This window comes from Chamaea fasciata, unplaced genomic scaffold (assembly GCF_029207755.1).
Source record: "Chamaea fasciata isolate MVZ Bird 193981 ecotype frontalis unplaced genomic scaffold, bChaFas1.0.hap1 SCAF_2, whole genome shotgun sequence".
In the NCBI taxonomy this organism is placed as follows: Eukaryota; Metazoa; Chordata; class Aves; order Passeriformes; family Sylviidae; genus Chamaea; species Chamaea fasciata.
The window spans coordinates 16,544,827-16,612,149 of NW_027094087.1; the positions used below are offsets into that span (position 1 = coordinate 16,544,827).

General features: G+C 42.9%; 1 protein-coding gene across 6 annotated transcripts; it reads right to left on the reverse strand.

Annotated features, from left to right (window-relative positions):
- Positions 1-20,034: 20,034 nt before the first annotated feature.
- On the reverse strand, positions 20,035-45,587 carry LOC136306107 (OX-2 membrane glycoprotein-like). Of its 6 annotated transcripts, XM_066209448.1 has the most exons (7): positions 45,324-45,586; positions 45,102-45,205; positions 44,187-44,268; positions 43,094-43,420; positions 42,211-42,477; positions 40,301-40,417; positions 28,588-32,903 (listed from the first exon to the last, which is right to left on the reverse strand). In XM_066209448.1, the coding sequence occupies exons 3-6, from the start codon at positions 44,242-44,244 to the stop codon at positions 40,305-40,307; spliced, it is 765 nt and encodes a 254-aa protein (XP_066065545.1). In that variant the 5' UTR covers positions 44,245-44,268; positions 45,102-45,205; positions 45,324-45,586; the 3' UTR covers positions 28,588-32,903; positions 40,301-40,304. The 6 variants fall into 6 exon arrangements, with proteins under 6 accessions (XP_066030940.1, XP_066065545.1, XP_066030929.1 ...); XM_066174843.1 differs by lacking the exon at positions 28,588-32,903 and adding an exon at positions 20,035-22,778 and having other exon boundaries at positions 45,102-45,587; XM_066174832.1 differs by lacking the exons at positions 45,102-45,205; positions 45,324-45,586 and adding an exon at positions 44,897-44,910.
- Positions 45,588-67,323: the final 21,736 nt, after the last annotated feature.

Below are 67,323 nucleotides of genomic sequence, written 5' to 3' on the forward strand. Positions count from 1 at the left end.
AGGCTGCTCTGGGACCAGCTCATTTCTATGCTGTGAAAGCCAAGAACAATGCTTTGCCCATCTGAGCGTGAAGGAGGTGGAGAACTCCCACTGATGTACCTGGACTAATGAACATGGAGCGCACAGTCGACAAAACACACAATCCCAGTATGGGCAAGGTTAGAAGGGACCACCAATGGGGTCATCTCTCTAAACCCTCCTGATCAAGCAGCGTCTTCTCAAAGCACACTGCAACTGTTTGACCCAGAGCGTGTGCTAATTCTCACTATCAAACCCTCAGCCTGGTTTTGGAACCACTAACACTGTTGTCCCTCTTGTCCAACAAAGGAAAGGCTGGAAGGGTCGGGGTGGAGAATGGGGGGAACACCTGACATTTGGCAAAACCCCCAAACCCCAGCAAATTGCTTCTCTCCAGCCTGAGCATTCTGGAACAAGTAATTTCCAGACTGATACTTCCCAGGCACCTGGGGTTTCTTTGCCCAGCTTGTGCTGTCTGACGAAAAACCAAGGTGGAATGAAGAGCTGTGACATCCTTATGTCTTGGTCTCTAGGTGCTAATACTGTTCAAGAAGTTAGAGGAAACAAAAAATCCAAACCTAACAAATATGCCAAATTCTCTGATTTTAAGTCATTCTCTGGAAACTAACACAGAATCACAAAATCAGGCTGCAAGGCACCACAGTGGGTCAACTGGTCCAACCTCCCTGCTCAGGCAGGATCATCCTAGACCACGTGGCACAGGATTGCATTCAGACGGTTCAGGAATATCTCCAGTGAGGGAGACTCCAAACCCTTTCTGAGCAATCTGTTCTAGTGCTCGGTTACTGCACAGGAAAGAATTTCTTCCTCATGTTCACAAGGAACATTCTGTGCATCAGTTTCTGCCTGTGGCCTCTTGAGCCATTGCTGGGCACCACTTAGCAGAGCCTGGTCCACGCTCTGATCCCTCCCTGCAGACACTGACAGACATTGATGAGGTCCCCTCTCAGTCATCTCCTCTTGAGGCTCAACAGCCCCAGCTCCCTCAGCCTTTGCTCCTAAGAGAGATGCTCCAGTCCCCTGACCATCTCTGTCACCTCCACAGGACCTGCTCCACGAGCTCCCTGTCTCTCTTGTCCTGAGGAGCTCAGAAGTGGACACAGCACTCCAGAGGTGCCTCACCAGGGCTGAGCAGAGGGTCAGGATCACTTCCTTTGACCTGCTGGCAATGCTGCTCCCAATGCATCCCAGGATCCCATTGGCCTCCTCGGCCCACAGGGCACTGCTGGCTCAGGGACAGCTTGTTCTCCACCAGGACCCCGAGGCTGTATACCTTCTCCACAGACCTGCTCCAGCAAGTTGGCCCCCAGCCTGTGTTGGTGCAACACTGAGAGTCCAGTCTGACTGTGATTTTCAATAAGCATCTGGATTAAATTGGTTTGGCTAAGGCAAAAAGGAATTTTTCAAGTCCCTTACTGCACAACAGACATTGAAGGGCTGGGAGGGTGTCCAGAGAAGGATAAAAGAGCTGGAGAAGGGTCAAGAACACAGGTCTGGTGAGGAATGGCTGAGGGAGCTGGGGGCGCTCAGCCTGGACAAAAGGAGGTTTGGTGGGGATTTTCTCGCTCTCTACAAGACCCTGACAGGAGGGTGGGCTCAGGCCGGGGTTTGATTGTGCATTCATAATTCTGGAAACACTATGATTGTTTCAGATAACTCCTTCCTTCCTTCCTTCCTTCCTTCCTTCCTTCCTTCCTTCCTTCCTTCCTTCCTTCCTTCCTTCCTTCCTTCCTTCCTTCCTTCCTTCCTTCCTTCCTTCCTTCCTTCCTTCCTTCCTTCCTTCCTTCCTTCCTTCCTTCCTTCCTTCCTTCCTTCCTTCCTTCCTTCCTTCCTTCCTTCCTTCCTTCCTTCCTTCCTTCCTTCCTTCCTTCCTTCCTTCCTTCCTTCCTTCCTTCCTGCCCCTACAGAGATGTCATAGTATCCTCTTACCTTAAAGACCAGGGAAATGCATACTGATTAGATCAAATATATAACTGAGCTCTTTCAGTGGTGACTTGGGTCACAAATACTTCTGCTACAAGCTCTATGGTTTGGGACCACAAGAATTCTTTGCAAACTCCATCCCAGCAAAGGTGATTGAGTCACATGCTTTGACATGGATCTTCAAGACAGACTGCAGAGAAATTTAGCTTAGAATTTTGAAAATTTATCTAAAATTTTTGAAAGCTATCTGCAAACATGCTCCTAGATATACAGGGTGCAGAAGCCTAGGAGATACTCATGAATGCTGGGGAATCTACACTGCCTGGCTGGACACTATAGCAGCCACAGCCACCTCGGCCACTTGGTAGGTGAGATGATTCTTGTCCCCTTAGTCCAAAATAACCATTGTAAGTAGACAGAGCACTTTGCAATAAATGCGTGAGGAGCATAGCACCTAACCTATCAAGACTGCCTGCTGCTGGGATCATAGCTAGTAAGCCCTCACTCTGTCCATAATAATGAACATCCTCTCTGTGTCCCCAAGAGCACATCAATCATCTGTGGCTTGAACAGATAGATAGCACATCCCACCTGAGGGCTGATGTTTTGCTCCCATCCCCAGAGAGGTGCCCCCAGTGTCTGTTGCCTGCCTTGCTCCTGGCTGAGAGGTAGGACAAGTCCTGGCTGGCAGACACGCTGCTGCTCCTGGCCAACCCTGGCCCTACTGCACTCTGAAACAGGCAGAGAAATCGCTCCACTGCTTAGATACACTCCAATTTCTATGTGTGGGGGATGGGAAAGGATCCAAATAAAAAAGACAAAGTAATCTCCTGTTTTTACTTTATCTGATTACTGTGGAAGGTAAAGTGGAAAGTACCAGACTTTCAAAGCATACTACTGCCTTTTATTTTCTACTTGCAGGGAATTTTTGGATGAATGTGTCAAAGCATCATACTTCCTCTGGGAAATGTTTTAACTAAAAAACCCCCAGTAACCTGAATCTGCTTGTAGGAAAAAAAATACTCTGACGTTTACACTTGAAACATTTTCATTATACCAAAAGTGTACAGATAAAACAACTTGTGCAGTTCCCACAGATAGGGGGTTTAGCGAACTGTCAGACCAGTGCATTCACCTGCATTTGCTCTTGTAACAGATGCCAACATCTGAGTTCACCATCCTAATCTGATAGTTATTCTCTAATAGTTAAGCAATGGTAAAATCTCACGAAAAGAGTGGATGCTACAGAATACATAGATATCAAATGCCAAGGAAGGCCACATGTGGGGGTTGCCTACACCAGGAAGTTTTTACCCAGTGTATGTCAGAATTTCATCTGTCTGTTGCTATGGGGGAATGGCTGGTAGCACACCCGCAGTCAGGCTGGCCACATCAAGGTGTTCAAGCCTGGAGGGTGTTATTCCACCCAGCCTAGTAGCACCAAGGACCAGAAAACCCCGTGCTGTGTTTCTGCCATCTTCCACTTCAGTGCTGGCCAAACCTCATCTAAGTTATTCAGGAAACACTGAAGGTAAGATTTTAAAGCCCTCTCCAGCCTAGACAAGATCACAATGAGTGACCAAAGCCTCTCTCACCTGGCCATCCTCTGAAAGGAAGAAAGAACGGACAGAAGAGAGCGGGCGGGGAGGATGGAGGTGACTTGCCTGTGCAGGGACAGAGCCCGCCTCTCAGTGTTCTTTTCCCTGGGCGTGCAGCACCCTCCCTCCCTTCTGATGAGGGTTTTAAAGACGTGAGCTGTGAGGCCGAGGAGCGGTGCTTTGGCAGGCCACTAGATGGCAAGATACGGCAAGGATTGAGCACCAGCTGTGCCTTTCTTCCCTGCGAGAGGGACCCCTCGTGCTCCCCTCAGGCCCCAGCTGAAGCCAAGCCTGCAGAACGGTCCTCCTAACTTCACTTGAGTGCATTAGAGCACAGGCACAACCCCTCTACGTACCACAGCCCTCGAATTAATTTCCTCTTTTTATTTTTAGGTGATATTTTGGGTGTTCTTTGGTACTGCTTAGTTGTCTTGCTGTGCTAGAAGAAGTCATGGCACCTGTTCTGAGATGCCACTGAACTGTGGCGTGGTGGTGATGTGTGAACAGAGCCTGTTCATTTTAGGGAAGAGCGGGTGCTTCTCTGTAAGACAGGCTGACATACTACCAGCTGAAAGTGATTTTCATTGATTAAAAACAAGCCAAAGCCCTCACAGAGACTTATATCCTTAATTGCTCAACGTTTTGCTCTTTTTGCTGCAGTGTTATATGTCCAGAGAGAAAATCTCACAAAACTGTTGAAACTTCAGGGCTAAACATCTTTACTCTGAGCAGTTTACAGAACTACCAGCTGAGGTATGATTTTCATTTGCATTTTTAGCCAGAACTCTCCTTTGCTAAAGAACACCAAAACCATTTTACTATATTTATCCATCTTCGAGTCTTTTCTCTAAGCTTACGCTTTTTCATTACTCTGGTGTCATTCAGAGGCCTTATCATGCAAAAAGTTATATTCCAAACAGAAACAGAACAAGATTCTTATTAACAATATCTCTGTTACCTCCTGTCTTTATGGACCCAGAAGGAGCTCCCTACAAGAATGAAAGTTGTCCCCTGCCCCATCCCTGCCTTGATCCTGGATGTGCCTGGCCACATGAAGCCAAGGCAGGGAGCTGAACATGTTTGTTTTGGTGGCTCTCCAATCACCACAGGTCCCAAACCCTGCTTGCAACCTGTTAATAGTTTGCCTTATCTGCAAGGCTTGCTTCTACTTGGTTGTCCCAGACCAACTGTTAAACTAATTGACTTCTTTAGACTTTCTCAAAATAACATGTTTCTTTTGAACTTAATTCCTCTGCATTTTCTACTCCAAACCAGGTTTGTTTCTGACAGATACAGTATTTCAAAATATGCTTGTCTTTCCCCAGAGTTTCTTCCTCCTTCAGGAGGCAACTAATCCAACATAAAATAAAGTATTGTTGGTCACATGGGATGTAACCAAGCCTCTTAAACCTGACCTTGTCATCTTCTCCCTGGAGCCCAGCTCTGGTGTGGGATCCATTCCATCCATTGCAGACAACTACAGTGAAATATTGTATCTGAGCCGGGCATCAAGAGGCTCCATAAAGATTCACGGGAGAAAGATGAATCATATCTCAGAAATTGTGCACATCATAGTTATGTGGGCATTGGATGAATCACCACATCATCATCATTGGCTGATTCACTCCTTGATTGTGAAAGAAGCCTGCTCATCCACAGAGCAGGGAGCCAGTGACCTTGCTATGAACTTCACCAAGAAAACCTCCTTTTATCTGTGTCATACACTTATTTCTGTCTTCTGCAAGCCTCCTTTCCAACTGCTGTAAAAAATGCCCACCTGGATCAATTAAGGCAGGTCTAAGACTGAGATCTGCTCACATGAGCTGTGTGCTGGCTCTGACCCTTTGAGTCTAGATCCAGGGCTAAAGATCCTCAACCTGTGTTAATGTGTGGGTGTCCTGCTACAGCTATGGACAAAAACTGAACAGGAAATAAAGCTACTATGAACCACAGCAGAAAGTACCTATCCCAGCCCTTCAAACACAGAGGACTGGAGGCAACTGAAGCTACAGGGCTGATCTCAGGAGCTCAGAGCAGTGGGCAGGTAACACAAGGAAGGTCCCAGTGCAAGAGCTGGCACCCACTGCTCTGCAGTGCAGGTGGACAGAGCTGCTGCCTTCCTCCCTAACATCAAGGTGGCAGCAAAAGGAAATCCAACATTTGTGTGCATAAAAAATTTCAGGCCAGACCATAGGTGCTCTCTGACCTCTGTGGCATCTGAAGCAAGATACCATATTTCTAGGTAAACAAGGAAAAGTAGGGTGCTGACTTCCCCTTCAGGGTGGGTCATTACAGGATCTGACATTAGTTTTCATATCAAATGAAATGAGTATAAAGGTTAGTGGTGGCAAGAGTTTGAGTCACAATTTTCTCTTCTGCTGCACAGAAAAAAAATTCATTCTGCTTGTCCCAACCATTTTCTGGGATAAGCACCTTCTGAGGGCTCTTAGTAAATGAACCAGAGGGAAGAAAATTAATAATAATAGAAAAAAGTATTTTCATAATTTCATATTTGTCTAAGCAGAGAGCATGTGAGGGTAGCAGACATACCACGCAGACTGTTGCATCTAGAATTAACCTCTTTCCATCATGGAAGAGAACAACTTCCTTAAAATATATGGGGGCAAGAATGTTAAATTCCATGGCATGATTTACTGTGAGACCAGCTCTGTTAAAATCACTGAAAGACAACCATTAGAAACTCTCATCCGTCACTGTAGAGAGTAAAGAAAAACTGAAGACTAAATCCTGAACTGCTACTTCTCCCCTTCTTCCTTAGCTGAAGACAGGGCTGCTGGAAGAACCACCAAAGAGTAATGTCCATGAAGTCAGGGGAATAGCAGGTCAGCCATTTAGGATAATCTCTCTTGCATGAATTGTAGAAATGCAGGAGAGTAGACAAAGAAGGAAGAGAATTTTACTCAAGTTTCACCCAGCAGATCAATGCAAGCAAGGAAAGAGCAGTTGAGTTAGTTTAACACAACCTGGCTTTTAGTGGGGGTGGAGAAAAAGCCATAGAGGCTGCTTCTGAGAGAGAAGCTCCTTGAAACTTCTACTATGTCCAGCAGAGCCAGTCCCTGAAGGCTCTGATGATGGACATATTGGCTGGCCCAATCAGAGAAGTTATCAACACCTCTGTGATGACATATTTAAGAACGAAGGAAGGTGTGCAAGCCCTCTTTCTTTCTCTGAGGAGTGGGGAGGTGGCCGGGAGGCCTTCCGGCACAGCCGGCTGGGAGCCCATCCCAGTGCGGCTGACTGAGGGCCAGACCAGCGCCGAGAGTGGCCACGTGGCTGGGGCTGCACAGCCGGGGCAGCTCGACCGGGACTGCATGTCTGAGGTGATGTGGCCAAGATTGCGCGGCCACTGCCATCTCGGCATGACTTGTAATGAACTTTATTTATTTAGCTGCTTTTAAACCAGCTGTGCTGCGGACGGAAGGGCAAGGGCAGCTGGCACGGCCTGCACGGTTCTCTGATGCAGGGCCTGAATGAGATCAACCTGTCAGCGCTGTAGAACTCTCTAAAAACTTTTCAACTGGTAGAACTTGAGAACAAATGAACGTAAAGACACCAACTCTCTCCCAAGTCATAGAAAACAAGAAGGTGAAGACATGTGAAAAGAAAAACATGGGGACACTAAGGGCAGTGAAAAGGAGGGAGGGGGAGGAGGAGGTGCTCCGTTTGTCAAAGCTGAGATTCTTCTGCAAGCCGTGGTGAGAACTGTAATACAATGAACTGTTTTCCCTGTAATTCATGAAGGCCATGGGGGGATGTAGAATTCACCTGCAGCCTGTGAGAATAAGGTGCTCGCACTGGAGTGGGTGGATTTTGAGAAGCTGTGATCTGGTGAGAAACTTGAACAGAGAGAGATGACTCTTGCTTCCAAGGATAGAGGGAGAGAGCCCTTGCTCCCGTACTAGAACAGCTCATCCTTAAAAGACTGCAATTCATGAACTAAATGACCCACACAAACAGTTATGGGAAGACTACTTTGCCCATGGGAGGGATTCAAACTGCAGCAGATTGGGCAGGACTGCTACTCATGAAAATTAGAACCACACTGGAGAAGTTCACAGAGATCTGTCTCCTGTGGGAAAGATCCCATGGCATAGTTCCCTAAGTGAACTGAAGAAAGATTTTTGGAAGTGACAAACTGACTAAAAGCCCCATGTTTTGTCTCCCTGCCCTGTTGGTAGGAAAGAAAGAAAGAAAGGCTGGAGGCTGGGGGAGAAAGGTGTTCTAAAGGTTTATGTCAGTTCTCATTATCCTCTTTTAATTCTATTAATAAATTTTTCTTTATACCTTTTAAGCTTTGAGCCTGTTTTGCCCTTAAAGTGCTTTCTCCTAATCCTTATCTCACCCCATGAGTCTTTTAGATTTTTTCTTTCCCCGTCATCTGCTCAACTGTAGCAGAGGAGAATGAGTGAAGGGTTTTTTGCAGGTGCATGGCTTCAAGCCGGTATCAAACCCCCACAGCAGCCAACCCTGTGTTTAGCAGTGTGCACCTGGGATCTGAGCTGAAGAGAACTGCAGTGTGAAAATTTTGTCACTGCATTTACTATTCTAATCCTTATAAAATGTCTTACCCAAAGGACTGTCCCAGCAATTACAGCTTTCCAGAGCCAGAAAAAACAGTTATTGCACTTAAATATCACTTATGTCCCAAAGAACAGAAAACAAACATGACCTATTACAGGCTCCCAGAGAACTATAATTTGCCTAGATATGGGGAAGGGAGACTATTTAAAGTTAATCCTGAATTTTTAAACAAGGTAACTAAAATTAATCTCCCTAGAATTCTCACATTTCTTTTTCTAAACTTTTTTTGCTAGCTGCATTTTTTTTCCATAAAAAGCTGTACCTTTGCTTACTAGTTGCACAGGGTTAAATTTTCTTTATGTTTTAATAATTTTTGTTTCGTTTTGGCATTCTGAAGTAGTAGATACACTCTCCAGTAGATTAGTCTGCTACTTAAATACAGATCAATTTGTTTGAAAAATCATGTATTGTCATATATACTCCCAGCATCAATTGAATGTCATTACTACACCAACCATTCCATTATAGTTACCATGGAGAAAACTGCACACACTGAGAGGCTATTTTGACCTCTGAGTATTTTTCTTTCTTACAGAGCTTCAGTCACTGGTGAGGGAAACTGGGACATCCACATTCCCAAAAGAAAGAGTGGCAGACAGTCAGAAACCTTCATTTAGAGATGACCTTTGCAAGATAAAAATACTCATCCCCCATCCACACATTGCATTTTGGGCCCCTTAGCTTATGCCTGCTGGTTGTTAGAAAACAAAGGCAGCAGGGTTTTATGGGGCCACCTCAGGCAGTGTCCCTGAGGTTAAGGACAGGTGTAGTGGTTTCAGGTTCACCTATCTCTGTTTGCCAAATTTAGTGTAGTGGTTTGAGTGTCTTTTCTGCTGTGAGATAGGATAAGGAGAAAAGCAAATAAGCCCACCTTAAAGGTACAAAGATAGATTAATTAACATACACTGAAAGAAGGAAAAATGAGAATCAAAATGAAACCTTCAAAACACTCTTCCTCCCCCCACAAAGTGTTCGCTTTCCTACAAACAACATGAAGAGACAAAACCTCTGATTTTCAGTCAGTTTCACAATTTGAAAATAATCTTTCATCAATTCTTTAGGGAGAGGAGTCTCTCTTAGTTTACCACAGAATTTCCCCTACTGACAACCTAGAACAGTTCTCTTGTGGGTTTTAACTCTCACAAAAACAGCCACCCAGGGAAAGCCTGCTTCTGTGAAGTCTCCTCCCATTAACAGTTTCCCAAGCTGGGCATGGGTCATGGGACTCATGCATACTGGGGTGTCACTTTTTGAAGATTAACAACTCCAAAGGCAAAGTATTCTTCATCTCAGGGACCAGAGATGTCTTCTCACTTCTTCACTGGCACAGACAGCTTCTCATCTTGATGCTTGATCCTGTTCAAGCATCTCACGGGATCACAAGAATCACAACTACTTCACTCAGTCCATCACAGATACCTTTGCTCAAATTCACAAATCTAAACAATCACCTTCCCAAATGCATGCTTTCCCCATGATTTAAAGTGATAATCTACATATAGAGTTCATTACCATGGCTCAATAAGAGGAGTCCAGTCTAAAATGACAACTCCTCAATCCTTTCTCCCAATTAGCCTTTTCACTCTCCCTTCACTGACTCCATGCTGTGTCTCCTTATAGTTCAACCACTTTGTCTGTTCTCACTCAGGGAAGGGCCAGAGCTTTGGAAGTTCCATCTAGTATTAGGAAAGAGTTAAATCTTGCTCAGGTCTACAGAGGGCATGACGGTTCTTCCCGGCAGTGACCTCACGTGGTAGAGTCAGGCCTCACTGGGCTGGGCCAGCGTCTTTGGTTTCTGACTGCTGTAGGGCCACTTGCCCAGCTGCGGAGTGGCCTTTGATCTCAGCTGCAGGATCTCTTGAGCAGGCTGGGGTTTCCTTCGCCCTGCTTTTCTTCCTCTGCCCAGGAGTCACCACAGAGGGAGGCGGGGGCTCGGCCTCCACAGCTTAGCAGCAGGGTGATCCGGGCTGGGAAGCGGGCATATTCGGCATATTCTCCTCCCCTGCCCCGGCCTGGGAGTCACTGGTCCCAGCACCTTCCCGGCAAAAGCCTGGCCCGGGCAGGGCCGGCTGGGCCTGGCCCCGGCCCCCTGGGAGCCGCGACCAGCTCACCTCTTTCAAGGCAGAGAGGAAAAAGAAAGTTTCCCAGGATCCTCTGATATTTAACCCTGTATGTTCAAGCAGACCTGTCCCTTTCTAATTGGTTTGTCAAGCTATAACTTCCTGAAAAATCACTTCCTGGCGAAACCACCACAACAGTTAAAGCTCACAGGAAGGCTCGGGAGACCTCATTAGCTCTCATCTCATTATCTGATTTGGCATACAGCTCTTGTGCAAGTTTTGATTTATTCCAAACCCACTCAGGGGTCACAAAACCCACAGAAGCAAGTGAAGCTGCCCACATTGACAATACACAATGGGCAGCCTTAGAGCAGATGTGAGCAATTGGCCCCTGGCAATTCTTCCAAAGAAAAGCCAGATCTCAATGACAAAGTTCTGGTTTTCTTCTTAAAAATTAAGACTGTGTTGTGGCCCTCTCCAGAGTGGAAAGTTTATGATAAGGAGAAGTAAACAATCTTAGTTTTTTCTGAGACTGTCCAGAGCTTGCAAGATTTTTTTGAATAATGAGCAGGCACAACACAGCTTTTCAGATGCCAAACAGAGGGTTTAATGTCCTTTCTTTAAAAAAAATATTCTCCTACCATGTCATCTTGTTTTCCTTGAATTTATTGCAAATGAGGTTTTGTTCCTGGCAGAAGGTTATGTATATAGTGGATGAAGGACTATTTGACACACAGAGAGCAATAACCTATAATTTTCATAGAAACGTAGGTGTCCGTGTCACTCCATAATTTCTTTGCTATGTCTAGGCCACAGGCTCAGTCTCTGTCAACAGCCACAGAAAGAGAAGGGAAGTTCTGCTCTCTGCAGAGCGAGTGGCCCCAGCAGTGCAGGAAGGGGTCAACATGGGCATAGCCAGGCCACAGCCACCTGTCAGCCTCTGGAATTCTGTTTGGAATGGCAATGTGCAAAACTGGCTCCAACCACTTTAGGAGGGGGAAGAAAAGGTTTGAAATATATCAGATGTATAAAAACAGCTGTTTTATCTAAAGAAACACAACAGGTGTTTGACAGCTCTCTTCAGTAGTTTACACTGTGGCTCAAGTCAGTGGTACATATCTGCAATGTTTAATTCAGTCATCTTAAATGATCATTTTACTTTTTTCCATAGGAAAGCTTTACAGGGTTTGTCTCCTAAATTCCCCTAAAATGTTGACAGAAATGTTCAGAAAAAAATGACTCAATGAAAAATACCTTCTTTTTTTCAGATAGGTTGTTTTTATTTAAAAGGAGTAAAACACATTCCTGCAAGACTGTAAAATTTGATTTCCTCCATGTCTGAATAGGTGGTTTATTCTCTTCATTTGAAAATCCAGGTTTATTCATGTATGGCTTGCTTTGACACCTACTAGAAATCAGCTAGCCTGTTACCATATCAGCAGTTGCTTCAGAAGTGGTTGTCTTGATTAAGAAATGACAGGATGAGTTTAAATAGGCCTTTTCTGACAGGTAAAGAAATCTGCCATCTTTGTGCTGCCATGACTGTAAAATTGCTGTCTAGCTCCATGACGATTCATATTCCTTAGAGGAAGGGAAGACAAAGGTGGGAAGCTCCTACAACCTGCTTGCAGGTTACTCATTTCCTGACCCTCTGCCAAGGCCCAATGCCCACTGCCCCCAGGCTCCCATATAACTCCTGAGGACTCTGCATTTACCTTCCTCTTCTTCAGGAGAGAAGAGAAAGACACAGGAAGACATGGGCCTCTGAAACACTGGCACAGAACACTCAGAGCAGTGAAAGTCACTGAAAACCACATCCTGAAAATCAAAAGAGATGAGTGCTGTCCAGTCATGGGATGTGGGAAAGCCCCATGGAAAAATGCATGTTGAGGCTATGCTCATTCAGTCTACCCCAGGAGGCCAAATTCAAATTACATGCATAAACTTTTCATTTTATAATTTCATACCTTGCATTTACACAAGGGGATAATGCTGATTTCCCTGTTATTCATCCTGTTACCTGGGAAACACATTTCTTTTAAGATCTCCTTTCCTCTTTTTAATCCAAGGGCAGATGATGCTTCCTCTGATTCTTCATGGTTCAAACAGTCAGTGCAGAAGAGGAATTCCCACACCCTTTTCCTGTGTTTTGCTTGCTGTCCATTCCTCAGCAGGATCCTTGTTGCCAATCCCCCTTAGGCTTGCCCATAAAGTAACCAAAATCATGGTTCATCCACTTAGACAAAACATTGCCTTTCCTGTTGCCCTCCTTGAACTACTTTGTAACTGCACCCTGAGGGCAGCAGACTTCCTCTTCACCTCCCCAAACCATATTTTGGGCCTCACAGGGTATTTTGTGGCATCACTGGACAAATTCTGGTCCAAGCAAGTCCAGGAAACTAAATAAGTTGCAGCCAAAAGTAAATGCATTTGCTTGCTACCTAACTCCCAGGCTTGGATATTTTGAGCACAATTTTCAGGAAGTCCCCGCTTCTCAGGCAATTTAGCTAGTCAGGCATTTGTGGGAATACAAGTGAGTTTTGCCTTTGAAACACTGACCGCTTTAAGTAGGGTATAGAAAAGAGGATCTCCTTGCTGATTTTGCTCAACTGTAGTACTGCACTGGTAGATGTTTTCTATATAAAGAAAAGTGTTCCAGTCTCATCTTAGGACTTCTAAGGGAAAACCACTAGAAGTTTCTTTGCTCTCCTGGCAGTAATTGGCTCAATGCCAAGACAAAAACACTGATAGGTCTCTTTACCTGTTCCCCAGAATGTAGCTATTCTCTATTGCGCTGTTTGCCAAAAAACCCACCTAAATTGTTCAATACTTAAGGGAGAGCAGGAGGCTTCTCAGTGCTTCGTAGGGTGTCTAGTCTGGTGTCAGATACTTCTCTGGCACCTGCACACGGCTTTTTTTTCTTTTGTTTCTGTATCATTTGTTATTTTCTGCTTTTATTAAAAACCTTTGCTTTACAAAAACATACCCAAGGAGCAGTCTTGCTATTACCAAGCCACTCTGGGAGGCTGCAGGTCGACCCTCAGACTTGATACACCTTCATAGGGCTTATTACACTCTGGCCACATGTAAGATTGTATCCCTTGGCTTCAGACTAGGTCAGCCAAGAAATGCTACCCATATAATGAATTATTTTTTGCCTTAAATTGATGCCAGCTGCCAAACTAGGAGCTGGGGAGAATTAGCAGGGGTTTTGCTAAATATGTTAAAGCAAGTAGAAATGAAGAATTTATCCTGGACTCTACTAATTCAGCAAAGAAAAGGATATAAAGGCTTGCAGAACATTTCAGAAAGTTTTGATACATGAATTTTGTTTAGTTTTAGTGAGGTTTTTCTATTTTCATGAGGAGCACTGCATCTCAGTTTCACATGCCTTATTGGTTATCTTTACTGGCACTTGGATGGCCTCTTATCCTATCAGAATGGCAGGTTACACATGGGGCAGCCCAAGTATGCATTCCCATAAAAAGAATGATATTGTTTGTGGCTCTTCAAGATGGAACATATCACCAATCACATCTGAACATCACACAATATTTTAATAACATAAATATCTCAGGTCAACATATTTCTAGCTAATAGGCAAGAAAATACTCCTGGGTAGCTGACTTGAAGCAAGGGCAAAGAAATCATAGAACAGCTTGAGTTGGAAGGGACCTTATAGACAATCTTGTTCCAACCCCTCTGCCATGGGCACTGAGACCTTCCACCAGACCAGGTTGCTAGGGCCCCATCCAACTTGACCTTGAACACTTTCAGGGATGGGGCACCCACATCCTGTTCCAGAACCTTACTCTCCCCACCATAAAGAATTTCTTCCTAATATCTATTCTAAACCTACCCTCTTACAGTTTGGAGCTCTATCCCTTGTGTTATCACTACCTGCCATTGTAAAAGGGCCATCTCCATCTTTCTTGCAGGCTCACTTTCAGGTACTGAAATGCCACAATAAGCTTTTCCTGGAGCCATCTGTTCTCCAGGCTGAATAACCCCAATTGTCTCAGCCTTTCCTCACAGGAAAGGTGCTCCATCCGTTTAATCATATTAGTGTCCCTTCTCTGGACTTGCTTCAGGAGACACACGTTGTTCCTGTGCTGCGCCCACAGAGCTGGATGCAGTGTTCCAGGTCAGGTCTCACCAGAGTGGGGCAGAGGGCCAGAATCCCTTCCATCCCCTGCTGGCCATGCTGCTTTGGATGCAGCTCAGGACATGTCTGGCTTTCTGTGCTCCCAAGTGCTCATTGCCAGCTCATATCTAGCCTCTCATCCACCAGCATCCCCATGTCCTTCTCATCTGGGCTGCTCTCCATTTGTTTATCCAGTTTTGATACCAGGAGCTGCCCCAACACAGATACACAACTTCGCACTTGGTGTTGTTAAACCTTAGGAGGTTCCCATGGGCCACTTTTAAAGCTTGTCCAGGCCCCTCTGGATGGCAGGGCCACATAGTTCTGTCTTACATCTTTTCATTTAAGTACAGAAGGAGCTATTGCTCTATCTCAGCTAGCACATATGCATTTTGTCCATGCAAAATTCTTAAAAATTTCCAGAGTTTGCCAAAAGGGTATGTAATGGCTCTGTAAGTGTTATGTGCTGCTTGGGGCCTCCAACTAGGTGGATGTTCAATTTTAGATTCAAGACTATATACACATATATATACTATGTATATATTTTATATGTGTGTGTGTGTGTATAAATATGTGTATCTATATAAGCCAAGACTATATGCAAATCCCATAATTTAAAATGAATTCACTTACCTTCATGGTATGTTAGAACTTCAGCCTCCAGGTAGAACAACTCCTATTACAGTGTTTGCTGAAAATGGTTCCAGGTTTTGCATTATTTATTTGCCTATGAGAGATCAAATCTTCAGTTGGAGTTCCTCTAGGATTGCAGCTAACAGCCAAAGTCTTCTAAAATTATTTATATTGAGCAAATTCATGAATACAGTCATGTAGGGTCAGATTAGTACCTTTGAAGCCTGGTGCAAACCACACTTCACACCTATTCCACAATACTACAGTGTAACACCCATCAGGGCCTGCCACCCATCGTTGCATGAGCCGAACAATAGATCCAGGAAATGTAAAACCACAAAATGAAATGTATGTAGCTGTTTCACATGCCAGTAATTGATGAGTATAATTCATAGCAGAAAAATTTACTCCACATCAAAGGTCTCAGAATTCTCACTGAGTAAGAAAAGGAGACTTTGTGCCCTGCAACCACAGACTCTACATGAAACAGACTATCAAGAAGGCTGAAGCTTGAATCCTCAACCCAAGCCTTTATCCCTTGAGATAAGGTGTTACTAGGCAATACATGTTGTGCACATGCTCTTCTAGGAGCTACGGATGCATCCACAGGTTGGCTTAGGGGGAAGGATAACATCTTTCAGCAAGAGAAGCAACACCCTCTGCCTCTTCTTCTATGCTGGAGCTGGTAAGGAAGGGACAGTAACAAATCTGGAGTCAGTCTGGGGACCCTGGCATTCTACTGCTAACCTGCTGCAAGCCAAAGACACCAGAGTTTACATTTGCATTGGCAGATCTCTCTCCAGTTAATATTCTGCTTCACCAATCCTCTAGCAGACCCTGTAGAGGGTACAAAGTACTCCAAACATGGACCAGTCCCTCTTTTTACTAAATACAGTTCCTGGAAATGGAAGGCTGCTGGTTTGACAGTAAATAGAAATAAGTTTACATTTTGTTTAAATAAATGATGACAATGTACAGTAATGGGAAGGTAGTTACCAGTTGTAGAGATAGGTACATGCTTGTAGGTAACTTTGGCGAAACACTGGTATTCATGGATTTGTCTCCTCCTTAGGACTTACTTGAATAGGTCTTTCAGACTTTCCACTCTTTCAGTCTTTCCAGACTTTCTCTGGAGTTTCCTGTAATCTATCAATTTGACAATCCTTCCTGGAATATTCATTTAATAATAGCAGCCCCATATTTATCGAGGCTGTCATTTTTCCTTTACTTCTGTTGGAGGAGAACTGAATGTTACTGCCCAAATTAGATGCTGATGTCCTTTGGGAAAATGGATGCAAAACAACTTCCTGGACAGAAAATAGTAGAACAGTATAGTTCAGCTGGAAGGGATCTACAGTGATCATCTAGTCCAATTGCCTGACCAATTCAGGGCTCATTGAAAATAAAAGCATGGTGTTAAGGACATTTCCCCAGATGCCTCAAACACTGCCAAGTTTGGGGCATTGACCATCACTCGAGGGAACCTGTTGCAGAGTTTGACCTCTTCCTCGAAGAAGAACTTCCTAATGTCCAGTCTACATCTCCCCTGGAGCAGCTTTCAACCACTGTCCTGTGACTGGATATAAAGGAGAAGAGATCAGCACCCCTCTCTCTCCCCTTCATCTCCTCTGGGAAGAGTAGAGAGCTACGAGATCCCCTCTCAGCCTCCTTTTCTCCAAACTAGACAAAACCAAAAGTCTTAGCTGCTCCTGATAGGATATACCTTCCAGCCCTTCCACCAGTTTTGTTACCTCCTCTGGATGCATTTGAGTAGCCAAACATCCTTGTTAAACTGTGGAGCCTAGAACTGCACACAGAGCTCCAGGTGAGGCCTCACCAATGCTGAATACGGTGGGATAATCAACTCTTTTAACGGACTGTGTTTGATGCACCTGAGGATGGGGTTTGCTCTCTTAGCTGCCTGGGAACAATGCTGGCTCATATTCAGCTGGCTGCAAACCAGAACCCCCAGATATCCTTCTGCAGGGCTGCCCTCCAGCAACCCCTCTGCCTACTTACACTTGCTCCTGGTGTTACTCCATTCCAGGTGCAGAATCTGGCATTTGGAATTGTTAAATCTCGTCCCATTAATCACTGCCCAATGCTCTAATTGGATCTGTCTAGATCCTCTGCAATGCCTCTTCTCCCTTGAGAGAGTCAATGGCATTTTCCAGTTTTGTATCACCAGCAGAGCTGCTATTGGTTCATTCAACTCCTGCATCCAGACCATTGGTAAGTACAATAAAGAATCCAGATCACAGATAAATACAATAAAGAGAACTGGGCCTAGAACTGAGCCTTGAGGAGCACCACTGTGACTGGTCACTAGCCAGAGGTAGTGCCATTCACTACAGCCCTTTGAACCTTGCTGAGCCAGATCTTCGCCCAACACATCACGTACCTGCTCATCCTACAGCTGGACAGCTTTGTCCAAAAGGATGCCATGAGGGACAGTATCAAAAACCTTATTAAAATCTTTAAAAACTACCTCCATCGCTTTTGCTTTATCTACTAGGTGGTTAACCTCACAGAAAGATACCAAATTAATTCAACAGGACTTTGTGAATTCATGTTGACTGTGCCTGATGATTGCATTGATCTTTAAATGACTTTCCATGGTATGCAGTATGGTTTGCTCCATAATTTTTCCAGGTACTAACTTTTTCCAAGTCTGTACTTTCCTAAGTCTTTCTTCACGTTCTTCTTTATTGGAATAACACTGTCTAGCTTCTAGTCAGAGGGGACCTCCCCAGACTCCCAAGATCTCTGGCAGATGATATAGAGGGGTCCTGTCATACTCAGCTCCTTCAGAACTCTGGGATGACTTCCTTCAAGCCCCATGGGCTTAAGAACATTCCACTTATGCAACTGATTCCTTGCAATTTCAGTGTCCACAAATGAAAAGTCACTGTTCCTACAGCCATAGTCCTCTGACTTGGGACCAGGCAACCCAAGATCTATCATTAGGGACTGAGGAAAAAAAAACAAACCATTGAATGCCTTCCTTTTTTCTTCATGCCTATTTATCAGGTGATCATCTTCAATAAGCAATGGTTCAATTTTCCTGAGACTTCCTTGTTCTACCAACATACTTTTAAAAAGCCTAGTTTGTTGTCTGACCTAACACTGGCCAGTTTCAACTGTAGTTCAGGTTTGGCCTTAAATGTCTTTTCCCTGCATGTGCAAACTAGAGCTCTGTAATCTTCCTGTGAAGCCTGACCTTGCTTCCAGAGATTTTACAGTTTCTTTTTCCTCCTGAGCTCCATGTTCATCTGAGCTAGTCTCTTTTCCTGCTTATTTGACTTACAACACAGTGGATTTGTCTGCTTCTGTGCCTCTAAAAGGCAGTTGTTGAAAACTGACCAGCACTTGTGGACCCCCAAACCCACAAAAGCAGATTCCCAGGGGACTCTGCTAAATAGCTCCATAAATAGCTTAGAGTTTGCTCACCTGAAGTCCAGGGTAGAAATTCTGATGTCCTTTGTTCTCATTACAGTGACAATTTTAAAAACTTTCTGTGACAATTTTTAATCATTCTGTGATCTTGTGGCCAAGAGAATCACCTACTGCCACATCCCCCTTGAGTCCTTCTTTAGCCACAAATCACAAGTCTAGGAGGGCATCTTTCCTAGCTGACACACTGAGTACTTGTGTCAAGAAGTTATCTTCAACAAGCTACTGGAATTTCCCAGACTTGATTGTCACATCAATATGGTATTCCCAGCTGATGTCTGGGAAGTTGAAATCTCCCATACGGACAAAGGCTGCTGATGCAGATATTTCTCTTGCCTATAGAATGACTCATCAGTCCTGTCATTCTGCCTGGGCTACCTGCAGTAGAAACCCACTATAACATTTGCTTTGCTTTCCATCCCCACTATTCCTCACCCAGAAGCTCCCAAACACATAATTTCTAACTGTAATGACTGTACCGCCAAACCTCTTCCTCACACACAGTGCAACTCCTCTACCTCACATGCTCTGCCTGTCCCTCCTGAGCAACCTGTGGGACTCATCCCACCACAACTCACTAATACCAATGCCATCATAGGATTGGGAACAGACCAGTGCTTCAAGTTCATCCTATTTGTTTCCTATACTGTGTGCATTGGTGTACAAGTATTTCAGGTGAATAAAATTAGTGTTTTGGTGAACAGAAGCACAAAACCTAAGGACTGGTGTTTTAATTGCTTCCTACAGGATGGCAGGGCAGGATTCAAACCCCACAATGTGACCTTGAATAATGTAAGTGTTTTATGTACATGCATAAAACACCCCCTATTTTATACCAATGAGTAAAGGTGAGCAGTGTGCTTAGTTCAGTGCTAGCTCAATTCAAAAACTCATGAGGAGGGTACCACTGGCTGAGGTGGATGATCATTTGGCCTTGACTGGCAAATGAGGGTTGCTGTGACACAGCTACCACACCCCTAACTCTCCCTTCTTGCATCTCTGCCTCACTCATAGGACCTAACAAGGTGCCATCCAACTTACCCTGCAAAAGATTTTCCAAAAGTCTGAGAACAACTCAGCTCTGTGCAGAAGCTTCATATGGGGGTAGGGAAGGGACTAGACCTAGTCGGATTCATTATCCCTGGAAAGAAGGATTTGCCATTGGTTTCTAACATACAGTCACTGGTCAGATGCATCCCAGGGCATAGGTAAAACGAGATAATAGAGTACACATGGCATTGATGCTGCTCCAGGACTTCAGCACAGCTACACTTACATAAGTGAAAGTGAAAGAATGTGATACTATATTACATCTCTGAAAACATTTCCCTAATCTTCCTAAAAATTGATTTATAAGTAATTATTTTCCAGAATGAATCTCAATGAGTACTGGCACAAAACATTTCCTTCTTAATCTTTACAGCTTTTAAAGTGTTCTCACTTAAAATAGAAAATAGCAAAACATCTACATATCAGCCAAAAAAACCCTCTCAAAACCCTCCCAAAACCAAACTGGAAAAAATAACAAGGGAGGTTACAGTTTATAACATTTAATCAGAGCTTCTCAGTTCTGGAAATGAAATGCTTTAATATAAATGAAAATAGTAAGTGGTGTCATTTTTTTTCTCTGATGTGGACTGAGTCATTGAGATAAAAGTCATCTGTGAAATACTAGGGTGTGCAATCTGCACTAGTTTCCTTTATAATTATCTTTTCATCATGTTTACAGTAAAAGGTTCTGGAAAAAATGGGGCTCCCTCCACTTTTTGGCCCTTTATGGTTAAAAAAAAAATTAAAATATTTGATATTTTAGATATTTAATATTGTACAAATATCGTAATTTTTTAAATAAATCCTCATCCAAAGGGTTGCTGGTACACATCAGACTGACCACAACACTCACACAGCATGTTTGTCCATGGCTGAAAATAAATGGCATGAGGTCTTCCTTTGACCCATGTCTCCACACCCTTCTTCAGCCCAAAGCAAATGTTTCCATAACAATCACACCAGCGTGAAACCCACCAATGAAGATCTGCAGGCATCTGAGCAGCATCTCCAAAACATACGCAATCCACTGGGAGCCGAAATATGCACATCTGGCTTAGTCTCACTGCACTATGTGTGGCTCTAGCAGTCAACAAAAACCACAGCATGTGAACAGCCAACAAATTATGAAGTAAAAAAAAAAAAAAAAAAAGAGAGAGAGAGAGAGAGAAAGAGAATGTGGGTAGTGAGAAAAGTTAAAGCACAAGAACAGAAAATATACAAGACAGAGAAAGGGGAAGACAGAGAAAACCTGTCTGTTTATCTGAACCAGGAAAGTCACCATATAAGTTCCTTTCCTACACACATCAATGACCTGCTCTGGCTCTCACTCCCCCTTCCCTCCTAATCACTTCTTACAACCTAAAACTCACAGGTGCACATTCTGTTCTCCCTGGCAATTTTCAGATACCTTCCATGGATTCATGTAGTAATAGCTACAAAATAAGAAAATTTCTCAGTAAACAACCCACACCCACATGAACATCTGTCAACTCTCCTTCCTCAGCACTCTGCTTGTAGGAAATTAGTGGTAGCCAGAAACCTCTAGGAAAAACAAAGGATGGGAGTTTAACATGTCAAAAGTTTTGCTGCAAGGCTGAGACGTTTCAGCCCTTCCTCTAACTCTCTGGACTGGATCATTGTATCAACAACATTGCTCACAGGCAGCAAGACAAACTTGTGGTTGCACTCCTTACTGGACAACTTCTTGGGATGGGAAAAAGCAATGCTGTGAAGAAAGTAATCTAAACTTTCTCAAGATGTGGAAAAGCCAAGGCATTGCTGGAAGCTCACTTTCTGTGAGATTATGGATGAGAAAGAAAATACACACTCAAAATTAGGATTTGGTGAAAAATTGTAACTCCTACCCCCATGGGACAAAACTATTTTTCTTCCAAGTTAGGGCAGAAAAATGTCATTCTTAGTACTTTTCTGCACTACACTGTTTCATCATATGTAGAGCAAATAACATGAGAAACAAAACCTAAATCTCCACATTAATACCAAAAGATTTTTTCCAGCCTAAACTCATTGGATTTACACAACTGGGTTATGTCACATCTCTTTCTTTTAGTATTGCATTTTCTATTTTCATATATTCTCCTCCCAGAAGTCTCAGTGGTCTGAGTATTTATTTAATGCCTACTAGGAAAGATCAAAATCTCTGATATGTAGCAAAATCAGACATTTTCCTTCTGGAGAACAAGATATCCTGGACAACTTAGACTCAGTGCACCCAGAGAGCACTGCTGGGAGCAAGGACCTACCTACAGTGACAAAACAAGGTGGAAACAGGATACACACAGGCCCTTTATTTCTCTCTGTCACCTCAGTTTTCTCTTTCTAGAATGTGAAGAATCCTAGCTTAAATACTAGCTAAACCCGACTATTTTTGAATTTATGAGTCATTCTGTTTATCAGTGGAAGATCTTGTCAAGGGAAAAGGGCTACTTGAAGTCAAAGCTGGAGTCATGTCAGGATTTTATCACAGAACTCAGAAAGCAGCACAGTAAAGTACTAGTTGCATGTATCTATGTATGTATGTTCATCTTAAAACAGAGGGCAAAATATGATGACATGTGCCCCGAGAAGGAACCTGGAGTATTCTTTAAGTTTTTCTACAAGTATAAACCCCAAACATCTGTATTTACACGTAATTCTATTTGATTCTATTATCTAGAACTAATGACATATCTAGAACTAAAGTCATATAAACAGAAATTATCCTGTACACATGAGAATTTGTGTGGGTCTGGTTTGGGATGTTTTAGCACAGAAGCCATTAGCAAAATGACCTGGAAACAGGGGAGTTCACATAGGCAGCAAAACTCAGAAGTCCTGTATCAGGTTTCTATAGGCATAGACTTTCTAGAGGGGCTGTCCTTCTGTACTTCAAATTGGAGCTGATCTCTGACTTGCACTCCCATCAAAATGTTCTCCATGACAGAAAAAAGTGGCCTCCTTCAATTCCTCTTCAGAAAAGTAAACTCTCTCTCCCCTGTAATCCTCTGTAATTCCTGTAATTGTCTGCTACTTGCTGTTGTTCCTCTCCTGCTCCATAGCCCAGTGTTGATGGCACCCCATACCACACAGGGCTGGCTCAGAATCTCTTCTCTAACCAGGAGACTTGGGTCCACCATCATGTGTCTGTTAGTGCTCTGAAGACAAGGACATGGAGTCATGTGGAAGTTGCTCTTGGCGCTTCTTTTAAGACAATTCCTCTTCAAGTCAGGTAAGAAGCAATTCCATTTCCACGTAGTTACTGCTTTGAGAATGCCACTGGAAAAAGAGATTAGTATTTTTATGAATTTTTATTTTTATTTTATATTTTAGTGAACATCATTTATATTTATGAATCTTTCATATATTTATAAGTTCTTTTTTATTCCATATTTTTATCAATCTCTTTTCCTAGTGGCATTGTCAAACCTCTACCTAAAGTCTCAGTGGCATTCTGAAAGTTCTACCTAGTGTCTCAGAAAAGTATATTCTGTTTGTTGTACATTCTAAATATTGCTCTCTATTTTCCCTCTACTGTAGTCTCTTACCTTTAACCAGAGGAGTAATTTAGAGACTGAAGATGTAGAATTTTACATTATTTAGGGTTGTTCACAAGCTATCTATCCCTTAACATAAACCCGTTCATAGCAATTTATAAAGGTAAAATAAAACATTAAGGAACACTTTAACTGAAAGACTTATTAAACCTTGACCTACTTATCTTGTAAAATATTTATTTATTCCACAGAATGTACCTTCCACCATTTTAGTGGGAAAGGCAAAAGCTCACAATTGTTTATACTTACCCTATTTTTGGAAGCAAAAGTTCTGACAAGATGGTGAAATAATACTTTCTTTTCTTGACTCAACATTATGTACACTGTAGTAATAAATGTTGAATAGACACCTAATTTCAAAAATAGAATGCACCATATATTTGTATGCCAGTGGATAAAAATTATTTGTAAACAGCTAAATCATATCCAGTCTGAACTAAAACAGACAGTATTTTGGGACAGGGTTGTATAAACAGACCCACTTCTCCAAATGTCTGTTCCGGGGAATTTTTTCAGAGTCAGCTCCAAGCCAATTCCTTTCTCAAAAGGATTTAAATGCTTTTAATTGTAAAATTGTCCCAAATATTTCAGCAGGAAAGGCTAACAAATGTGTACCAATACAACCAATTAGAAATACAAAATTCTAACTATAACAAATAGAAATTATATATATATTGCATTAGAATATTCTAATATTATCATATTCTAATACTTTGTATTAGAAATACAAAATTCTAACTCTTGGGCAGCTGCACCTGCCCAAGCCCACTCCGTAATGGGATGGATTGTACACACACCATCCAAACAGCCACTCTGTAACCAGTGCAAGCAAATAAAGCAAGCATATTATACTGAGTCTTCTTGTGCTACCCCAAGAGCGAAGTTAAACTGCAGAGGATTAACACCTAATGCTAAATAATTTGCCATATTATCCACATAATATGAGTTAGATGGATAGAAAATAAGTTCATGCCTATTTTTTAGCACTTAACCCCTCAAATTTTCAGACTTTCAAAAGGTCATAATGAACAAAAGAAACAATTGTGCAGTTTCCAGGGATATCTTCCCTCTTATATTAAAATACCAATCTTTCAACAGAAAAGTTTGAGAAGGGAAGACCTTGCAGCAGAAAACTCATTTAAACACAAGTGGAAAACATCCTGAGGATTGTTTCTGGGAAACCAGAAATCTCTTCCAGTTGATTCGGTTAGCTGCCTAGACAAACCATTTGAGATTTTCACATCTGATCTTTTTCAATGGCTCTGTCTTCCCTCATTTTAGCATAACAATTTTTCAGGATGCCCACAGAGCTTTCTAGGGTTAATTTTACTCCTAGGTTCTTTCTATTGGCTAGATTAACATGAAAAGCTCTGTCAGAAGGGCGAGGGAAAATATCTGGTTTGCCAGCAGAGACACAGTTCCTACTTCTACTGGGAATGAGATTATTCCCATAGATGGAAGTGCTGCTTACATGACAAAAAATAAAGGCATAATAGGCTCTTTATATGGACTGTCAGGCACACCATTTATCCCACGGCAGAGAGTTTTATCTTTCCCAAATTTAGTATCAGATTAACATTTCTTACAGAAACTTGGTCTGCACAGCACAAAGAGAAATGTGTCTGAAGACTCAGAGTCCAGATCTCACATGATCCTGAACAGTCCCAAGAAGCACTTCACAGGAAATCCAACTGGGAGACTGTGGAGAAAACCTCAGCCTTGATAGTTAGACAAGGCCATGCTGAGTAACCTCTAGAGCCTGATCCTGTATGTCCATCACAGGGCTTCATGCCACCTCTGCTCCCTTCCTGATTTGTAGGGGACAGGACCACACTGGAGGGATTCCCCCTCAATGCTTCTCATTCTTGGTAGACCACCAAATGACTCCTATGTAAACCTCATGAGGTCATGTCTTTACTCCTCCTTGACACTGGGATTTCTGTTTTTCCAGAGAAAACTCAGCTTCTCCCTAAGAAGCAGCCAACCTACTCAAGGAACTAAATTTCTCCAATTCCAGTTTTTCTGTTGCTCATGTGGCCAGTCTGCCACTGTACAAACACTGCAGTTCTGACAGACAGCCAAACCAAAACATGGATGGGCAGTACAGGCAGAGTAACAAATCCTCCTTCCAGTGACGCAAATAGGAAACGGATCTCAGCTCATAATTATTACTGCAAGTTGCAATAAGGTTTAGCTCCTCTGGTGCCCGAATCAGTTTAGAAGGTAGGACTCAGCTTCAATCTAGGGAGATGGAAGTGCTGAGGGCAGTGGGAAAGGGGAACTGTTCACTATGGAAGAACCCTGGCCAACAGCACTCTTACCCTACTGACGATGACATTGTGACAAACTCCCTGAAAATTCTAAAATTAAAATATCGCTCCCAGGAAGCACTATATACCTAAGTGCAAAAACATTCCTGGATAATTTAACTGAGACCTTACTATCAATTCAGGTCAGACAGAACACATTTACCTTTGTTTAACTCAACTCTAGTCCTGTTCTTCCACACAGACAACAGCACAAGTAGCTTCTTGACTCCAGGCGAATCATTTGGAGGCAGAGCAGGACACACAAGCTCTCTCTCATCTCACCAGTGCAACCACTCTGTGTTGGGACACTCAGAGTTGTCAGGGAAACAAGCCAGCTTTCTCTCATCCCAAGTCTTCTTATCTCTCATTCCCAACATTATGCCTTCTATGCTGTCCAAGAAAGTATTCTCTTGTGTTTCCATCAAAGCCTAATGAGTTCTTCTAATGCTGCTCTCATCATCACAGTTCTCACTCCCAGGTTAATTAGTCCAGAAAGGAAACAAAACTTACTAAGTGAATTTCAAAGTTATCACAGAATCACAGAATATTCTGAGTTGTCAGAAAGCCCCCCACAAGGATCATCAAACCCAGCTCTCAAATGAATGGTCCATATGCGTATCAAGCCCTCAACCTTGGCTTTATTAGCACCATGCTCTAACCAACTGATCCATCTTATCCTAGGCTGTGACATGATAAAGGACACCAGGAAGTATAAATATTTATCATCCCTAGATAGGATCAGTTAGATGAAATAACCAGCTGCTTAATAGAAATCAAACTTAACACATGCAACAGTGGTGAGAGGATGATTTCCTTTTACTCCATGGTGAGACATCGACCATGTTACTCAGGCCCCAAGTTGCACATTTTCTTTTTTTGTACATTTTGATGCAACAATCATGCAGTCCAGCAAGGGAGGTGAACATATGTCAGTGGGCTCCACATAAGCTCCAGGCAGTGTGTGCTTGGGATCTGGGCTCTGTGGAGCTCCTTCAGACAGACAGGAGCAGGGACATTTTTCCTAGGTCTGTGTACAGATGTCAATGTTGTCTTTCCTTGAGGGGCTGCCTCCTGGTTTGGAAACAAGGACAAGCTTTCACAGGAGCTATTTTCACTTTGCGGTTACTCTGACCCAGGAAGATGAAAACACCTTCCAGGGACAGAGTGATTCTTATGAACACTCGAGTACCAGAAAGGGAAAGGGAGAAGTCAGATGGAGAGTGTGTCCACACAAGCAAGAAAATAGCACGCTTCCAAGTGCCAAGTCCTTTGCAAGGAACAAGAGTGATCAGGAAGGAACTTGTCCAGGATGAAGAGGAACAACGAATCAGGGAACCCTGAACAGCAAAAGGCAAAATCAGGAGGAAAAATGCTGCTGAAATCAGGATCACTTTAGGAGTGGATAAAATACGAATCATTCTCTCACTGTGTGTTTCCTTATCAAATTACATTAACAAGGTCTTGTCAGAACAGGCAATCTCTCTGATCCATACTTCATCAGCAAGGACCAACCTGCTTAACCTCTGTTTCAAGTGAGAAGTGGGAAACTTTCTTTTGTCAACCACTACACTCAGCTACATTGTTTTCCAGAAGTAATTTATTAGACTGCAATTAGTAAGGAAATAGGTCTCTTCCTTTTCCTCTAAGGAAACCTAGAAATAAGGCTGGGGCTACAATCCAATTTTTTATTTCCCAATTCTGCCCGTCCAGGTGGCCACACTTCCTTCTTGCAGGCAGAGTGACTCAAAGCACCAAATTCACTTTATTACCATCTCCCAGGATGCTCACTGAATATGGTCTTCAAAAAACTATTTAAGTACTTTCAACTTGAAGCTGAAAGACTTTTAAGCCTTTCCGGGTGAAAAAATACTGGTCATCAACATGCAAGTTCTTGTTCAGTGCTGATTCTGCCACTAACTTCAATCCATCTTACAGAAAAAAATATCCAGACAAATCCCCACCCTCTTGGCTTCTAGCTTAGCTTCTTTCCCTGACATCTTGTTATGCAGCACCCTTTGAGAGCCACTGGCACTGTGCTTTCAAAGTGAACAGCATTTTGGTTAGCAGAGCAGCAGCTGGGAGACAGAAGAGAAGCAGGCAGGCACATGGCATGACATGATATGGAGAAGTCACCCAGAAGCATCCTAAGTCTATTTCTCAGACTTGGAAACTGGAAACAATGGGCAGAGGCAAAATTCATGGGTTGATGAAGGATTAGGAAAGGATAAAGGGAAAAACACAAGCATGCATTCCCTACTTCAGCTGCTGGAGCAGCTGCCTGACCTGGGACTGGGTGGTCAGTGAGGCAAGGCAATGGGAAAACACTCAAAACACCCAAGGCAGAAAGGAAAAGTCTGATCACTGTGTGATCAGAAGTGTTTGTTGTTTTTTTTTTTTTCCCAAATTCCATCTTTCATAGGAACCCAGCCGTGCATATTGGTGGTTTGAAGACCCTCTCTGCATCATGGTGGTCATGCGTAGAACTTGTTATCTCTCACAGACACTTTACCTTCCTGTCCCTTATGTCAGCACAATTCAAGACTCTGAGTAATGACATCCTTGAGCATGTCGGGGACAAAACACACAAAGACAGGAGACAGCTGTTGGAACCAAACAATGCACTGTGACTTGAAAACTAAAACAAATATTTTGACAGGTTCTGAGGACCAGGCTGTCAGCTAAAAAAGCAACCTTTTATAGATTTTAAAACAACCTTGAGGTTTCCCTGAGGAAACACGCTGTTCTGCACATGTGTACGTTTTGTGAAGTCAAGGGTGGCTAATCTACTCTTTCTAAGGCCACTTAACTCTGCTAGCATACCTCAGCTTCAGCCTGAACCACTTCAGCCCACACTATTTTGCTCCTGCTCTGCTCTGTCAGCACAACACCCCTTGCCACTGGTGGTTTAGGTAGCATTTGAGACAGCTGTGCCAGGAGCTCCTGGACCAGGTAAGCAGCCCTTCTGCTCTTGTGCATGGTAAACATTGCTCTTTTTCCTGGGAAAACCAAAGCTTGCCCTGCACTGTGCTCAAGGCAGCAGCACTGCTGGCTTGCTGCTTTCTCTGATCTGAGAGTGTCAGATTCTTAGAATCACAGAAGAGTTTGGATTGGAAGGGAGCTTTCCAGGCCATCCAGTTCAAGCCCCCTGTGAATTATTAAAAAAATATGAATATTGCCCTAATGCCGATATCCAACTATGACGGACAAAAGACTCTCTAACAGTTTAAAGTTAGAAAGTGTATGTTTAATTACGACACTGGGCAGCGTGCGGGATAGCTCCCAAACACACGCGCACCTATAGAAGATCACAGGGTCTTTTTTATGTACAGAAGTATTGAATACCCAAAACACAAATGTATATTCATGACTTTAGTACATCCCATTCCCCGCTTCGTATGGTAATTAGCCAAAAGCTATTAAGCATGCGTGGTTTGTTCTTTGAAATGGGTCGGTGGTCTTTTTTATGGGGCAGGGTCTCAAAATGATGAAGTAAGTAAGTCTTCTTCGCTTTGACTTTTTAACCTTTTAGTGTTGTGTGACAACTGAATCCTGTTTTCCTCGGAGTATTTGATTTCTGAATTCATTGTCCTTCTTGAAGCCTATTGATTAGTCAGAATACACAAACATAAGTTGACAGGCCTCATGATTTATCAGTTCCTTATATCTGGCTTCTGCTTATCAAAAGGGAAGTCTATCTGTCTTACTTCAGCAATATCTGGTTTAACTAAAATCTTTAATTCTTCAAAATTAATGTTTCACCTGCAATGAGCAGGGACATCTTCCACTAGACCAGGTTGCTCAGATCCCATCCAGCCTGACCTTGAATATTTCCAGGAATGGGGCATCCAGCCATCTCTCTTGGCAACCTGCTCCAGTGTTTTACCACTCTCATTGTAAAATACTTCTTCCTTATACATAATCCAAATTTACCCTCTTTTAGTTTAAAAGTGTTATTCCTTGTTCTATAGCAATGAATTCCCAGGAGAAGAAACTACAATCTCCCTTCACTCAGGGTGAGTGATGTATTGCAGCAACAAGACTTGCACTTTTTGCCAGCATCCAGGAGGAAGCTCTTCAGAAGCCATCACCAGCAAACATTTGTATCCTTGAGAAAATAGAAAGTTTATGTTGCAATCTCTGGAAAACCTCTGGAAATCACTGCCTATTGTATTTTACCAACAAATATAGCTCAGACAAGCAATGAACTGTTGCCTTTCAGATCGAGGACACAATTCCATGACACTCAGCTCCTCAAGGAATACAGTAGCATCTTTTTAACTATATTCAAGTTTCTCATTATTATATCTTTTAAGAAGTGCAAGTTGATGTAATGAGAAACAAAAATTATTGTGGTTTCACAATTAGTCTCAAAAAGCCACATGTATTAAAGAGTACACTGGGTCACTACTGCTTTTCCCAAAGGAATTATTACACTTAGAGTATACTTAGAGCTCATGCATAATACTTCTCTCATTGATTTATAAAAGCTCACTAGCACTGTGCTACAAATGAAAGAAATGATGTGGTTTTATGTTCAAATTGCTTTATTTGACTTCTTTTGATCTAGGTAAATACAGAAAACAAGACAGACAATGTACCTGTAGAGCATGTAACTTTAGATAAAAAACAATTAAGCAACAAACATGACATAGACATTAATTGTAAAAATGTTGATTACACTGTTTTGATTGACTGAAGTTATTCTCAAATCTGAACTAAACTGCAGCTGCTGTGGTCAAAAATACTTCTGTAAACTTATCCCAAAAGTTTTGTTCAAAATCTTCTTTTAAAAAGAAAAAATACTCAAAAACACATTAAAAGCCCCATGAACTTCCGTTTTCTGTTCAGAAAGGAAGCAAAGTATAAACCAAAACTACTAAAAAGTCCAACTTGTAATTATGCATTTTTGGTATCCCAAACAAGTTAAAAAAAAAAAAAAAAAAAAGCACCAGTTGGTGTTTTGGTTAGATCAGATTTTTTTTTTTTTAAATTAGAAAAAGTGAAACGTACAAATAAATATTGTGCCTACAAATGTAGAGCAAACATCACCCCTCACATCCTCCATAACATAAGCTGACAGACACACAAAACTTTTTACCAGACTCTGGAGAGGCCACTGCTCTACAACCAGCAAAATACTTGTTCTGAACTCTGAGTCCTAAGTTTTAAATCTCCATTGTTGATTTTTCAGCTTGACAGTTTGTACCCTCAGTAAACATATGACATAAAAGGCACAATCCAAAATGCTACACACTCTGGTAAGATGGAGTATTTCAGATGCACAAACAAATGCTCATCAAAGCCAAAAGAAAAGAAAATACTGTTAGTGATCCTGATACAATGACAAACATTCAGATAGAAGGAAGACTGAGAAACACCTTAAACACTAGCACTCATCCCATCTGTCTATCCTGTAATAAAGCACCCCACACCCCCAGCAGATGTTTCCAAATAGGGAAAGAGTTTCAGTTTACCTTTAGACATTTTAGGAAGTTTAACTAGAAAGTTCTGTGCCTTTCTCATTGTAATTGTTTCAGTGCCAGAGGAGCATGAATTGGGCTTCAAGAGCGTAACTCAAAGCCTGTTGTTAATCTCATTGGGCCAAGAGCCAAATAGCCCACCTAAACTCTTAAGTACTAAAGAAAAAGAACAAAGAAGTTCCATGCTTTTTGCTTTTCGAGGTGTTGTAGCAAGTAGGAGACTTGTCTCTATACTGTGTTCAACTTTGCCTTTGTTTTTGTATTATTTTCTTTCTTTATTAAAACCTTTTTGATTTTTCAAGACACAATCATGCAGTCTCACTAATTGATTTTTGCCACTTCTCTGCAAGGGCTGGACCCTCAGAGGTATTGGGAAAACCCATACTATCCTGTCAGTAAAATGGGCCCTGGGAAGGTGCACCCAGAGGCAGGCTTGCTTTTAGCAATCTTTGCCCTGTGGGGCAGGCGCAGAGCCCTGTGAAGGTGCTCAGAGGCTGTCATGGTTTAACCCCAGCCAGCAACTAAGCACCACACAGCTGCTTGCACAGTCCCCCAGGAGGGAAGGGGAGAGTCAGAAAGGTAGCCTCATACTAATATCTATCAAGAAAATTAACTCTGTCCCAACCAAAACAAGGACAGAAGCAGAGGGCACCTGAAGCCTTCAACCACTCACAAAGATGAGGAGCTGCAGGGCAATGCCCAGGAGTGCACAGTCCTCCTGGGCAGCCTGCTGCTGCCCAGCAAGAGGGGATCAAGCACCTGGAAATGGTTGGAGCAGCAGGCTTCGGCTGGCAGGGATGGGCAACTTGGGATGGTGTTAGAGGAGCTCCAATCCAAGCTGGAACAGGAGGAGAATCCTGCTCCTAAGGTCTCAGCTCCTAAGAATAGTGCAGTGTCTTTATCTGCTACCAGAAGCAAGACAAATCAGTAAGCTCAGCCTCTGTCAGGCTGCCAGCTGATATGATTGCAGCCACAGCAGTGACACAGGATAATGAGTTCAGCATGTGACATCCCACCCAATGAAACCCAGCCATGGAACAATGACTTTTGGCCAGCTAAGTGACTTATCTGTGTTTTAAAAGACACAATAAAAACGGATGAAGACAGGGAAGACTACTCTGAAAAGTGCATAATGTGAGCACAAAAACTATTGACAAAACCTACGCCTTTTGACAGCTCAGCAAGGAGAAGGATAGGGTATTAACAGAAAGGAAAGATGGAGAAGACAATGCTTTCACTACTGGCCTTCGTTACTGTATCCTCCTCACTTATATATTTAACCCCACTACACACATCCCTAAAAAACTCAGAAAACACACAAGAAAACACTCCAGGATTAGAAAGAAGTCAAATAAAATAAATTACTTTTATATTATACAAATTACTTATAATTCTTCTTTCCAAACTGTGGCTGCTACTGCCTTCATTTAGTCACCTGTTGGGAGACATATTGCTCTTCCCCAATAATTTTGAGAAATCCTGTGTGGTTTGAGTCCTGTGATTTTGAGTCCAGCAGGTCTTTCCAGACAGAGAAAAAGGAGCTGGAACATTTGGATAAGAGAAGAAAAACCAGACGAGGAAGAGTGTGACGAACTCTTGAGTTGCTGCAAGTGAAATTGCAGACAGATATTGGCAAAAATTAAATCCCTCTCTACTTCAAGAGCAATTAGGCACTGGAAGAAAATCCCCAGAGAGTCTGCAGAGTTTCTATCCATGGACATTTTCAAAACTCAGCTGGAAGATGACTAACATATTTTGGCCAGCAGCAGTTCCAAGAGTGGCATGGGTAAAGAAGGTTTTGCCTGACAAAAATCTCCTTCTCTGCAGAGTAGCAGACCAAGTGGTCCCTCCAGTCCTACATTTTAAGATTAAGGGTCTAGACCAGATAATATTGTGTTAGTCATTTCAGTGACCAACTCAGCTTCCAGATAGGGCAGTGTATATGATGTATTCTTTTTTTGCTACTTCTTTTCAGACAGTCAAGTCACTATGTGTAATATTGACTTCAGGCTGCCGGCATCTAATGATCTGATGGATGCATGGAAATCCTCAAGGACCCTAGAAAACACAAAAACAACCCCAGGAAACGATGAGTCATGGCCATTGTGTTGCTGTCTCAGGTTTTGCTTAGCAGTGTAAATTGCTGTTGGGACAGAAGGAAGAGAAATGCACAGGAGGAAGGTGGAGAGCAACAGTTACAAACTCACCCTTTGGTGAACAACTTTGCTGCTTTTTTACTTGTGGAAATCACACACACTGTGAAATTCAGAATATGATATAAGCAATATACAAAACCCTGAAAGGATTTGTAAACTGTGAAAAGTAAACCAACTTTCCTCACTGGTAATAATGCACCAATAATTAATTAATACACATATATTGAGTATCTAAGTAACTTGATATTTCAGTATTTCTTTCGTATGTTTGAGACTCAGTTTGCAACTTTATATAGCTTTGAAGACAATAATAAAATATATGGCATCTTTACTTTTCATGTAGAGGAGTATGAAAGAGGTTCCTTATCTAATAACCCTGCATTCAGACCAAGCATTTTGTAAGGTATTTTGGAATCAAGAATATAAGTAATTTTTACCAAGGAAGTGAATGAGAAATTGAAACAGTGAGACATCTGTTCACATATTACAGGAATGCTGTTTGTTCTCCCTTTCAGCTGCCAGCCATTTTATTTTCTTGTTATATACAAAGCCCTATTGTTGGAATGAAAAGGATAAGGAATGTAATAAATGTACTGTATAAAATTCGTGTATTAAATTTCTGTGTGTAAAATTATATATTGGAATTTAAAAAAAAAACCAAACCGAATTCTCGGAGACAGTCTGAGGGCGTCTCCAAGAATTCCAAAGTTTTTTTAGTTTGGAGGTGCCACCACGACATTTGCAACATAACAGGAGAGATAACGTGGAAACGGCTCATTAATCACCGGATCACCGGGCGGGCCACATCTTCGCAGCCACTCAAGGATCTGATATCGATCTCGATGGTAACTAGTAGATGATCTCATCAAGCCTCCCAACAGAAAATTCAGAGACTTTTTTTTTGTACCTTCAATTCTACAGGAAATCTTTTCAAAAACATCCCTGGGGGGATGAAGGACATTTTGGCAGTTGTACTATTTGCATGATGTCATGTTTTGGGCGAATTCGTGTTCTTTGCGGCAGTGTGTTTTTGCCTCAGGGCAGAAAAATGGCATAAAGTTCTTACCCTGCATGAGTGGCTATACCTGAGAGCACCATTGTTGCTGCTGGGTGGTCCACCCAACATTCGATCGATGTTGTCCTGATTTATCCTGGCGTTTTTGAAATTAATTTTTGAAAATTGCTAAATAAATCTTTGGATTTTGAATTGGCTCATGATCATTTATAACAGGAAGGACCAGAAGATTATTGCATAATGAAGTATGAGCACAAATATGATGCACAGGACAGGAAAGCCTCCCTGTTCACAAAGAAAGGGCTTCATGTGTTACTAGCACAGATTTCAATGTCTTCCCATTAGATGCTCAGGACAAACTCCAAGATGTTTCCTACACCACTACCTTCATCCTGTAGAAAACAGGATTTATTTCATCCTTCCAGACAAAAACCCCAGCCATGGCCCAGGAGACCAGAATTCACTCATTTGACCTTCCCCCCCTTCCTTCTCTGCCACCCCCTTTTCCTGGCTCTTCTAAATGGAAAGCAGGATAAGGAGCATGCTTTTCCCAGCAAAACATGCCAGGGAACAAACAAAACACCAGCCATCCCTGTCCTTCACAATGAAAACAGGTAGCACTGAAGCAGGGAAAGCTTGCAAAGTGTGCCCACCTTCCCTCCATATATGATACAGACCAGAGGGTGCTGCCAGGCACACTTCTGTGAACAGAAAATTAGGTGGAATTACTAGGGAACAGGAGCTGTCTGGAAACAGACATCTTCTTCACTTGAGTTGCAAAATATTTATGTCTGCAGGAAACCTGACGGGCAGCCTGACAGCAGAATTATCCCTTCACTGACATTTTTGTCATGAGGGTTGTTGTTTGGGTTTTTAATTCCTTCCCTTAGTAGCTCTGTTTAGGTCTGTCTACATTGTTTTTACACTGTGGCATGTTTGAGTTTTGGGATTTTTGTTTGGTTGGTTGGCTTGTGTTTGGTTTTTTGGTTTTTTTTTTTGGTTTAGTATTAAGGGTAAAGGAATGAAGCTGTTGTATATTCACTGCATATTTTGTGCTGTTTTGCAGGAACTCCAAATACGACAAACATGATTTCCTACTCCCATTAAAGCCACATTTGAGAGGAAACTTCTCTAAAATGAATAAGGCTTCTCTAAAATGAGCCTCGCCAGCTGGGACGTGACTCCTAGAAAACGATTCCTCTGCAAAAGAAGTGTGTTATATCCATCTTCCTCATTTAAGAGGGAGTTATGTCCTAAGTTTTTCATCTGAAAGTGTGGTATTTAGTGATCTTCTCTGGAAATATTATTTTGAAAATTCTCCTAAAACCAAGCCGCTACTATATTTTTCTTAACTACTGAGTCTCTCGCTAATAAGAAAACCAGATGTCAAAGCAAATCCACTGAAGAAACATGCCGAGTTGTAAGATAAGAACTGTTGTAATTTTTAAGCTAGAGCTTAGAAACAGAGCCTTTCTCAAATTGAATACAGACTAGAGAATACTGCTATAATGACTTTCAGAATTAATTACTATCTTTACTATAAACAAAGCATTGGCAAGAGTAACCAAGTACTTGCTCTTATGAAGTTTCCCAAAAACTGGAATTCCTGCCTAGTACTTATTTTCCAGCCTTCCAGGAGATATTTGGCACCAAAATTTGGGTTTCTCATATGTACATATTATAGCTGATCAGCCAAGCTGCTATTTTACACTTACCAGACCTGATTCTGTGCTATTTGTAGCAACTATAAAGTTCAAAAGGTAACACTCAGGGAATCTTAAATTCCTATTCAGGGTATTAAGTGATCTCCAGTTTGTAATGGAGAGGTATTTTGAGCCTGTTTTGGAGTCTTTGTGTAACATATTAAGCACACTGAAGTTCATACAGATAGCTGCTTGTGTTCAGACATAAAGAGATTTGTAGAATCATTAAAGTTGGAAAAGACCTCCAAGATCATCAAGTCCAACCTATGACTGAACACCACCTTGTCAAGTAAACCATAGCACTATCAAGCAAAGGCAATGCTTACACCTGAGTTCCATAATATCTCCACTGAAGGAGAACCTGAATGTTTTGATTTCCAAACAGGAAAAACATATTTCTATGCTGGTGCTTTCTGCAGAATGGAATTTTTGGTCTGGCCTAGTCTTTTATTCTATGACTCTTCAAGTTTTCTTCTTCCAGGTTCACCTATTTTGTTCAGCTTTCTTATCTATCCAGTATCATACCTACTCAATTAGAAGCCCCATTTCTTTTCCTCTTGAAATAGATTTTTTAAACACAAGCATACTATTTGAATATTTCAGAAGCTTTCCACATGGCAAAACCTGCATATGCTAAACAAAAGCTTATGCAACATACCAATTCTTAAAAACAAAACAAAACATAACAAAATAAAACAAAATCATCTGGCCTTTATATGCATTTGAGAAGTAGTCCTTCTTCACAGGTTACCACAAGCCTCCAGAAAAAACGTATGTGTGGAATTTTATCCCCCCGCATTCTGATACACCCTGAGAATTAACTGCAAAGCTTTTTAATTGGCCAGGCTGAAATACGAGTATCCTGCAAGCCATGAAATAAGCAAGTGATGCCGTGGAAAGCATTCAAGTGAAGACATAAATGACAGTTAAGTCACAGGAATTTATTCAGGCTATTAGCATTTATTTTGCTTCTACTAGGCTTCTTAACTGGACTGCTTTATCTCAGGGTGGTCTACAGTTAAGCACTATTAGTTGAGTAAGGAATGAAAGGATTTAACTTTTTATCAGATGAGCAGCATCAAGAAACTTCAGCCATGGGAGAATTTATGCCTGGTGATTCTTTGCAGCCTGCTCATTGCACTTACATTGAGTGGTAGGCACAGCTGCATTTGCCTGTCTGCTTGGTAGAGGATGATTTGTGAGTTTTCCAAAGCTTGTTTGTCAGCACTTGCCACAAAGGCTGCTTAGTTTGATTCCAAACAAGTCACTTATCCACAAATGTTGTACAGGCACGTCACTTGGGACATTTTCAGGGAGAACTAAAACATTTGTATGCTCTGTAACTGGTATACAAGGCAAGTGCCTGAGGGATGGGACATCAGCTTTCAGCCCCAGATACCTGATTCCCAAGTATCTACCATGAAGAGGAAGGGAACAACAACAAAAAAAAGCAAAGCAAAACCTAACCATACTCTCAGAAGCAAAAGCACTTTGAAGAAACTTTGTCAGAGAAGGCTCTCCAGCCACCCAGATGAAAAGCTACTGTTTTACTTTAAAAACTGAGCATTTTGACAAGCCTGGAAAGGCTGTACTTGTTATCTAGTGCAGAATGAAAAGAAGTACTGAAGCCCCAGACATACCCTGGTATTCTTGAGCCAGTGCTATTAGCTCTATATTTAGCTCTCTATTGTGCTGTTACAAACAGCACGTCCAAAAGTATGTGTGTAGGCAGTGTTCCTCATCCTAAGCAGTCTGAAGACAATAGAGGATAAAATCAGAAAAGGGCTTTCTGCAAGATACTACTGTCTTTTGCGTGAACCAACTACAACCAATGCTTTAGAAAGCATAAATATATTTTACAGATGATCAAGGGAAAAAACAAGTCACCACAAAACCAGACTAGGGTCCAAAGATAAGAAGTTTAGGAGATTTCCTCATCACAACACTTGTGGAGTGGTAACACACTGTAAATAAAGTGTTACAAATTACTGTAGCTCCACAGATACAAGATGAACTAGTAAGTAACCCTTAGTCACCAACAGAAAATGAGCATCCTGGAAGAAAAAAAAAAAAAAAAAAAAAATCAGATCGTGACAGCGCGATCAAACTGCACCAGTACTGAAGTTTTACAGCAAACCAATTAATGATGCCTTCAGGGAAACAGATGTAAATTAGGAAGAGAGACTGCACATTTCGCTAAGAGGGTCGCTGTAGGAAGGAATGTGATCAGCTGGTCAAAATTACTCTGGATAAAGTAATGCTGCCTTTATTCAAAACTGATCCAGGTTAGTGCATTACACTTTTGAAACTCAAGACCAAAGAGCAACTGAAAAGATACAGACTGTGGCTGATAAAAAATAGACTACATTAAAAAAACAGAGACCTACAACCTCATTGCAGAAGTCACATCCTGGCAGCAGAGTTAATCAAAAGCCATGAAAAATGGGAAGGAACACGAACAATGGATGCCATTAATATCCTGCTCTTCTTGATAAACTTTAATCCAACAAACACCCACTACAAAATGCTGCTCATCTTATTTACGCCCTCTGCCCCAGGAACAGGGATTTGCATTAAGTTTTGACCTTGTGACACGTTGGCCAGGAATACATGTGGGGCCAGGAATCCTGACATCTTCCCAGGCAGCAGAACATGAGACCCCACTTCTCTTGAAGACACAGAAGGACTTCAAGCTTTGAGCCATTAGCTAAGGAAAAAGAGGCACAGTGCTTTCAGTTGAAACTGATGCTTTTCTTGTCTTACGCTTTCCTTACAAGGCAGGGGAGGAGATCTGTTCAGTTTCCCAAATAACATGTAGGCTCTGTTGCTGTGCATTATTGGTGTCTCTGCAGCAGTAAATCATGTCTTACATGACCCATGTCATGGCACAAAGATACACAAAATGGCTTGGGGGGTTCCAAGCCCAACACCTAGTGTGTGGTGTAGGGTGTAAGAAACCTGCTGTCACTGCCTGCTGGGGATGGCCCTGTTACAAACTATTGCTGGACACACATAAGGGCTTTGCCCAGGGAATTGCTAATATCCAGGGTCCAGAATCATGCTAGGACATATTAATATCCTCAGCCTACTCAACACATGAACAACTTAGTCTTGTCAAGCAGCATTTCACTGAGTGACACTGGTCCAGCTTCAGGCCCCAGTGCAGACACAGCATCCCAGTGTGGTTCCCATCTGCATGCAGTGAAGGGGCTTCAAAGCACTGCAAGGCAGCACCTGTGCTTTTTGGCACTCTCTTTTCCTGGTCAATCTCAGATCTGCTCGAGGGGGTGATTCCAAAGCTCTAACAGATCACCTCCATCTCAAGGTCTCTCTTTCAAGGTATGCTTAGTCCAAGCTCATTTGTGTCTGGAATGGTTGTTCTAGAATAAAGATACATCTTTCTTGTGAGCATTTCATCTTTTTCTTTTGATCCTTTAAAACGCAGTATTTAAGAACAAACTCCTTGCACTTTAACTTCCAGGTTGGTCAGAAAATTCAACAAGAAATTTCATCTTCTGAATTGTTTATAGGATCAATGGAAGTCTGACAGACATTTTACAATTAAGACGTTACATCTGGGGTGTAAGAACTGTTCATTTCTCTTCCTTCTCAGTGAAGACTTTGGTGTCTCTGGCAGTAGCAGATTAATTAGGTCAAACCCTCTTAATAGTAGATGCTGTAGGTCTAAGTTCACAATAGACAAGTGTGATATTCCTTGAAACACTTCTTAACTTTATATCATATTACTGCCCTGAAACAGGTATCTAAATAGCCAGGAACTGAGTTAATATGTGCTGATGTTTCTAAATCTATTAGTGGAATTTAAAGCCAGACATGGAATTTAGATTTAGTTAAACAACAGTGAAACTACCAAAGACCATCAAATTTCTGTGATTTCTGGAGCTTATGGTGTCCCCCCTCCCAGTCTTTTTCTGTTTATTATGTTACTATTAATTAAGACTAGAGAATTGAATTGATTTATGACCAGGTTATTACACACTCAGAAACATTACACTGACTGCAACTTCTCCTTAATTCTTCATTAGGAAGCACAGTCATGTGCCAAATTTGAGCACACTTCTTCATTGTATTACCCTGTTTGTCTTAAAAAATACACAGATGCTGCCACGACCAGTAGAAAATTATGTCCTCTGAGGGGACATCACTCTGCATGAATGAGTTTCTCTACGATGTTTACTTCATCTGCCAAAAATTATCTGAGCATACTCCACTTTGTGGGCTTCCAGGAAAATGTGAAAGATAGGTGAATTAGTTCTGCTGAGACTGCTACTTCAAAGCAAACCAAGATCAGCAGATCCTGCTCTGCTTGGATCCTTCTCTCACAATTTTCAGCCTTGGATTGTCCCTTGGCAGTGGGAAAACAGCTCTGAAACTTACACACAACTGAGGCAACCTCTAAAAACCCAAAACATATTACTATTATTGTATATTATTATTATATTAAGTTGTCCACTCTGATACCCCCAATGGTATCCCAACAATGTCTCATTCTTCTCTGCAGATGATCAAACCTTATTATGGGCTCTAGGAAAACCACTTTTCCACACATTGGTGACTTACTACTTCAACTCCTCCTGCGTCGGATCTTCCTCGAGGACAGAATAATCAGAATCAGAACTAGGACAACCACTAGAAGCACTGCAATAATCACCAGCCAAAGCAATGATGATCCCTTTTCTGTGAAAACAAAACAAAAAAAAAAAACCACCCACAGCAAATTAATCTAGCTCATTGAGGAAAAAAACAAAGCAAGCCAAGAGGATGTCTGATTAATGACAGAGTTCCTCTGATATAGTTAAAGGTATTGCTAAGACAAACGAAAGCAGTAATTGCTCAAAAGAGAGAATAAACCTGTGTATCTTCAAAAATAAACTACTTGCCCACAGAAAATGTGAAGAAAAGATGTGCTCATGGCAAAGAACACTGCCATTCCCATACCTGACACAGTGGTTGGCATACACACACAAGCAGAACTTCATACATGTCTCAACACTTTCAAAAAAGCTTTTTGTTCACCCAGAATTTTATTATTTTTACTTTTAAACACTTAACACTGTTGAAAAGGCAACATTAATTTTAAAAAAAGAAGACAGGCTATATTTTGCTGCCTGCAAATAGCTCTACTCAACAGCTGAATGTAAACGTTCCTCCCTGGTTAGACATTAGCCACTTTATTTGACTTCTATTAATCAAGATGTTATACAAAGGCTCATTTCACTGAGGTTAGCTGGGAAATTGAATGACTTGAAATTTATTTGACTCAAACCAAAACCAAAGATACGTTACAAAGATACACTGAACTATTCATTTGAACTTCTTGTCCTCTAAAATATAAGATTGTTACAACAAAAAGCTGTTAGCTGATTTTTTTTATCCACTGAGCAAGAAATAACAACAGTCTCAGTTTTCTACTTTCTGAGATATACATTTTCTTTTTAAATGACCAAAACAAAAGAATATTGGAGACAGGACAAAAAGATTAATTTGCTGTTTCAGAATTGTAATATAATTCAGAATTAAGAACTAAATTGCTTTTGAATGTTTAGAAAGCACATATTAAAAATCAGACTCTGTTCTTTAATACTATTCCTTTAACAATCACTTCTTGACCATGAAATTTCAGAATTAACCCACAGCTACAAGCTGCTTTTCCTGTCTTGCTAATTTATGAGTGGTCTTCAATTTAAGGCTCTGGATATAGAGATGTGAATTTTAAATCACTCAAGTCAGTGCTCCTGTATGAACTAAGAATGGTAGTTCAGCTTTTAATGTTTCTGTTCCTTATCTGGAGAAACAGGGTGAAAATCTTTCCAGCAGAATAGAATGTTGTAAGAAGAAATAAATTAACACTACAAGATACTCATATGCTGCGTTAATGTATCTAAGATTTCTGTAGAAACCAAATATAAGAATCTTCAACTGACCCCCTCCCTGTATGCCTGAGAGTACTATTTCTCCCTGACTATTAATGCAGTGGACATATGCCTTAGCAAAAAATCAGAGAAACTGAATCATAATATGCCGGTTAAATAGAACAAAACATGCTGTAAATTGAACTGAAACATTTGCTTCAGAGACAGTTTGTTATGAATTTCAAAATTTCTGAGTTCATCAAGCAATCCATAGAGTTTTTACTCATCTTTCTACTCACAGATATCAGCTGACATATTTTTATTTATTTTTAGTTGTTAAAATAAAATTTATGAAGACCTACATGGGAACGTAAGTTCAACTTACAGCAAAATGTATGGTGCCTCTAAAACCCCATACCCCTCTAGCTGATTAGTCTAGCTTTTCCCTCTTGGATAGGACTGAAATATATTATAACCTCAAAGACAACAATGAATGCAAATAGGATTTCCTGACATATGCACATTTCATTCCCTCCTGTTCCCAGATTTCTACCCAAATATGCTGTAAAACATGGAGGCCAAGAGAATGCTAACAAGTTGCTTGTACTGCTCACCTACCTCCTTTTATCTTCACAGGCAATTCAAATGTTTCATTTGAGTTGCTTACTCTGCAGGTCAAATCCTGTGCACTGATGCTATGAATGTTGTAGATTTCCAGTTTACTTGTGATGGACACAATCCCATTTCCGTGCTTGACTGTCTTCTGAGTAGGAGTAGAATTGAACAGGTTGTTCCAGGTGATGGTGGGCTCTGGGAGGCCATCAGCATTACAGATGACTATCAAATGACCTTCAGATATGTTGTGATGGACAGATGCATTAAGACCTTCCAACACACAAATGAAACAAGTCATCACCACAGTGAGCACCTGGTCATAAGCAGAAGAAGAAGTCTAACCTTACGAATCAGAGTAAAGCTTACTCGAATCACACTGAGCCCAATGGCAAGGAATGCAAGAAGAGTTCCTCGGGTCAGGTCGCCTCCATGACTCAATACTACTTCCCCCATACTGAAGTTATATACCCCAAAGATTTCACTCAATCTGAAATCGAAGTATTAAAATAATCTGTTAAGAAAAATCATTTCTTGGTCCTATCTGCTAATTCCCTATCAATGGTAGGGTTTGGCAGAGCAGCTCACAGCACTGAGGTTGTACCTTGCACCAAAAGGGAACTGCAATGGACAATGTTGGTTTGCCCAAGTTCTACTCCTTGCTTTTCAGCTGCTACTTCAAGGAGTAACAAACAGGAGCCAAAACGACCACAACAGCCTAGAATATGACCCACAGAGTTTTGCTCTCAGCAGCAGTACTCTGTTTTTATGCCATGTTCCACCAAAGGATGCTGCTACCACTGCAGTTCTTGAATCTGCTCAAGGAAATACTGTGGGTGAGAAAACACCTCTCATTTCATTAGAGACATATCCCTTCAGAGAACCTCACCAAAAACACTCAGGCAGGTATTTCCTGAGAAGGAGCCAAAAGGGTAAACATTGAAGAGACACTTGTAACATCCTGAATCATCCATTCTAGTGTCCCAAAAAGTTATGCTTGTCTTGTTGAGTTCCAAACTTGTGAAATTCATTCTGTCTTCATAGGGCTTGTGAATCTTTAAACCATTTGTTATACTGTATGTAGCTATATTGTCATGTAATTCTTCTGAGTGCTTTTGCCATGTCACTTGCAGAACATCCAGGGGTTTTGTCAGGGCACAGCTCAGAGTCACATTGTCACCCATCCGCACATTTGTGTGTCCAGCCTGTGGAACCACTGCAATGACAGTAAACACTTAATGAAATGCACAGATATCACACATATTCAGAAGCCTAATGTTGATTTTAAGGCCTGGACTACCCACAGACACAACTCCTTCAGTTACATACTGTTTATGTGGCTTTTCCCTACAAAAAAGTCCATCTCCTGCATACTCCTAAAAATCAATGAAGTTATGTTGATTTACATTGGCTGGGGCTTTATCTTTCTCCTAAACTAGTTAAAAGAAGAAAAGACTTACCTATTTCTGTACCCACATCTGCAGACTTCCCTCTTAAGTTTTACTAAAGCAGCTCATGACTTCCTATTCTCAGCAAATACTCAATTTTTGTTTCCTAAGAGCTAGAGGAAGATTGAATTAGTAAGAGAAGTACACACCAAGCCATCATCAGAGGAGTAAACAGCCAAATGCCTTTAAAAGGCTTTCTGAACTATAGTTTCAGAGTTCACAGAGCATTTGAGATGGATGGAAGGGAGTTCTTTAGGGATGCCCCACTCTTGGAAGCTGTCAATTCAGGTTAACAGTGGTGTCCAGTGTAGATATGGGATGCTTCTTGTCCCTCTCATCACTAAATGCTGCTCTGGGAGGTTTTGTGTCACAACAACCACAAGCTCCATGTCTCTGTCTCAGCTATGTAAGTATGTAAGTCAAACAGCACTAACAATCTGTAATTCACCTATTTTTGTCTCTTACTTGAAGCCTCAGAAATCTGAAACCAGTTCCCCAAACAATTTCAAGTAGCTTTCAGGAAATTCAACTTACCATTTGCCTTTCCAAGCCCAGAATATGCCAAACACAAAACCAGAACTTGTAAAGTCATTTTGGAAGAGAAAACCTGCTTCACCTAAAGGAAGACAACGAGAGATGACAGATCATCTTCTGGTAATATTGTACATTCAAGGTGCAAAAATTAACCAGATTTCTCATGTGAAAAAGAATGTAGTTCTGGGGTCAGACAGCAAGACTTGACAAATCTAATTGCCCTGTTTCCTACAACTAAATTGTAGACCTGCCTGGAACTGAAGCTGGTGTTATATTCAAGTGGAAATATTATTTTGCAAAAAATACCTCTGTAACACACTCTACCCACTGCTGAGTTTTTTGCCAATTCCTGCAAAACTACCTAACACATCTTGAGACCATCTTCTGTCAAGAATATAAGCAAAGCCCAACCTTTTAAGGGTTTTCATAACATGCAAAAAAGAAGAGACAATCAACTGAAAAGCATTTTCTATATTATACAGGTTAAAAAAGGAGGACTAGCAAGTAAGTAAGTAAATAAATAAATAAAAATATTTAAAAACAAATTGTCAGCAAACTTGTGTACACACTGCATACACCCACAACCAGCAGCCTGCCTTTAAATTTTAAACACACTGTCCTAAAATAACTTCTGATGTAACTCTCCAGTTACCAAGAACAAATAGAGACCAAGTCAGCTATAAGAAATTCAGACAGATATTCCTACAAACACTCAGAAACCAAGTGCCAGCATAGCAAGCAGAAACTATCAAGTCACAGAGTTGTTTATAAAGCAGTGGAAGATGTACCACACCTGCAGGCAAGCAGAGTTTTCAATAACAATCCTTTGCTTCACTGCTTTAGCACCCCTTAAAGCACCATTGCACACACTCGGGGTAGCTACAAGAATTCACAAAATGAGGAACGAGGCCGTACCGTGTAGCTGTAACAGGGTAAGCTATACCGGGCTGCTGTGAGAAGGTAGAAAGTCCCTTTGGGTCACAACCCCAATCATGGGTGCCGCACGAGGTGGGGAAACACTGCCCAAAACGAACAGAAGAAGAAAAAGAAAAAAAAAAAAAAAAAAAGGAGAAAAAAAGGCGTTAAAGACTGGAGCAAGTAAAGCGCAGATCCTTTACTGCGCTTTGCGAACTGCACCTCGGAGGGCTCCCGAGCCACGGGCTGTGCCCCTCCCGGGACAAACCGCTCCCCCGCCGCTTTCTGGGAACCTCCTTTAACTTCAGAAACTTTCACCCTCCTGGCGTCACACACGGTTCCGAAGGCAGCTGCCGACTGAGCCCGGCAGCTGGAGGAGCCTCCCGGCTGGGAAAAACAGAGGAAGAAGACGCGAGTGTGGCCCCAGCCTTCCGCCCCCCGGCCGGGTCCCGCTCCGAACGGCGCTCTCAGGCTGACCCCGCCCGGCACGCACTGCCCACCTCCGCCCGAAACCCTCCTCACACTTGGGAATGCGTCCTGGGAAGGGGGGGAGAGGGATGGCTGCTCACGGCCAAGTACATGGAAACAGGGAGAAAGATGGAATGAGAGCCGCTGAAGGCGGAGGCTCCCACGCCGCGTCCAGACGCCTCGCTGTCTTTGTCCCCAGAGCCGGAGCTGGGAATGTCCCGCTACAGCATCGAGCGCATTACGCGTCCACCGCCAGCCTTTCCCTCGAGGGTATTCAAAACAGCCCAGTAACAAACTATTTTGGGCTCTGTCTCATATAAAATTGGGTGTGGTCTTTTGCTTTCGCCAATGCTGTCCTGTTGGGTGGGGAGGAAAAGAGGCAGCAGGAGTGATACTGGGCAATCTGTCTGCCATTTTCCTGTTTGATTAGGATCTTCCACTGCTAAAACTACAACAGGGCTAACTTATCAGGCCTTGTTGGAGGCTTGACGGAAACAACCCATTTCCCAGTCTGATTAATTAGAAACAGCATTCTTAATGATCAATACAGGACATTCAATGCCTGCTCTTTCTTCAAATGCTTTCATACGCATGCACACGTTCATACACTCTTCATACCAGTTACAATATTTATCTTGCCAGGCTCCAGGAGGTCTCCTGTTTTAAGCCATGATTGCTCACAGGAAAAAACAAACCCCACAGTTTCAACCCCCTGCCAAAATTAATTGATAAAGATGCCTGCATAAACCCAGAAACTCATTCTTATTTAAGACACAGATGTGTGGGAATATTTGGAGCAATGCTACTAAACTGTCTTAAGAAAGAAGATGATGTTTGCAGCTTTCCCGGGTCATCCCGGGGTCACCATGTGTTAACCTTACCTGTCCTGCTGCTCTCAGTCCCTCGGTGCACAAAGGAGTGTCTTTTGACCTGTAGAAATAGAAAGCTTCTGCTGCCCCCAACAGATCTGGCCTAACTTGTAGCTGAGGTCTGGAGGCAGTGTCTTTTCCTGATACACAGCTGTACATGGAGACACCTTCCCCACCACTGTGTTTGATTTAGTGCAACCTTTTCCCCCTCTCAACTAACTATCCAAAGCCCCTTGTCTTTTCAACAAAATTTCAACTTTACCACTACCTTTATTTCTACCTTTCTTTCTATCTCCTAGGATCAATCACTATGTCTTAAATCACTTGAATTTCCCTCTGCCAGCCTTCCCCTTTTTGTTCTGAATTATTTAAAAAAGTATGAATATCGCCCTAATGCTGATATCCAACTATGATGGACAAAAGACTCTCTAACAGTTTAAAGTTAGAAAGTGTATGTTTAATTACGACGCCGGGCAGCATGCGGGATAGCTCCCAAACACACTCGCGCTCACAGAAGATCACAGGGTCTTTTTTATGTACAGAAGTATTGAATACCCAAACCACAAATGTATATTCATGACTTTAGTACATCCCATTCCCCGCTTCGTATGGTAATTAGCCAAAAGCTATTAAGCATGCGTGGTTTGTTCTTTGAAATGGATCGGTGGTCTTTTTTATGGGGCAGGGTCTCAAAATGATGAAGTAAGTCTTCTTCGCTTTGACTTTTTAACCTTTTAGTGTTGTGTGACAACTGAATCCTGTTTTCCTCGGAGTATTTGATTTCTGAATTCATTGTCCTTCTTGAAGCCTATTGATTAGTCAGAATACACAAACATAAGTTGACAGGCCTCATGATTTATCAGTTCCTTAAGTCTGGCTTCTGCTTATCAAAAGGGAAGTCTATCTGTCCTACTTCAGCAATATCTGGTTTAACTAAAATCTTTAATTCTTCAAAATTAATGTTTCAGTTCTCTCTAAAACAGGCCAGCAACTAACCCACCCGTTGTCTGAGACTAATGTTCCTACACGCTTCACACGCTTTTTGTTTTAATGAGAAAAATATATTAGCAAGTTTGTTGTGCTCATCTCCTTCACTATAGCTGAGGGGTTTTGAGAGGGAAGTCCAGAGAACTGCCCACTGCACAGCTTAAAATAAATTTATCCAGAAGTTCCCTGTGCCATCAAAGCAACAAAAGGAGGGAAGTCCCAGGGAAATCTTTCTGCTCTTATTTCATGAAAATAAAGGGGACTTTTGGGGGATATGAGCAATATAATGTAGTAAACTCACATTTTCTGGGGTGGAAAATGTCTGCAAATGTTATTACCTCTTCAGTGGGATGGAGAAATGTAGAAAAGAAAGAAGAAAATGATTAAAGGGTTTGGAAAACAAGAGAACTGCTTCCTTGGAAGAGAGGGAATTAGAGCTGAGCAGGGAAAGGATGGTAGTGAAGTAGTAGGCAAAGATCAGAGGTAACCTCAGGGCAGTCAGAGGCAAATGAAAAATACTCCAGACAAACCAGCAATGGTGGAAGATTCAAAATATTTTTTTTTTTATTTAGAGGAGAACAAGGCACAAAAATCCCCTTCTGCCTTATTCTGTGTTCTAATGTCAACTGTTTCTTTTTACAGGAATCTGTCTCAGCTCGGCAATCTTTGCAAGTTTTACAAGGTTCTTTGTATGTTACCTTCTCTGGAGCTGGTGGTGGCCAAGGTGACATGGACTCTATGATAAATCCTTTGAAGTTAGTGAGAAAGAGAGTAAGTAGAGAGGTCTTGTCCTAAAATTCAGAGAGGTCTTTGTTAATCTTTTTTATTTATTTAGCTGTAATACTTCATGTCTGCCAGTGGAAGAAGCAATTTAAAATCCCTTCTGTCACAAATGAGGTCTATTCTTTATTCTTTCCTCTGCCTTCTCGGTGGACACATTCTGTTATTAATATATTTCTTCATTCTTCTCTTGATTTCTGGACTACTGACTTTTTACAAGTAGAGCAGTTTGAGCCACTAGCCAGTGAAACCTGTGCAGGCTTAAGGGAAATAAATGATACAGCTGATCCAAGTTGCCATTATTTAACAGCAAAAAGGAAAAAAAAAGGTGGATGGAGTCACATTCCAGTAAAACCAAACACAGTAAGTTTTACAGGATGTATTGCATCCTGGAGGTTTATATCAGAACAGCTGGTCTGCTGATTGAAATCCCTTCTGGCTCTGCTTACATCAATTACCAAATCCCCCTTAATCATCACCCTCAGGCAGTGCATCTTCAAGTTGTAAATGCTCAAATGGGTCTACTAGAAGGTCTAACTTGGTCCAGAGGGTCTGCCACCAGCTGTCATTTTGCTGGTGATTCAACCACCAGATCACAGTCAAATCACATCTCTCTCTCAAGCTTACTTCTATAAAACAAGCAAAGGTTAAATTGTTTAAAGTTTGGGATCCTGCCAATTTCTCCAGCACAAACTGCACAAGATTTCCCAGCAGAGAAAGTTAGCCATGTAGGTGGGGATAAAAGCGCAAAACATTTCTGGTGTCCATTTCAGTTTCAATTTATCAGTGTATAAACAGGATTGAGGAAGAGAAGGGTGAGAACAACAGCATGAATTTGGTGAGGAGTTGGAAGAAGAAGAAAATGACCATGGTAGTGAAAGCTTTAGCCCATAACAGGGCAGACAACGGGGGCAGGAGGGGCACAGAGGTGGTATATTCCCTGCTGCAGCACGTGGTAGGAGCTGAGGAATCTATAATTGTTAAGGTGCTGTGTGTAGATTTGTTCTACATGCACAAACAGACACACACAGACACACACACACACATACATAGAGTGTGGCTTGTTATTAAGGCGTCCTTAAGTGATTTTAGCTTTAGAGAAAGATCAAGAAAAAAATCCTAAACGATGCTGCTGAGCTTGTAGTATTGGGAAATGCTGTATAATGTATGGTGGTGGAAGAGAGGGGCAGTGAGGACCCATGACAGGCCACAAGGGGACAAAAGGGGCTGAGATAAAGTTACATCTGGGGACTTTCCTCCAGCTGCAGGCAAAAGAGGCATAAATGAGCAAGCTGGTGGAGGAGTAGAAGAAAGGATTTTGGGTTTGGAAACCGATGAAGGGTTTAGTCCTGGAGCACAGACTTGTAGGGAAGACCCAGAGAAAGTTGTGAAGGTATGTGATGATTTGATATGTAATTCCTAGGGATTTGAATAAGTTGTTAGAAGCAGCATGGATCATATACAATAATTACAATAATTACAATAATTACAATAATTAGGAGTGAAAACTTTGTTAGCAGAACAAAGCCAAATAAAGGGGGGGGGGCAGGCATCATGGGAGAGAGGCAGAGAAGAAATTCTCTGTTGTGCAGAAGTCTGCGAGCTATTTGTTAAGAGAAGGGCCACTGGAAATGGGAATATATGTGGGGAAAGGGACAAACACGAGCTGCAGGACCCTGGACTTCACCTAAGGCTCCTGATCAGGCAGGAAGGCTCCCAATGTTAGAAGATATGTGATGAGGACTGGAGGTGTCATGCCCAGCTGAACCTCTGGTTACATTAAGGCTGGGAATTGCAAACGGAATTTCTTAGTAGATACTGGAGTGGTGTATTCAATATTAAATATGCCTAAAGGAAAATTTAGTCAGGAAGCAATTTATGTTGGTATGACAGAGCAAAAGGAAAGTTGGCCTTTCTTTCAGCATTAAAATTTGGAATTGGTAAATGGGTGTTAGCCCATCAATGTCCTTATATACCTGAATGTCTCATACCAATACTAGGAAGAGATGTATTGAGTAAATTAAATGCACAGATTACATTTGAAAAAGAAAAAGTCCAAGTTTCTGGCTGCAGGCTTCTCTGTTGCAGTGATCTGGTTGGATTTGTCCCGAGGCTGAGGGGTTGGTGCAGCACTACAGAGGCCTGTGCCTGCTCAGGTGAACTGTTCTGTGGAAAGGCTTCACCTTCTAACTGGAAGGGTACTTGCAGTTAGGAGATATGCTGTTTCACATGGGCAAAGGAGTCTGGACCAGGAAAGAAAGGAGGCTATCTGTCAAACTCCTGAGCCCCTTTCTAAAAAGAACTGATCCTGAATGCAGGAAAACCTTTCAGGTATTGAAGCATGACAGGTATTGACTGCTCCTGCACTGGGAATACTGGACTTTGGAAAACCTTTTGAACTATCTGTGCTTGAAAAATTCCCTTTGGCATTGGGGTTATTGACATAACAGCTGGCATTGTAGAAGAGCAAAGGATGGTCAGCCTGCCTCAGGACAGTAGTGGCAACAGTCCTCCAAATCCAGGAAGGAAAAACAAAATTAACCCTGGAGCAGCAACTGGCTGTTTTTGTGCCCTGTAGAGTTGTAGTGGTGTTGGATCAAAAAGAAGAAAAACTGGTCATCACCAAGCAGAATGTTAACATACCAGACAGTACTGCTAGAACAAGATGACATGGAGTCAAAAGTAACTAACCTGAATCCAGCACTGTTCTTAACAGCTGACCCATAATGAAAGGAATTGGCCCATGATTGTTTGCAAACCACTGAAAAGATGCATTATAGTTGAGATGACGTACAGAACTTGGAAGACATGGATTGGGAACTCTTCATGGATGGGAGCAGCTTTGTGAAAAATGGAATCCGAAAGCCAAGTAACTCAGTGGTAACTCAGCATGAGGTAATAGAAGCCAAAGCTATACCCCCAGCACATCGGCTCAGAAAGCAGAACTGATTGCACTGGCAAGACCATTGGAGCTCTCACAAAATAAGATTGTAAAAATGTGGACAGACTTAAAATTTGCCCTTGGAGTGGTCCACGCCCATGGAGCCATTTGGAGAGAGAGGGTTGTTAACCTCCCAGGGATCCCCTGTGAAACATGGACAAATAATACAGAGATCGTTAGGGAGGGTGCAGCTACCTTGAAGGGTGGCATGAATGCATTGTTAAGCTCATCATTCTGGACAAACCCCAGTAAATACTGGAAATTGCCTGGCTGACAAAGCGGCCGAGGAGGCCACTGCTGGTGATGTTCTGATGATCTTACCTGAGAAATAACAGTATTTGGACAAGCAGACTTCTGATTATCAGGCTAAAGATGAGAAATTGGCAGAATTGTTAGATGCTGAAAAGAGTCCTGAAGGATAGTGGATTACATCCAGCAAACAAGTAATGATTCCCCAACACCTTGTGAGGAAAATCGCAGGGGAAGAACATATGGTAACTCACTGAGGAACAGAGTCTGTGGTAGAAGCAATGAAGCCTCAGGTTTTGAACATACGAATGATTGGTATCATAAAAAGCATTGTTAAAAAGTGCCAAACACTTAAAGAACAATGAACATCAAATTAGATAGCTTACACCTGTGACTGTTAAGAAAGGAAATTGTCCAGGAGACTATTGACAAATAGGTTTTGCTGAGCTGCCATGGCAAAAGGGTCACAAATATTTTATTGGTACTGGTAGATACTTTTTCAGTATGACCAGAAGCTTCTTCTTGTTGCACTAACAAAGCTGGTAAAGGTTTTGGTGAAGAAAATTATCCTGAGGTGTGGATTGTGAGTGAGAATGTCACCAGACAGAGGTTCAGATCATTGCTGAAATAGCAAAAAGCCCAGCTAAAATGTTAGGAGGAAAGTGGGGTTTGCACACTCCATGGAGACCTCAGTCGAGTGAGAAAGCAGGAAGAATGAACCAGAGTCTAACAGAATATATTAAATCCCATGGGAAGGTGTTGTCTTCTCTTCACAGATACATTGTGCTGGCAGCATCCATGACACTGGATATTACAGCCCATCTGTACCAACCTGGAGACTACCTCAAAACCTGGACAGAAGAGCCTCTCCAAGAAAAGTGGAAGGGACCATATCAAGTGCTGCTAACCATCAATACTGGTGTGAAGGTGCAAGAAATAGATTTGTGGCTCCTCAGCTTAGGATGGTTAAAACAATTGTTTATACTTATTGTGCTGTTCTTGCTCATGATCTTGATCACTTGTTGCAATACATACTGCCGAATAGACTATATCAATGTAAGTGCATCTGAGACTTTGAAGAACTTAAAGTCTCAAAGGGGAAATTTGTTACCAAACAAGTTATATTATTATGAATAAGCCTGGAGTTATATTATTAACTGAGTAAACTGATGTTTATCATGATATTATGATTTATTGTTATTATGAATAAATTATTGTTGGCTTTCTAACCTAGCATACTCTTGTAGAATTTATTTCCCAGTTTTTGGTGATAAAATGTCTTCGTTTAAAAGACAAATGTCTGCCAAGAAAGGCAGGAAGCTTCCTGGAATGGAAAGATGACCCCTCCCTTGAAATTATTGTACCTTCAAAATTATGGGGCTTTGAGGGGAAAATATAGGAAAAGGAGTGACAGTTCTTTACTAGCAAATATGTATATGTGTAGATGTGTAAGAGAGCAGAACAAACTAACTACGGTAACAGAAGTTTTGCATCTTCTGAGCGTGGTGTTCCCCCTCTGGTGTAGTTATGACCATAGCTGGCATGGAGTACCCCTGGTACATTTTCTACTTCCTGGTAGAAAAAGTTAACTTTGAAAATTTGTACTAAAACATCACCTTGTGTTATGTTTTTACACATACATTGATGGCTTCCAATCATAGCCACAATGGAAGAGCACACACACATCAATGACAACTGTGAAAAAAATACACAGATAAATTCTCTACAGAAAAAAAAAAAAAAGATAATGAGCACTTGATCTCAGGAAACTCTCATTTGAGGATTACCAAGTTACAGCCCTCATTGTAACCCACATGCATGCAACATGACAGATTTCAAGGCAAACTGAATTAGCATGGGATTTTCAGAATTCAAGGAATGTTTGTTTTTTAATGCTGAGCAACTCTTGCTTAAAACATCACTTGAGATTGACTTCTAAAGGTACCTTGGCCAAGAAGCCTGAGGTTACTTTCTAAACGTTCATTCACAAAGAAGCTCAGCTGCATAAAATCCTGCTGTGAGAGGAGGCAACCCAGGGCAGAATTTGTCAGAGCAATGTAGGCATTTTGCCTCCTTTCCCAGGTACTACCAACTGGCTGCCATTCTCATTTCTCATTAAAAGGAATGGGAGGAATTTGGCTTTACAAACAGACTCATAAGAGATAAGGCCAGGGACAGAGGCAAGATAGTAACAGGAGGAACTGTTCAGAAGAATGTTACTAATTGAGACAGGATGTTGCTCAACCAAGGCCTTGTAAATTCCTGAACCTAGGGAAGAACAATGACACAAAGGGGGTTGTGTGTATCATGAAGTCTGTACCTTCCAAGTACCTCAGCCAATGGGGAAAGGGAGAGGGTGATGCAGCCAGAAAATTAGGATAAAAAGGAGGCTGTGCTCTCCAACAGTTTGAGAGACGCCAGGGGACCTGCCCCATGGCCTTCCCCTTCATTTAAATAAAGCTGTAGGACTCCCCTGTCTCGTTTTGGACATAAACCTCTGGCATCATGAATTTATCTGTGCATCCTCTAGCTTTTACTCATAGCTGGCCAGCCTGGAATTGTGGAGAACAGACTTGGGAATATTTCCACATTCCTTTCCCTGGCCCTTTGAAAGATCTCTTTCTCCAGGAGAGGAAAGAAGAACTGTTATCCAGTGTAGTGGTGTGTTTTTAGGCTTACCAGTTTTCCATATACAGGTGTTCTTTGTTTTATACGGCTTTGTATAAGTTACAATGGTGTCTCCCATGTACCCCCATGTTAAATTCTCCTTGGTTTACCCCAGTGATTGTCAGGTGTCAATCACAATTAAGAGTCCTGACCATCACTCTGCAGCCCCGCCCTGATGCCTGGAAGGTTCTAGTGTGGGTGTCAAGTGATTTGCAGGGTCTCAGTTCTCCCCCCCTTTGATTGATTGGTTTTACTGTCTGTCCTTTATGTTCCGGGTCACTCCCCCTCCTTTGGGATTGGTTCCAAGTTGCCCCCATCCCATTTCCTCACCCCCATACTTAAGGTGCGATACCAGAGAGAAAACTCACTTTTGTGGGACCTTTCTGGGGTGTACGAGTCCTGCGTGGGCTTCATAAACGCAGTTGAAAATCTCACGAGAGTCCTCCCTTTGTCCTTGCCACTGTTCATACTTCTGCCGAAGGCAAAAATCCACAGGATACAAAACTGAACTTTTACTGCAGCGCCCGTGCAGAGCTAGCCAGGAACGGGACGCATGTTCCCTGAGAGACACACAGCACCGCTGCAATCCAGTGCCCAGTTCCTTCATCAGTCCCTTTCAACATCTTCTATTCCAGCAACCACAGTCAGGGTCCGCTGCTGAACAACCCTCATGAAGTCATTTCATCATGGAATGACTTTGGATATGGTGGTTGTAATTTCTGGATACCAGAGATGGGGTTGTTGGATACTGAAAGACTATTTGAAAGTCCAAAGAGAAAAAGCACAGTGCTGGTGAGTTAATATTTTAATGGAAGACTTACTGAAGGTGTTTTCCCTTCACTGAGTGGATTAGAGATCTCTCCAACTAGTGAATTAAAGAACTTAAATCCAACAGCAAAATTCTCTTAAATAGGGCATTCCTTTATTACAGCGCTGGAGACATGCTGGGAATTTTTTGCCATGAACAGGTCCCAGGAGACATAGGTCCCTGGGATTTAAATACACTGTCACACCTTGGATTTCTTTACAGCCCCACCCAGAGTCTGCCAGCCGTTACATCCAAGTTGTCTTGGTGTGGAGCAGAGCTGCCATATAATCTTTTACATGTCGTTATTTTGATTAGGGGGGCTTTGTTACTTCATTGGAGGGTCTTAATTATTGTCTTTGTCACCTGCCCTCTGGATGACCCTTCCATGTTGGCAGCTCCCAGCACACACATAATTCCCTTCTGCTGACTTCTAGTTTTTATCTTACTGTACTAAGTCACTACCAAGACACTACATTTACCTTTAGTTAAAGATAACCCAGAAATCCTCTTGTCTAAACAATTCTCTATTGAATTTGCTTTTGTAGCTAAACAAACCTCTATTCATTAAGTTTTCTGAGGTGTATAGGTCTCTGGAGCTATTTCCTGCAGATTCAAGTTCAGCTATTTCTTAATTTTCCCAGGTTTTTAATCTTGTTCTACTGACTCTAAGTTAAACACAAATTTAAATAAAAACCAAGTACAAAACCCCCCACATAAATTCTTTAGCTAACTAGGGCATGACTCCTTACAAAGTTCGGGAGACTTTTAGATTCTTGGCTAAATGAGGTATAATTCCTTTTCACTAGGTGCTTATCACAGGTAGTGCTCTGCGCTGAGGCTGCACTGCCACAGAAGCTGTCAGAGGAGCCTTTGCAAATACTTTGGAAGCACATCTCTGAAACACCTTGTGTAATGACACACAGAGCTGGACAGGAGCTTTCCCAGATCAATGCCTTGAAAAAATATCTTTTTTTTTCTTTTTTTTTTTCCTTCCCCCCCCCCCCCCAACCAATTCGGGCCTGGTTCTGTTGGTCTTGGCCCATCCACAGCACAGATCCTTCTGCCTGATTGCTTGTGAGACATCAAAGAGCATCCCAGGACATGTCCCCTACTCACCGGCTGGTCTGGCTTGACCTGGCTAGCCCTCACAGGCTCATTCGTGCTTGGTCCAGGTGCCACAGCAGGGACACACAGGCTCTGACCCTGATCCAGGCTGGTGGCTGGCACTTGGCCTCTCTCACTCAGGTCTCCCCAGCTGCTGGCACCTGGGCACATGGAGCCTCTGGTTCCAGCCCAGCTGCTGACACCAGAGCCCCCTACATGCATGCACACCAGTTGAGGTGTCCCTCACCCAGAAGAAGAATTAGAAATTGGGTTTAATGAAAGACAGGACAGATTGTGGTGACAGAGCACTGGGCCAGCCCAGACAAGTGTACTGATCAGCCTCCCGCATAAATGAAACCAGGCTCTTTTATTCCTTCATCCATCCATTTTCCCAGCCTTTTTATTCCCAGATGCCTTTGATTCCTCCTTTTCTCATCTTTGTCTCCTCCCCTAAGAGTCCCATAGCAGTCTGCTGCAATCCCCAAATGCACTTCATTTGCATGGCATCATGTGTCCATAGCCTTTAGGCAGTTCAAAAGGTGCTCTTCTTATGAATGCATCTGGATGGGTTTCCCATATAGACTCTAGGGCTTACAATCTTCTGGGACATCCCTGGGAGGGGCCTGGGCAAGCTGCCCCTTCTTGAGACATTAGTGTGGCTCCTCACCAGCCTATGGGCCCCTGTGCTCCTCTGGGCTTGCAGAAATGGCTGGTGTCTCTCCTTCCTCTGCTGAGCTGGGAAGCAGCTGGGCTGGGGTGTCACTTGGACTCCCTCACCTGCCATTGCCTCCCCATCCTCCTTCATGGAAGAGCAGCCAATCTCCCTGATGAATAACTCAGCAGGTCAATTCTTCAACTCACTCTTTGGAAGCTGCTGTTTAGGTTCTCCCCTTCCTCCATAAACAAGTGCCTCCAACTTTTTCTTGATTCCAGGTTTCTCTTCGACCTTTTGTGAAGCATGGAGCCTGGCATCTGCTTCTGCAAGAGACCCAGCAGAGAGGTGTGGTAATCACTACAGAGCTCTACACAACCTGGCAGAGAGAAGCAATGAGTAGACAAGAGAGTTCTGTTGATTTGGCAGAGCCTGGTTTTTGGCAGAGGGGAAGGGCCAGAAAAGTGGCTTCTGTGAGGAGCTGCTAGAAGCTTCCACCATATCTGACAGAGCCAATCTGTGATGGCTCTGAAGATGGACATGCTGCTGGCCCAGCTGAAGAAGCTGGTAATTCCTCTGTGATGACATATTTAAGAAGAAAATCACAACAATGCAGGTGCAATTTTTTCCAGGAGTGGTGAGGTGCCGCCACTGTGGCCATCCGGCAGCATGTGGCAATGTGCTGACACGGCTGCCGACATCTCGGTGTGGCATGCAGTAAGCTTTGCCTGCCTGGCTGCCCCTTGCCTGCCTGACCACCCTTTGCCCACGGCACTGCAGGCAGGAGGGTAGGGGCAGTGGCTTCTCCTTCCCAATGCCCTGCATGAGGAGAGGCACTAAATAGCACCAGAGCCATGGCGACTGCCACTGCCCACGTGAGGGAGGTGGGGCTGCATGGCCGGCAGTGAACACATGGTGAGCGAGTCCCCAGCGTAGAACCTAGACAAAATCGGCCTCTTGGCATTGTGGGATCCTGTAGGAACCTTTGAATTGGTGCAACTTGTTGGCAATGGTAGCTTTGGGCAGCAGTTTTTCTTCTAGTCAGAGAAGAGGAAGAAGTGAGGACGTGTGAGGGAAAACAACATGGCAGCACTAAGGTCAGTGGGAAAAAAGAGGGGGAGGAGGCGCTCCAAGCATCAGAGTCAAAATTCCTCTGCAGGCTGTGGTGGTGAAACAAATTTTCCCTGTGCAGCCCATGAGGTCCATCAGGGATGAAGAGATCCACTCGCAGCCCATAGGAAAAATGCTCAAGCTGGAGCAGGTGGATACCAAGGAAAGCTGTGATCCAGTGGGAGGCCCAAACAGAGAGAGGAGGCTCCTGCTTCCAGAAATAGAGAGGGAGAGCCCTTGCCTCCAAACTAGAGCAACCTGTCCTTGGAGAACTGTACCCCATGGACGAGTGATCCACACCACAGCAGTTTTGGGAGGACTGTTTGTCTGTGGGAAGGACTCACATTGCAGCAGTTTTGGCAGAACTTCTGCTTGTGAGATTGGAACCACAATGGAGAAGTTCATGGAGAACTGTCTCCTGTGGGAGGAACCCATGGTGTAGCTCTTCCCGGGCAAACACAAAAAGATCTTAGGTGACGAACTTACCAAAAACCCCCATGCTCTGTTTCCCAGTGCTGTCAGTGGGAAAGAGGGAGGGGCTGGGGGGAAAAAAGATGTTTTAAAAGTTTATTTTACTTCTCATTATCTTCCTCTAACTCTGTTAATAATAAATTTACCTTATACCTTTTAACCTGAGCCTGTTTCATCCTGTTTTCTCCCAGTCCTTATCTCAACTCATGAGATCATAACTAATTTTTTCCCCTCTTCTCTGCCCAACTGTAGCAGGAGAGGGTGAGCAAATTACTTTTGTGGGTGCCTGGCATTTAGCCAGTGTCAAACCACAGCAGGTTCCCAGCTACAGCACAGGAGCACCAGGAGCTTGCCAGGAAAACAGGGAGCACACGGGAGGTCAGAGCAAAGTGTCTAGCAGGAGGGATTCCCAGCTGTGACCAGTTACTGGTTTTGTTTGTGGATGCCAGCAGCCTTCCAAAGCATCTTTGAGTCTGCATCAGAAGGAGGGCAGGGCAGACCCTTGTGGGGAAACTTCTCTGTGAGCCTCCTCTTTACAGCTCTGCAGGGCTCCCTGGCCTTGACCAGAAGAGACATCTCATCTGCCCTCCTGGACATTTCCAGTGCCTCTTCCATGCCTTTGCGACTAAATAACTTTGACTAACTTTTCTGCTGCACCCTCCAGGGCAGCAGTGCAAAACACTCAGCAGTTTTTCCTGCTTGCTTCTACAAGGGCACATGGGCCACACGTTGTGTCATCTACCCAGCGTGGCTGTCCCATGCAGCAAAGACATGGCAGGACAGAGACCCCTAATGGAGGATGTGAATAATCACTAGAAGCCTTGGCTGTTACCTCGTTTTGATGAGTGAAGTGCTGCTCTTTCGGTGTGTGCAGGCTCAGAGAGGCTACCTCACCTAGGTCTTGCTGTAAGTCTGTCTCCTTTGCAGGAATTCTGGGTACACTGTGTGTCTTCTGCCTGGGAAAAAACCACACCATCAATTAGTCTCGGGATGCTTAGTATAGCCCTTGTAATTTAGAGTGAATTGTGCTATTTTAATGATGCTGTTACTAGCTGGATGGGTTTCCAGAACAGTATAAAAATATCAAGAAGAAAAAGAAAGGCAAATTGCAAGATGACCAGAGGCAAGGCATCTCTTTTGCAAGAGAAGAGAAACTATCCTTGTTCTTTCTGCTGTTATTTAGTCTCCTGACACAATATATCAAGACTGGTAAGAGCAACACAGCTGTTAATATTGATGTGATGATGACTGTGCTCTTCTGAACATCTACGAAAAGAAACCAGTAAGTTCACACAGAACACGAAGTGATGCCAACATGTTTCTGCTGTCCTCTTCCAGAGGGCAACATTCAGCATTTTATGCTCATTTCTTCTTTGAAGGAGAGAAAAGAACAGTATAACAATATAACTACCAAAGATGAAGGATTATTTTATGTTTTTAGATAAATACTGATAATGTCTCACACTTCCCTGGTATCAGGTTGTATCAAAACCCAGAACTTTTACTCTTGATCTGATTGTGTTTCTTTTTCTGAAAGACGGTTTATCACAAGAGAAGTGTGCCATCCTTCCTGACACATATCCTCCAGCAAGATAATCTATGTGAAATGTTTCTCCCCAGCATTTGTCTGCCAGGAGCTCTGCTGGCATCCCCTAGCTGTGTGTACTGCTCCTCTGCATAAATCATTATGCGGAAACGTAGACATCCTGTGTTATGCACAAATGTACATATTTATTCCATCTACATATACACATATCCACCACACACACACAAAGGTACCACAGGGAGGAGTTTTCTGGAGGGTTTAAAATCCTGAAATCTTCATCTAGCCTGAGATCTGACCTCACAGAAAGTTGTCTAGCAAGACCTATGTAAGTACAAGCTGCCCTCCCACAATCATGCATCCTTCCCTAGGAGCTCCCCACTGCATGTTACACATCTCCACACAGCTGCAGCCTACCTTCCCTTCCTTTTTCCAGGTGAAGTGCCTTCATTTTCCTTCCTTGTGGGTGGTCGGGGAGGCAGAACAAGGCATGGAGGTGGTTGGCAGAGAAGGTAAGTCTGTTTGCTGCTGTTACTGTTCTGTTGGTGTTTTGGATGCGGTGTCTCCTCCAGGCCTCTGTCATCCAGCTGTGTGATGTTGGGGGTAGACTTTCCTGTTGCTGAGCACACTGCAGTGAGGAGACCCTCAGTGGGCAGGAGGGAATAGAATTCCACTGTGAGTTCAGAAATTGCTGGCAGCAAAAAGAGAGGGTGCTTTTTACACTCTGTGGTGAGTTTACAGTCAAAGCTGGGTGGGTTTCTCTCTCTGTACAAAGTTTTTATCCAAAAGGATCTGCTGGCTTATTTGCCTTCACTTCCCGTGAGGAAAGTGTTGCCTTGGAAATAGAACAGATCTTTCCAAACAATGTTAGAGTGAATGTAAAAGCAAATCTTTACTTGAGAGTTTTCAGATATACAATATGGCAAAACCCACACATGGTATGGTAATTCTTCAATTTTTTATAAGGTCAATTGATTAATATTCCTGTCACATATTGTCCAATTAAAAGGACAGTTGTGTGGTTGTAATTCCAGTCTGGGAAGCTGGACACTGTCCACCAAGGAGATGCTGCTGCATGGAAAATCTGCATGTGGTGGATAATATAATCATCCCTACCTCCTGATTACATCAGACCCAAACTGAGTGCCATAAAGAGAGAAGGATGTTAGTGGAAAACAAACTTTGGATGTTGAGGCTTATCTCTTTGCTGAAGGAGCCACGACGGAACACATTGAAAATACACCTGTAATAAGAGTCATCCTCAAGTGTGAGATTTTGGAGGGTGATAGCTGAGGCCTTTGGGGTTGCTCTAGTGAAACACACCGTCTTCTGAAATGACCCTATTAGCCTCAGCCCGTGTATTGGGCTGTAGGTGGCCACGTTCTGGAGGAAAATCCCATTTCTCTTTTGCCAGGTGACTTGCAAAACATCCGAAAGAGTGAGAAGTTGCAATAGATATTTGCCTCTCCCTCAAGGGCTGCTGCGGTGATGGCATCAGGTTGGATGGGTTCCTTCAAAGCTAGGAACAAAGCAAATCCCCAGATCAGGGCAGGAAGAAAAACAATTGACTCAGGGAGGCCTTGAAACATGCAGTCACATTGTTCCCATCTTGCAGAACACTGGAGTAAGGAATTCCACCACCAGATGTCCTCAGACACCCTGTTGTCGCAGGTGGCCATCACATCATTATCCTCTGCTGTACAATTCTATGGAGAGGAGGAAGGCAACATGGGTACGGAGGGCAGGCAGGCTCTTTAGCAAGCACAGCAACCACCCAGCAAAAGCAGCTCTCACTCCCGAGAGTCCCCTGCTCCTCTCTTGCCGGCACCTGCAGAGCTGTGGGGAGGCAGAGCAGCCCAGGGCACCCCGCAGCCGGGAGGCAGCACGAAGGGCTGCAGAGGGATATGCTCTGCTCCAGCCTCTCCCTAGAGAAGTGTGCACCACCCGGACATGTACGCTGGAAATGCAGACCTGCTCCATCCCCTGCGCTGAGCAGTTCAGCAACACCAAAAAAGAAAGGGAATGTACGAGCAGAGCATATGGCTGGTGAGCACTGTGCTCTCTGTGCTTTCTGTGACCAAGCCTTACCCAATTTGGCTGCTGCTGACCCATGCCCAGCTTACTAGCTACTGTCCCAGTCACCAAGTTGTGTATTTTAGTCAGCATGGTATCTGTGTCTCTCTGCTTGCTAGGAAAGATGCTGCTGCTCCAGGGTTAAGCTGGTGTGGAGAAGGGGTGCTGCACTCACCCATTGCTGGTTCCACTCGCTGCAGCCTTCACAGAGCAGCAGGTGGCACATTTCAGCCCAGAAGAGCAGGGGGAAAATCAATGTGGGACAAAACAATTGCCCAGGAAAGCTCATCCCTCTCCCCACTTCCCTCAGAGGGCAGCTGGGATGCCTAAGGGGTCTACAGAAGATTTTGTCCTCTTTTTTCAGAGCACTCTTTGGTGGCCAGCCGGCAGCACCATTGTCAATCATTGATCACCACTGGCTGCCAGAGAGGAAACAAAACAGGAGGCACTTTGTTCTTTCTTCGGTTTTCTTTCTCTTCATCAGCAAAGCCTGGTGATGTCCCTTGTTCACCCCATCCTGCCCAGCTTCGCTATGAGAAATATCAAAAGCATTTGCAACCCTCAAGGTGTAAATTTGCGGTTTTCCGGGTATGTATGGGAGGTGTCTGATGGAGAGGGAAGAAACAAGAGGCCACAGGCCCTGACAGACCCTGCTCCCTCTCTCTTTGGCAGGAAAGGGATGATGGACAGGGAGATGCTGCCTGTGCGTCACTGCTGCTGTGGCTTACCAGATATCACCCTGGGTGCCAACACTGGAGTCCTCAGGGAGACCGCTTTCCTCCCTTGGACCTGGCACAAAGGAGTCACAAACAAGAGCAGGAGATGATTCCCCATCAGGAGGACAGTGTGGAGACACCTGCAGGTGCCTGTGCTTTGCCAAAACCCAAAAACAAACCAGACGCACCAACCAGATTGTGAAAGGAGTCAGTGCAGGGACAGGTTTGGCTGAAGTCGCCTCACCCCAGATGTGTGATATAATTCCAGCAGGGGAAAGCCAGGGGTGTAATGATGCTCTTGGACACAGAGGTGATGCTCGTTGCCCAAGGGGTTCACTGTAAAACTGCAGAGTACAGCTTCTGCCCTCACAGCAACCCAGCACCGAGATCAAGCACCACGTGAATTTCCAAGTTATACTCACAGCAGTACACCCACTGCACTCTACACAGGCTTTCTGCCAGAAAGTAAGAAGGCTATTTTACAGGAAAACAGGGGAAGCAGATACCAGTCAGTGTTCATCTCTTCTGTTTATGAATTTGACTCTTAACTCCATTAGGGGCAGCAGGATCAAGTTCTCTTGTTCTCATAAGCTCTATGATGTCTTACAGTTCCACCCTGTCCCTTCTCCCCATTTTGTAGATGAATTCCATACAGGTGGAATGGAAGGTGAGATGGACTGCAGAACATCTCCCCTGGCACCTCCATTAGGGGAACAGACTCCATCCAGGCTCTCATTTCTAGCAACAGCACCAGTTTGCACTGCAGGCAAAGAGCAGGACAATGAAAGCAGTGCATACCACCATGTCAGAGCCTTTCCACAGGGTTCCTCAGGGCTTTTCACCTCTCCTCTGATGCCTGGTCCCACCTCAGTCTCCTCTATCCCAGAGTTCTGCTTTGGGCAGAAGGGGTGTCCCTACTGCCAGCAAGGCACAAGCATTTTGGGCTAGGAGTGAGCTTCCAGGGGCTGGCTGAGAGATGCTCCAGAGCAAACTGGGACAGAGAAAGTAATGACAACTCACTTATGTCCTCTTTGCTGGGGCCCGAATTGCCAACGAAATTCAGGCTCTTTAGTAACAAACTCAGAAACCTAACCCCCCCCCCCACAAAAAAAAAAAAACCCCAAAAAACCCAAACCAAACCAAAAAACAAACAAACAACCACAACAAAACAAACAAACAAAACCCCACAAAAAACCGAAAAAAATCAGATCAGAGATTTTGACAGATGGATCTCAGGATGAGAAAGGAGAGGTGTGGACAAGAGAAGATGCAGCTCATGCTGCTGAGCTCACACAAGGAACTTTCCTGGCTTAGAAAGGCCAAAGAGCCCACAGAGCTGAATATGCTCAATGCACATTGGGCAGCTGCATGAGGGCAGTACATCACCACCCCAAGAAAACAGACGGTGTAGCTAACACTCAGTAACCAGCACAAATACCAACCACTGCAATGTGTATCTTGCACCCAAGATACAACAGACTTAGCAAAACAGATCTGCTCTTTTCCACCAGTCCCCAGAGCGTGGTTGGAGATGGGAAAGCAGACCCAGATGCAGACATCAGTACACATGTAAAGAGTTTTGTGGAGGTACATCTTCAATTTCTTTCCTATATAAGAGGGGAGATTGGTGCAGTCATCTTAAATAATGACCAGTCCTTCCCTTCTAGAAGTTCTTCATTGCCCAGGCAACAAAATGGGCTCAGATATTTTGATTACAGCAAGAACCTTTGTCCTCTGAACCTTTGTCCTCTGAACCTCACTGCATTTTTTACCTGGGCGAGGATCCTACTGGCCAGCTGCGTGTTGTGGAGCAAAACTTACATACCAAATAACAAAGTACAGAAATAGCACTAGCATCTCTAGAAGATCTTGGCAACAGGTCAGATTACAGACACAGAATCTGTCCAACTTGTTTCCCACATTCCCCTTCCCCAGGTTTTGCTTTTTCTTTTGTATAGTTCCTGAACTTTGCTCACCAAAAGAAGCTAGCTGGTTTTCTCTTTTCAGTCTTTTATCAAAGTTGCTGGAAGATGCAGTTGTTTGTTTAAACAGAACTGTCTGTCCCAGGGGACTATTTGTCCAAGCCAGACCTCTACGCTTTTAAATTTTCAGATAAAGCAGCGTGTTTGGACTGTGAGTACTGGAGCATGACACCTTAATTACTTAACTTTTACTTTCTGAATGGGAAAAAAGTTTCAAATTCTGCCTAATTGTCCTATGCTTAAATCGAAGAGACAACTTTCTTGGGGGCTTCTCTCTTTTGGGCTTTATTTTTGTTATTTCTGCTGATGCCAAAGAGGAGAATTACTAATGAAGGGAAAGACAGTTCATCAGCATCTTTATAGCACTGTATTCACACACCCCCCCCCCCCCCCCCCCCCCCCCCCATTTCTGGTGGTTCTTGTTTGTTCTCAGTTTTGCTGGAGACCAAGGGGCATCCTGCTCCTGGTCACAGCCTGCAGATGAAGGAATGAAGAAGAAATGAAATGTTGGCTCACTCCTGGCTGCAAGCCCAGACTCCAAGAGGGGCAGACATTTGACTAGAGAATGCCATGAGAGCAGGTTATCACCAGAAAGGTTCTTTTCCCTCATTTTCTGTTGGTAGCGTGTGTACTTCAGTTAGGAAATTATGGGAATTTTAGCAGAAATCAGTTGAGGAACACAAAGTGATATTGAGTGCCAGATCCCTCCTGCAGCATCAGCTGTCTACTGTGCTCAGTCCTTATTTTCCCTGGCTGCTTTACCCATAGCCAGCCTCATGTCATATGCTGGTCATCAAGGGACAAAAAGGAGTACAAACTGCTCCCATCCATTGCTAATTAACTCTACAGACTTTTCAAAACAGGACATTTGCTCATAGTCTTAAGGGGTTCTCTTTCTAAGCACTCCTGGAATTAGTTTTACCAAGTATCTCTGTGGCCTGGTTGTCCAACTGGCCAAACTCCTCAAATTAATTAGTTGCTGATGCCTGCAGAAGTGACAGATCACAGGGAGGTACATACAGATTGTAGGTAACATTCACGTTCCAAAGCTAATTTTGGGAGAAGTTTTACTCCTGGAAGCAGCCAAGACCTAAGCTTGTGTTTTCTAACAAATTGCTAACTTGAGAGTTTTCCTGGGAATATTATTTCCCCATGTAATAGATACATAGTATTAAATTCGTGGATTAAAATTGTGTGTATTAAAACTTTGCAGTGGAACGTAAAACCCCCTGAATTCCTGGAAACAGTTCCAAGGCATCTCTTTGCATACCACAGTCTTTTCACAGTCCAAAGGTGTTACCTCGACATCTGCCAGAGAGATAACCGGGAAACGGCCCATTAAGCATGGGCTGACCACATCTTCACAGTTCATCAGGAGATCCGATACCAATCTGGGCGGAGGGCGGCAGAAATCTTCTGACAGAAGATTCGGAGACTTTTCATTCAGACGTCTTTTCAATTTCTCAGGAAACTCTTTCAGATATCCCTTGCGGACACCAGACATTTCAATGATTATGTTATGTACATGATGTCATGTTCTTCGGGTTCTTTGTTACCGTCTTGTTTTCGCCTCAGGGTAGAAAAATGGTATAAAACACCTACCCTGAGACCCCGAATTTGTGGGCAGTACTCCGGAGACGCACCCTTTGCTGCTCCCGGATTGTCCACCCAACATTCGATCGATGTTGTCCTGATTTATCGTGGCGTTTCCCGAAATTGCTTTTCAAATTTGTTAAATAAATCTTTGATTTTGGAAATTGGCTCTGATCATTTATAACACCCATATGGCTCCACTTTGAGATCCTTCCCCTGCCTTCAGTCTCTGTGTGCCCTTTTGCTCTTTTCGCTCCTTCCCTCCTTCCTCCCTAGCTCCCACTTCCCAGCTCAGCCCTATGACAGCTCTGGATGGAGAAGAACAAGAGGTGCCCAGCAGAAGGGAGGTGATCCAGGAAGGTAGACAGCATCTTCAAAGGTATGGTAAGACAGAACAATATCAGGGAGACAAAACAACCTCGAAACAACCAGGAGAGGCAAAATAGGTGGCTGAGTCAAGAGACAGGAATACAAAGGACAAACTTGTTGTTTGAGACAGAGATATTGCACTGTGTGATAGTTCAGCGTCAGGTCTGGATCCCATGGACCAGAAAAAGGGCAAAGAAAGAATGAATGTGCTAAGGGGTTGAAGGAATCTGTAGAGAATCGAGTAGGGGGTTCCCAAGCCTTCTCGCTCACCTTTCAGGAAAAACATCTGTCTCACTGTTGATGACTGATGCTGTTTCTTGGCAGTTTCTGGCTTCAGTTTTTCCAGGCCTCCCAACCCATGTCTGTCAAATCCACAGCAGAGTGATACAGAGTCACAAACCTGAGACTGGAGGAATTAAACCTGCACAGTGACCACCAAGTCCTTCTGCTGGGCCAGAGCTCACTGGAGAGCCTGGTACATCACCTCCTTTTAGTCTGGGATGTTATTACCTGTGACCCAGGTTGTGGCCCCATTTTTTTTGCCTCCTGGTCAGAAAGTTTCCACTCCAGTGGAGCCTGCAGGGAGCTGAGCACTTTCTCTTAGTGATGTAGCAAAGGTCTTGGTTTCCCTGTGCAGCCTGAGCCAGATTCCAAGGAGTGTCTTCTAAATGTCTTGATGTGGTTGGAAATTGTTACAATACAGACTTTCAGAAAGAAATGTTGAAGTTGTATACATAAATACTGAAGTACTGAGTAGACAACTGACACCTTATTTCGTTAATAAATCCTAGGACATAGGGACCCTACACTTAATATGCTTAAAAAGAAACCATTTTAAAG

Coding starts and splice junctions, on each gene's coding strand:
- LOC136306107 (XM_066174843.1), bottom strand. CDS start 44,244: ATGACTTTACAAGTTCTGGTTTTGTGTTTGGCATATTCTGGGCTTGGA. Junction 43,421..44,186: donor TGGGCTTGGAAAGGCAAATG/GTAAGTTGAATT, acceptor CTGTCATTGCAG/TGGTTCCACAGGCTGGACAC. Junction 42,478..43,093: donor TACCTGCCTGAGTGTTTTTG/GTGAGGTTCTCT, acceptor GTGTGTTGGAAG/GTCTTAATGCATCTGTCCAT.